The following is a 72,089-nucleotide window of genomic DNA, read 5'->3' on the forward strand; positions in this document are numbered from 1 at the left end:
CTTGCAGGCTGTGCAGAAACAGGGCAGGCTAGATTTATCCTATGGCTCATAACTTGTCAACCTATCCTCCTACAGTGTTCAACCTTCACATAATTAGTCTACATTGTTATTTTTATAATAAGGTTGAGTATCTTTAACTAGGTTGTAAGTTTCCTGAGGGCAGGGAACTCCTATGTCGTTGGAAACCTCCTGAAGACTGAACTATTCATTCTTGGGTGAAAAGCAATCACAACTAATGTTGACTAGGAGAATCAATCCGTTTTTCTCATGGTTACTTTGGCCTGAAGAAGCTCTAGGTGGTATGGGATTGGCCCTTAAGTGGGTATAAGATCCTTGAAGAACTAGACAAAACAACAGCCTCAGGAAAGTCTTTGAAAGACCTCCAGAAGGTGGAGTTGGGTGCAATATGGCACTTTAATGAGCATGGAGAGAAATGGGGAGGCAGGCATTCCTTTTTCAATCAAGCTGTGAAACCAAAGTAAAGTCAGGCAGAAAAAGCAAATTTCTTCCCAGTTTGAGTCCTATTATATCTTTAAAGATCAAAATATTGACAAGGTTGTCCCTATGCCTTCTGAAGCCTCGTTGTTTGCCTAGAATGCCCCTTTCTACTCTGACACAGTGTTACAGCTGATTCCAAAACAGCGAGGTGGCTAAGGGATGTACCTAGGAACTCCCCATTAGCATGTAAAAAAACTCAGTGGAGACTTGACATTTCTACCTAGCCTTTCCTACTTTCCCCACTCCCAACACAGACACAAACACACACATACTGGTTTAAGCACACTTCCTCTATGGCAAGGTTAGTCATTTGTTTTTGTATATACTGAACCTCAGACAGTGGCTGGTACTTCCTAGTACTTAGTGACTTTTTGAATGGGACTCTATTTGAATCTCATGTTAAATAAAATTATAGGAAACCCTTGGCCATTGTATTAGATTGAGCTCCTGAACCGGGCTCCCACAGACCAGAACAAATTAAAATGGAATCATTTATACCAAAGTTCCCATTGCCAAATAGAATCAAGTCGTTATGCAACCTTTTGAAAAATCAAGACAGTAAACAATAATATCTAGTTTTTCCAAACAGGACAGTTTCAATCACCATGATAATGATGTGCACCTTGCTTTAATCCTTTCAGTAATGTAATGTGAAGTAATTTGATGTTACTTATTTTTTCTATTGTCCTCTCTGTCTCAATTTTAGAAAGAAAGTAAATTTGAAGTGACACATCCAGGTTTTGTTCTTTGCGTCTGTTTTCTTCAGTTCTTGTCTATTAAACCAACATCTTTGGCCTGGCCAATTGGAATATTTATCCAGTTTTATGGAAGGGAGTATTGCCTAATAAGCTCAATTAAGAATTTTAAACTAGCTGGGCATGGTGGCGCACACTTGTAATCCCCGTGCTTGGGAGGCGGAGACAGGAGGATCACGCAGGTTCGAAGCCAGCTGCGCCAAATAAAAATTAAAAAAAAGAAAGTAGGTCCGGGAGTGTAGCCCAGAGGTAGAAGGGCTTCCAGGAACCCCAGTACCACCAAAAAAGGAAAAGAAAAAAGATTTTTAAACTAAACTGTTGTAATTTTGACTTTTGGAATTCTTCAAATCCAACCATTCATAGGTCTTGAGAACATCTGATTTTCCCATTTTTTTTATATTTGTTGCTTGGGTACAAAAAACGAGGGAAGAAAACAAAGTCAGATGTTAGTGCAAACCCTGCCTGTATTCTCATTCTCTCTCTCTCTCTCTCTCTCTCTCTCTCTCTCTCTCTCTCTCTCTCTCGTGGTACTGGGGTTCCTGGAAGCCCTTCCACCTCTGGGCTACACTCCCAGACCTATTTTACACTTTTTAAAAAAAATTTGGAAACAGGGTCTCTTAAGCCAGCATGGCTGGCTTCTAACCTGCGTGATCCTCCTGTCTCCGCCTCCCAAGCATGGGGATTACAAGCACATGCCACCATGCCCGGCTATATTTTCTTTTGATTCTAGAGCTGTGGTCCTCACACCACTGAAACAGGATATCTCCTCTTATTGAACTCTTGTCCAAAAAAATGTGGATGATAAAGTCCAAAGATTAATGAGGGATATAAAAACAAGAACGTTTATTTGGAAGCCAAGGAAAGATAGAAAATAGAAATAATAGCTCCTACTCAGGGAAGGGCTCTACAAAGGGAATAGACACCCAGGGGGATAGCTTTTATCCTCTCTTGTAGTGTAGTTTTTCCTCTGTTCTTTTTGTGATTGGTCAAAATGGGATCTTGTGGGCCCAGTGTCTTTTGCTGAATTCAATCCTTAATTCAGATAATTATTTTGTGGACTAGTGGATTTTAATCTTCTGGGGCTGGTGACCTCTCAATCTCCTGTCTGCCTCTCTGCTTTGATTACCCTTGGAATTCATTTACACCATTTGTCCTGAATTCCACCCTGTGGAAGGGGCTGAGGTTTGTTTGAATTTCTATAGACTTTATATCTACTAGTTCTTTGGGACTGGGTGTACTCAGTATAATATCCTTGCATTCCATCCATTTTCTTGCAAATGGTGTAATTTTGTTCTTTCTTATGGCCGAGTAAAATTTCATTGTGTGTATATACCAACATGTATGTGGAAGCTAGAGAGATATTTGGAATTAAGGGAAACATCAGATAAACGAGCAGAGACTCCAGGGAATGTCTGAGGATGATGAGGAAAAGGAAAGGGGGCAAAGTCATAAACGATGCAATAGTAGAAATAATGCCATCTTCAACACTTCTGGGTTGAGGGTGAGAGTGAGGGAGGAAACCAATGAGAAAGGCAACAATAAGAATTGCATTCATGTATTTTTCTAATACTCTGTACCCTATTATGATGTAAAATTACAATTACCCAATAAAAAAGAAAAAGAAATTGGGGTTCACTCTAAAAAATAAATTTCTATAGATTTTGCATAGTAATCATTCCCCATATCTTTTTTTAAACTTCCCTGGTTTTGTTCCTTTTGTTTGGCTTATCTTTACCTCTTCTGTTCCTAGGTCCTCTGCCCTAACTGCCTAGTTTTACTAGCTCCTCACCACCATTACTGAACCCTATTTCCAGAGTTTCTGATTAGGTAGGTCTGGGGCAGAAGCCAACCTTGTGAGTTTCTCAATAATTCCCAGGAGAGGCTGATGCTCTGGGTCTGGAGCCACACTTTGAAAAACAATGCATTAGAAGCTTAGCTCTATTACTACCCAATACTGCTAAGCCTTCTGGAAAACGTATATTCTGGGTGGCTGCTTTTTTTACTGTCATCTTTTCCTTTCCTAGCCTGGGCCTTCTCCTGATTTCACATCCTAACCTCTCCTCTCCTCTTTCTTGTCCTCCAGCTGGGTTGCTATGGTTTCAAATAAAAGTAAAAATTAAAGATAAAATTTTGCCTTACCCTAAAGGAAGTAGCCTTTACGAAAGAGTATAATTTTGTAAGCTTATAGAATGAAGGTCCAGAAAGGATTTCAGAGTTTATCTATTGGAATTAAAAAGCTTTCTGTATAGACAATTGTTATGGTTTGAGATGGGGCCACGGGTTCTTTTTTTTTTTTTTTTTTTTTTTTGCCGGTCTGGGGATGGAACCCAGGGGCATTTGAACTCCGAGCTATACATCCTGCCCTATTTTTTATTCTTTATTTTGAAACAGGGTCTCATTAAGTTTCAGAGGGCCTCACTAAGTAGCTGAGGCTATCCACGAACCATGATCCTCCAGTCTCACCCTCCCAAATGCTGGGATTACAAACATGCACCACCATGCCCGGCTTCTCTGGCTGTGGGTTCTTGTTCTTAGCTACCTTAGAAAAGAATAGCCAGAACTCTACTGCTGTAAGCTTAGGCAATTTTTATTATTACCAAGGCAGAAAGAAGGGACAGAACAAAGCACTGCATTAGAGAAATAAATGCAGTGGAGTGTCTTGAAGGTAAGACACTGAGGTTTTGAATATAGAAAAGTTTTTTAAAGATTTATTATCCTTTATTTTGCCCCAACCAATAGTCTTCTGACCCAACTAGGTGTGAGCCCACCCATTAACTCCTTGCAGGCCCCTTTTTATGATCATGGGGATTATGACTCAGGGGATTTCTTGCTGGAGCAAAAGCCTTCTTCCTGCTTTGATGCAAGTGTAGGCCCAAGTCTTTGTTAAGACTTGGGAATGTGTTACATGCTTAACAAAGTCAGGGGTCATGTGGTATCTGTCCCCTTCCACAAACACCTGTATCTTCCTATCTGCTAGAAGTTATTTATTATGTAAATTGTCTTTTAAAATATGAAGGTCCTAGGTCTCAACTCTTTTGTATTCTTGCTAATCACTTTTGGTGAGGGAACTCTGCATTATAACAAGTGGCCTGAGTGCCTGACATCAACCATCAACCGAGCCCTGACTGCTTTTTTTTACATTTTGGAATTAGAATTAGTACCAGAGCAATTTTCCAATATATTTTGAAACTAGTACCAAAAGCATTTCCCAATACTGGCACATTCCCTCCTCTTTCTATTAACTTTCTAACATCTGTCAGGCCAAAGTAATTTGCCTACGTGAGAAAGTTTATTCTTATTAGCCCTTGATACAGCTCTTCTTAACAATCAACACAGGCTCAATCCCCACCAATCTCGCTTCTTTTTAGTAACTTGCATGAAACAGGAAAACACCCATAGAAAAGAATTGGGTCATCGGAATCTGTCATTAACTGCTTCCATGCTGAGAATGGATGGAGTGGGGCCCCAGCTTTAGGGTGCATGCAAGCAGCTTGGCTTTGAGGGAGTCAGATGGGTGGATGTCTTGAGTCTCTATGGCTGTCCAAGGGGTCCCAGCAGATGTTCATCTGGGATATTATCTGGACCATCATCTAGAACTTGATGGTTTTAACTCTGTTAAAGACAAACTTAGGCACCATATAATTTAGAAACCATGGGCCAAATATAAATATGAATAGAATTACCTCCAGAGGTCTTAAAAGAAGTAGGCTCAATATATACTTACTTTAAGTTTTTCAACTAAATTTTATATAAAACTATCTTTACTACATATGCCATAAACCTTATTCGTTTACAAACATTTTACAAAATAATCTGTGACTTGCCTTAACCCTTTGATTTTTTTAAAAATTTCAACCAGTCCTAGCTAAAATGTAAACTTCTCATAAAACTTAGATCTCTGTTAGATGTGATCAAATACAATACGCATTGCCTTTAGTTTTCCCATTTGGTACAATTTTAGGATAAACTTTGTACAAAGTGCTTTTTTATTCTTATAAAATTTCCATCTCTTCTATGTTTTCTCCACCAAAAACATTACATTTGCACTCTTTCTACATCTGTTTCTTGTTCTTACATACAAGCTAACCCCAAAACAATACCATTTCATGATGTTTGTATATCAACAATTTAGAAATCCATTTAAAAGACTTAAGTATTACTTTAAACCTTGAAATTAAGAACATTTTAAAGCATTACTCACATTTTACACTTACCCAGTTAATAAATGAATTATAGATTACCATAGAAAATTAAGACATCAGGTAAGCATCACTAGCACCTTAAAACTTTTTTTTTTCTGCCAAAGAGATAAAACTAAAGGCAATGCATATTGTATTTGATCATATTTCACAGAGGTCTAAGTTTTATGAGAGGTTTACATTTTAGCTAGGACTGGTTGAGATGTAAAAAAAAAAAAAAAAAAAAAAAAACTTTGAGAAGTACTATGTCTTAGTACATCCATAAAAAGAAGAAAAAAAGAATAGCTTAAGTATTTTCTTTGGGGGCTTTTCTTGAAGGATGAGACAAAACATGGTATTATTTTATTTATTTATTTATTTAATTTTTTTATTTTTTTATTTTTTTTGCAGGTCTGGGGCTGGAATCCAGGGGAATTTCACCTCTGAGCTACACCCCCTGCAGTATTTTTTATTCTTTATTTTGAAACCGGGTCTCACTGAGTTGCAGAGGGCCTCACTAAGTAGCTGAGGCTGTCCGCGAACTGCGATCCTCCAGTCTTAGCCTCCCGAATGCTGGGATTACAAGCGTGCACCACCACGCCCAGCTTTGGTATAATTTTAAATAAGACCAAGGGAGAGGCTTATACCCAAGTTAGTTTGGTTTCCTGACACTATATCTCCTTTTTAATAGACGAACTGGAGTCTCTAGTATAATTAAGAAATAATGGGAGAATTGGAGGTCATCCCAGGAACAGGCTAAATCTAGAGTAAAGAAACAGTTTAGGGGCTGGCCTGATACCTCCTGACTATACATTTGGACCTTGGGCCAGGAAAGAAGGGTAACACTGTAGATAAACCTGGCCCCGGTATCTACAAGGAACTGAACAGTGTGAGATCCCACTTTGAGGACTGCCCGAGGCTCTTTAGTCTTAACCCAGGTGGTGGGAGCCTGGAGGAATGGCCCTGGTACCCATCCCTGGGGACCTGCCTCTGAGGATCCCAGTTCCCTCTGGACTTGGGGGCACCCTAGCTTCCAGTGGTCCCCCTTGCACTGTAGGCAGGGCCTTGGAGGGCATTTGTGGCCTCCTAGTTGAGGGCATTTGCACTGGAGATGCCCTGGCTCTCTACACTTAAAACAGATCTGAGCTGGGCGTGGTGGCACACTCTTGTAATCCCCGAGCTTGGGAGGCAGAGACAGGAGGATCGCGCAGGTTCCAAGCCAGCCTTGCTGGCTTAAGAGACCCTGTTTCCAAAAAAAATATAAAATAGGTCTGGGAGTGTAGCCCGGAGGCAGAAGGTTTCCATCCCCAGTACTACCAAAAAACAAAACAAGCCGGGCGTGGTGGCACACGCTTGTCATCCCCGCGCTTGGGAGGCAGAGGCAGGAGGATCGCGCAGGTTTGAAGCCAGCCACGCGCGATAGCTTAGGAGACCCTGTTTCCAAATAAAGATGTAAAAATAGGTCTGGGAGTGTAGCCTGGAGGTAGAAGGGCTTCCAGGAACCCCAGTACCACCAAAAACAAAAAACAACAAAAACCAAAAAACAAAAAAACAAAAAACCCAGACTTCAGCCCAGGCTTTTATTGGATTAGTGCTCATAGGCATGGCAGCTAGAATTTCTTTGTGTTGTCTGTCTTTTTTATTTTCACTTTCCAAGTCCCTATTATTATAGACTGAATTAGCAGCCTGCAGTAGTGGTTTTAGATTAAATTCATCTGACTCCAGTACCAGTTTTATTGTTGTTGTTGTTGTTGTTACTTTTCTTATATCAGGTGCAGACTGAGTTAAGAATTTGTCTTTGAGAATGGCCTTCCCTTCTACCGGGTAAAGAATTAAGCAAATTGAATCACTGAACCTATTGTTCAGGGTCAATGGCATAACTACCAAGGTCTCTTTTAATTTCTTTAAGCTCAGCCAGTAAAAACAGCTTATGGACAGATTGAACTCCAAATCCCCTGCCCTTACACTACTCTCAGGTGAAACATCCCTTTTAGCCCTCTTGGAACTGGTTCTGGCTGTTGTCTTTTAGTTTTGGTGTCTCTTGGTTGGAGGGGGCTGTATCATGGTATGGAGGGGGCCCATATAAGCACTGCTCCTTGGAAGCTAAGGGGAGTGCTACTGGTGCTCTAGCCCCTGCATGGCAGTCATCCTGCTTTTCTGGAGCTGCCTGATCCTTGGGTTGTTCCTTACTACTGATGCTAAAATTGTCTCAGGCTTGCAATCTTTGAATAAGTCTGGGTGGCTCTAGAAATAGTAAAAAAAAAAGCTGAATATATGGCCTCTCATTGTACTTACCTTACCCCCTGCACAACTCTAACTACAAGATAGTATTAAAGTTTAAGCTTCCCTGTGGTGGCCAGGCCTCCACATCTCTCAGTGAGAACTGTGGCCAGGCTTGAGTGAAAAAGAAAATGAGAGCTTGTTTCTTTAAGATTTGGTAGTCTAATCTATCACCTATCACGGTGTCTGAGGATATTGCTGGGATCCTATCTAACAGAGAGAGAGGGCATAATTGGAATATGCGCAGAAGGTCACCTTCCTTCCTTGCATCCTGTGAAAATGAGCGGCCCAGCCGGGTGCATCCAGCTGGGAACTTGTGTGTGGACGTGGTAAGAGTGGCCTCACTGCCCACCAGGGAGGGTCTCTAACAGGCTGAGAATTTGCCACTCTTGCCCCTGCCCCATCTCATCCTTCCCTGTCTGTTGCTTGTCCTCTCCCTATCTGAATAAGGTTCTCTATAGCCTTGTTCGTACCTTAGAGATTTTTTTTTTTTTTAATTTTTGGTACTGGGGATGGAACCCAGGGGCATTCTACCTCTGAGCTACACCCACAGACCTGTTCTTTATTTTGAAACAGGGTCTCACTGAGTTGCAAAGGGCCTCACTAAGTAACTGAAGCTGTCCACAAACCGTGATTCTCCTCACAGCCTCCCAGATGCTGGGGTTACAAGCATGTGCCACCATGCCCGGCTTGACATTTTTAACTAAGAAAACACTGAAGTTCTCAAAACATTCTCATTAATTTTCCTTCCTAAGAATGTGCCACAACTTTGGTGGGGATAAAAATCCAAGGCTGACGAGGGTTCTGAATGGCTACTCACAGGCACTCTTCCTTTCCAGTTCTAGCCTGAGGGCTTTCTGTTGCATACAGAAGCAGTGTCTGTCTACTGAATGCAGTTGCTAATGGCAACGCTTGCAGGGTGTGGCTGCTAAGTTGCTGAGAGCCTCACTAAATAGCTGAGGCTGTTTTCGAACCTGTGCAATTCTCCTGTCTCAGCCTCCCAAGCGCTGGGATTACAATTGTGCGCCACCATGCCTGGCCTCTAAGCCTCTTTAATAGGCTGGGAGGAGGTTCAAAGTTCTTTCATGTCTTCCCTGGACTATTTAAAGTGGAATTTCCCCCTCCCTTGGGGAGTCTGCTGTAGCTAAGTGGTGGCAGGGTTGTCTCCATGATCATGGAGAGCCCATCAGCACCAGTTATTCAGTCATCTGCCAGGATCTGATCACATTTTGGGAATGGTTATTGAGCTTTAAGATGCAGTGGTGTTGTGCCTTACTTTAAGTGTTTTGTTCTAAGTTAGATATTAAGGCTTACTTTAAGTTTTGCTAATACAAAATTTGTTATAATCATTAGTAAGATCAATAATTTAGTGTGTTTTTAGAAATTATATCGTAATAGAGTTTGATTCTATAAGTTTTATTTTAGTCTTAAATTTAAGTTTTTTAGCTTAACTTCTTCTTGAGATTTAAATCCAGGCACAGGGCAGGAAATAACTTATAGGAAAATTCCCAAGGCAGTTAAAGAACAAGCGCCAGCCGGAGCCAGCTCCACTGCCCTTGTGTCTGAACAAACATTCCATAGATAAGAGACCCTCTTCCTTGAGCCCCTGCCACCCCTGAACATCTATGCTTCTCAGGCAATTTAAACACAGGAGTTATAAATTTAAAAAGTGTATACCTTCCCAAGCCTGCTATCCCTCATCTCCTCCATCTAATTGGCAGATAGAAAGACAAATGGGGCAAGGAACCCCGGCTGTCCTTGGGGGAAGGTAAAATAAAGCAGCAGCCGACTCACATATCCCTGTTATGTCATTCCTCAACATCTGGGTAAACATACCATAAGAGGAGGGACCCTGTTCCTAGGTCAGTTGTGTGCTTTATGGTTGCTTTTCAAGTTGTAAATATCAAAAATGTCCAGGCTGATAGAATGACTAATGACCTTGTAACACGATGCTATATAAGGAGAGGGTTAACAAAAGACGGGGCCCTTGTCCTTATCTGCTGAGCAGAGATGCTTGGGTCCAGGTTCAAACCTGTTAATAAAGTGTGGCTTTTCGGACAAACAATTGGCTATGGACAGTTATTCTCGCTCGCTAGTGTACAACAGTGGCAGCATTAGGCCACCATCAGCAGGAACCACCATTGAGTTGTGTAAGGGAGCTAGAGATAGAGCCCCAGGTGGGCGCCAAAACTGTAATGCTGCCACGCTAAAACTATAATGGTGTGAGGTGTAGCTGCGAGTTCATGTTCTTAGCTACCTTAGAAAAGAATAGCCAGAACTCTACTGCTGTAAGCTTAAGCAATTTTTATTATTACAAAGGTAGAAAGAAGGGACAGAACAAAGCACTGCATTAGAGAAATAAGTGCAGTGGAGTGTCTTGAAGTATCTGGCTGCACTGGAATTTTAAATAGAACATTATAATACTTAACAAATATATTAAGCACAAAGATTGAAGTAAAATCCACTTGTAATCATCTTACTCTGAGATCAACTTTTGTAGTTGAATAAGTTTTTGATAAAGGAAACATGTAACAACAGCAGGTAGAAAAAAATTCTGATCATGGTATATCTTGTGGATAGAATGGAATTAAAAGACTAATTAGAAGATGATTAAGACTAGGTAGGAGATGTTGAACTGGAGTAGATTAAACTAAAAGAAGAAAAAACAAAGAACTAAGAATGTGGTAAATAGTACATAAAGTAACTGAACTGAAAATAGGGACTGAACTTGAAAATAGGGAAATAAAATAACTGAACTTGAAAATAAGGGAGGTGGAGTGTTAGAGGAAAGGAAGTGTCCAATGACCCAAAAAGTTAATAAAATGTTAAATAAACCAAAGATTTTTGCAATTGGGTAATGAAGGGAAGTGTTCTCTCTTATTCCATAATCAAATATCTATTGGGCATCTATTTTGTGTCTCTGTACCAGGATACATCAGTGAGCGACAACAGCAAAACCTCTAGCCCTCTTGGACCTTTAGTTCTAGTGGTGGAAATTCTGGTACCACTAGGAAAAACAGGCAGAATAATACTAGTAGGTCAATCAAAGAAATTTAAAATTTTTATTAAAGTGTGTTTAAGTACTATGTCTTCCTTTAATTTTCTTTAATTTGTGTTTATAATAAGAGTAAAATATATTTAGGGGTGTCAAACAGTAGTGAACCGGGGTCTTTTGCGCTAGTGAAGAAAGAGGACATTTGTTCCAGTGAGAGGTGCAGAAACCCCCTAATTATGCAATGATTGGTGTTAGGTTGGTACCACATGTGAGTATGAGTGGAATTCCTTTTTGATGAAAACTGGGAATTAGTTTCTATCCTAAGAGACATTCCCTAATAAAAAATTTTCCATAGCCAGCAGTTAGGAAAACCACAGAAAATTTAAGCAACTCCTGAAGAAAATTATTAAACAAAAATGTTTCGACTGTGGTTACATGATGGGTACATTCACTTTATGAAAACTCACTGAGGCAAACACTAATGATTTGTATACCTTTCTGTTTGTATATATCAATAACATTTTTACCTAAAAGTACCTTAACTAATTAGTTGAGTATAGCAAGCTATTAGGATTTTCTGAGTTTCCAGTTCCTCTTCTACACAGTACAAACACTACCATGCACCTTACAGTTATTATGAATTTAAATTAAATAATATGCATAAAGTGTCTGGCCTGGAGCTTGCCATACAGAATGTTCTCAGGCTTGTTCACTCCTTATCTTTTTCAGCTTCCTTCTTTTCCACCTTCACGAGCTTTTTCTAGGTTTGAATTCCGATAAAATCAAAGGGACATCCGCTAGTCCAGACATGAGACTCTGAGGATGTCTGTGCCCTCAGGAGGAGCCCAAACAAGTCAACCTCTGATATTCTTGGGTAATAGGGAAAATGTGAAACTAGGACAGGATCCCTGTTATAACTGAAAGCCAGCCAAACACTGTCGCGAGGTGCCAATGATAATAAGCGGACTTGCTGCCGAAATTACAGTATTTGCTCACTGTGCAGATTCTTCCGACAGGAAAATCCAGGGATAAGTCAAACAGACAGCAGTGTGAACGATCAAAGCAGGGGGCTTTCCCCATGGCATGGGTGTATCAGGGAATTTGAGTTTACTCTTTGGTGCCAGTCTTACAGGAATATTTGGTTGACTCATTGAGATCTGAATCAATGGCTACTTTCAAGTTCACCGTCTTCTGACACTAAATTTTGGGAAATTGAGATTTCTGCTGTGAGTAGTATGTGGCGCTGACTTACTTTTTTGGAGATGATTTTCCTGGAGTTTCCTATTCTACCTAGTTTGGTGTCCAAGGTAAACCAGTCAATGTTCAATCTAGCCAAAGAATTTGCTAAAGCTCCCCTGCAGAAGCTCCTTGTCTCAACAGCTGACCATGACCTTGATCGTCTTTGCTTTTCAGCTGCTTTTTCAGCCCTGGCCTGGGGCTGCTCTTTGCAGTGCTCACCTGGTTATATTATCCCACAGAACTGAGCAGGTATTACCCCATTAATTCTCCATTTCTTTGGGATAGGGAGGCTGTGGCTTCCATTACTACTGTGCCACCTTAGACACATAAGGGCTATATTTTCTCCTCTTAAGGATTTATTTTCTTCTTTCCTTCCTTCATGGTACTGGGAATCTAATCTAGGGGTGGTCTACCTCCAATCTATACTCTCAGCCCTTTTTATATTTTGTTTTGAAAAGAAAAAAGTTCTTGCTAGGTTGTTGAGAACCTTGCTAAGTTGCTGAAACTGTCTTTGAACTCTCAATCCTCTTATTTCAGCCTTTCAAATACTAAGCTGGGAGTGGTGGCGCACACCTGTAATCTCAGCATTCAGGAGGCTGAGAACGCAGTTCGCAGACAGCCTCAGCTACTTAGTGAGGTACTCTGCAACTTAGTGAGACCCAGTTTCAAATTAAAGAATAAAAACTAGGTCAGAGGATGTAGCTCGGAGGTCTAATGCCCCCAGGTTCCATCCCCAGACCCGCAAAAAAAAAAAAAAAAAAAAAAATACTGTGATTACAGGTATGTGCCACCATGCCCAAGTCTTTCATGAATTTCTTAAATGCTAAGTAACAACCTCATCTACATGTCACATAAATAAGAGGGTAATTGTTATTTAAAACTATATATTGCTTAACCTTAAATAATACGGGCCCTAAATGTGATACCATATGTGTTGTTGGGTTTAGTAGAACATCTGATCTTGTCTGTTCCTACTGCCTTGTGGTCTTTGGATAGCCTCTAGCTTTTAGTGCACAGCAAGAAATAGGCACACATGTAGGAGATGTGATACATGGGGGCTGATTCCCTAACCTCAGCATCTCCAGCCCATTTATTGAGTTACTATAGAAATAGAGTATAGTGGTTAAAAAAAAAAAGACTTATGATCTCTCACCTATCAATCTGAGCATATAGGACAATGTCCTACCCTGTAGAAGTGTAGGTAGGAGTATGAAGGCTGCCGTTGGCTGAGTTTGGGATAGATTTCTATTTTCAAATCACTACCCAACAAACAAGTCTAAAAGGTGTAGGGGAATTAGATTTCACACATCATCTGATGAATCATTATACCTAGTATTTCTATGAGACTGAGAATGAAGGTAACACCAACAAAGGCAAACAGCAAGCTTATGAAATTCAAATGATTTATTAATGATTAGTACTTAATAATTATGCCATGTGGAGGACTGAAATCACCTCTGTGGTAGCCACACAATGTGAATCAGCGGCATGTCCAAGGGCCTGTGAAGTACCTTGCACTTCTCCAGAGAAGGCTGGAGATGATGGATTCAGATGTGGCTTCATCTTCTCAGTTGCTTGCATTTATCATGCTATGAGCCTATAACTTGTTATAAATCAGAAGGAAGAGATTTGAAGTTTTGGGAGATGATCAAATTCACAAACAAAATTTTCTTTGTGGCATAATTTTTTTTCTCAAATTCAGATATACATCACCTCTATCCAAGGCCATTAAAATTATATGTAGTTCTTAAAAATTCAAGTACATTTCTCAGGAGAAGTTTCATCACTTTCATGAGATTTTCAAAGGGATCAGTGATCTCTGAAAGATTTTCAAAAGGCTCCATTCAAGTCACTCCACTATGGCAGAGAAAAGAATCAAAGACAAAAAAAAAAACCACAGAATTTGGAAGGCTGAGACAGGAGGATTTCAGGTTTGAGGATGATCTCAGCAATTTAACAAGACCTAGCTTCAAGATAAAAAATAAAAAGGACTAGAAGAGTACTTCAGAGATAAATCCCCTGGATTCAATTCCCAGTACATAAAATAATAATAATAATAAAGAAGAAAAGATAAAAGAAAATTACTTTAACAAATCTTCAAAGGCAAGAGAAGAAAAGTGTGAAGGTAATGTTGACTTAAGATTCCTTTCCTACTGTTGTGGAGATTAAAGACTGGAAATGGAGCCAGGCATGGTGGCACACGCTTGTAATCCCAGCATTTGGGAGGCTGAGACTGCAGGATTGCGGTTTGCCGACAGCCTCAGCTACTTAGGCCCTCTGGAACTCAGCGAGACCCTGTTTCAAAATAAAGAATAAAAAATTGATCAGGGGGTGTATCTTGGAGGTCAAATGCCCCTGGGATCCATCCCCAGACCTGCAAAAAAAATAATAATAATAAAATAAAATAACAATAAACTGGAAATGGAGTACACACTCATCAATAAGGAAACCTTTGGAAATTGTGATACATTCAAATTATGGAATGTACTCAGGATATTTTATTAGGATGAACAAATTATTTCTATGACAGATGATTTGAAGAGCCTCCTATAATGTGGTCATTACATAAGAAAAGCAAGAATCAGGGAAATGTATATATGATTCAAAGTTTGCATAACAAATAATGACAGACCTCCTTCCTCATTTCTTATCTATATATGTGCATGCATGCATTTGTATATGTGTGTACATACAATATGAGCAAGAAGGAAAAACATAGAAGGCTATGTATCCGATGAAAAGGAACCAGAGAGCATGATAGAATGAGTTATTCAATGAAGTGACAAAAGAAAAATTGGTATGTACACAAAGCAAATGGACATACACCAAAAAGATCCACTCTGCTGAATAAAGGAAGCTATCTGTCATAATGATTGCATGTGTGATACAAACTTATTTATGTAAAATTAACTGTGTGCATAAAGAGAATCATGGAGGAAGTGGTGACTAATGGTGGTCATCTCATATGTGTAATATCAATTGGTATATTCTTCTATTATTGTATGTTATAAGTTAATTTTTCTTACAACTCTTTCCCCCTTCTTTTTTGTAGTACTGGGGACTGAGGATTGAACTCAAAGCATTGTGCCTTTGAGATGAACCCAAGCCCTATTAATTTTTTATTTTGAAACAGAGTGTCACTAAATTGCAGAAGGCTTTGTTAAGTTGCTAAGGCTGGCTATGAATCCTCTTGTCTCAGCCTCCCAAGTACAAGAGTTACAGGTATGTGCCACTATGCCCTGGCTTTTTTTATTCTTACTGAAATTCAAATCTTCTATGGCTAGTATGAATTACTTACACAATTAGAGAAAACTTAAAATCTAACACTGATAAGAAGAAAAAAATCTTATTTTGTGGGATTTTACATTCTCTATGTATAATTCTAACAACCGTTAAATTAATTGTCTTCTGAAAGGAGACATGGAAAGTAATCAAGTCATAGATTCTGTATCATGCAGTTTACAGATTCAGGAAGGATATGACCTACTGACATACTCCTGGTGAGGGACAAGTAGAGGGACAAGAAGTGTGAATGTAAATATTCTACTTAGGATCTTGCCAGGTGATGAGACAAGAAACACAGCTGCCTGAATAGAGCTTGAAGAAAGGAGTGGGTCATGAGATAAGGCTTCCTGGGAGTTAGCTTTTCCACAACTGTGCCCTGGAGCATAAGCTGCACTTGCATTAATGAAAAGCAAGATCAGGTTCTTTTCAGAAGCCAACAGGAACGTGACTGAAGACATGAAGGGCACCCTTGAACTTCCTAGAATCCTGCCCAAGACCCAGCTGCTCAAACACTGTGAGGTATTTTGCACTTAAAAAGTGGGTACTGAATATGATTCATTATTCTTTGCAGAGCCTGTGAATCATCTCAGGGACTTGGTATGAGAGAGAAGGAAGCTTCTTGCTCTCTCCACAGAGTGGATCCTCTCAAAGCTGACTTGAGTTGGAAAATCCCAAGAGATTTGTTGTTCAGAACGAAACTAAGATGTGAAAATTGAGCTGAGGAAGGACCCCTTTCTTTCTCGTATCTGCATTTATTTGAAATAAGTTAGGTAATCATTTTAGGGAGAGCAAATTCCACTTCTGATTCCATAAATCTCAGCTTAAGTGGCTTCTGTTTCTCCTGAATGTTTTCTTTTCCCTTACCCATCCCTACCTCGTTCCCTTCCTTTGTGGTTTTCCTGGAAGACCTGAGGTTTGGTCAGGACACTGTCAAAGGCAAGCAAGCAGGGGTAACAGGCATACTTCCAAAGGAAGAGCAGTCCTTCAAACATCTCCTTACCAAACTAGCCATGATTTCCAGAGTCCTCCAGTAGAAAGTCTATGGGCTTCTACATTTTTCCAGTAAAGGGTCTCACTTCAATATCTTGAAGCTGTCTTTTAGGGTCTTCTATGGCATTGAAAATACCCATGACACAGTAAGTCTTCTAGGAGCCCATGGACAACTCCTTGAAGAAGGCTCTGTTGAGAGGCAGCAGACCTCTGAGAGGCAGGCCTCTGAGAGTCCTGATTTTTTTTTTTTTTCATGAGAATGGCTCAGGGATTGAGTTAGAAAAATGTTAAATATTTCATAATTTTGCCTTTGTCCTCCCTAGTCTACAAACATGTGTGGAAAAGGGAATACTCATTTCATACATGTAAGCATGTGCCCCTGATGGTCTAGAAATGTTAACCTTCATATTTTTATTTAAATTAATTTAAAATCAAGCATCTATTTATTAACTGCCCAGGGCTACTATTTGTTTGTGTATATATATTTTGTAGTACTAGGGATTGAACCCAAGAATATTCTACCCCTGAGATATCTCAGAATACTTTTTATTTTTAAATTTTGAAACAGGATCTTGCTAAATTGCTGAGAGCCTGGATAAGTTTCCATGTGCTGGCCTTGAACCTTCAGTCCTCCTGTCTCAGCTTCCCACATACTTGAATTATAGGTATGTGGTAATTCACTTGGCCCTTTGTGTCCTTAAGGCTGAAAAAAGATCCACAATAATATAAATTCATGAAATGTGTAGTCTTGAAAAATGAGAAAAAACATTTAATGCACTATACTTAAGATATATTAATAGCAATGTGACAATATTTTGTACTTTTGACTTCAGTTCTAATCCCCTCCCATTGGGCTGGCAAGAGACTTGGCCTGGCATCCTGGAGTCCCCCCTCCTCGTTACTGACCCTCCCAGCCCAGCCCCTTGGTCTTTTCGGTTCTGCTGACTGTGGCTTCTGTGGTATGCTTCCTTCAGGGACGCTGGCTGCACCCAGCCCGGATCTTACTTCCCTATTCCCCAGTGGTCATTCCTTCTGTGGTCCCACACATCCTTGCCATGGAGTGAGGCTCAGTTCTTCATGGTACTCAGAATCCATAGACTGTCCCACCACTCCCAGTATTGGCTCAGTTTAGGAGAAATCACTGTCTTATTGATTTCGCAGGGCTGGGGATTAAACCCAGGTCCTGTGCACGCTAGGCAAGTGCTGTACCACGGAGCTATACCCCCAACCTCTAGGAATCATCTCTTCTTTAACCAGACTCACTTTGTGGATTTAGGCTCAGCCTGGGGATAACATGCTCAGGGTCACAAATGCTGAGGCAGTAGATGCAGAACCTGCTGGCTGCTTGAGCACTGTGTGAAGGAAAGGGAGGAATAGAGGAAAAGTAACTTAGTAAAGTAAAACCATGCAAATTTGTTCTGATTTGTCCTCCTCTCTCAATCCATTGACATGTTTCCTCTGAGTCTATGTAATCAACAATTCCAGTTGGCTAATCCTTTATGAGAATGCCATTACCTTCAAATGACACATCCTAGATCTCTTAGTTTTATGGATGGGTCCTCAAAATATTTAATCTATCCCCTGGCAAAATGCCACATCAAACCAGGTGGAACTGATGTTATGGGTCAATACTGACCTAGCAGAGTACAAGATCATTTTTTTCACTCAATAGTGGGGATTGAACCCAGGGCCTCATGAATACAAATCAAGCCTTCTACCACTGAATTACACCCCCTATCCCCATTACTTTTAAACTTTGAGACAAGGTCTTGCTAATTTGCCCAGGTTGGCCTTGAACTTAGGATCCTCCTGACTTAGCCTCTCCAGCCCCTGGAATTATAGGCCTGCACCACCACACCCCACATATGCAGGCTTCTTTAAGACATGCATTCTTAGTGGGAACTACATTATCCTCCAAGTGGTGAAAGTTGTTAATTAGAGGCAGAAAAAACATACTTCTCTGTGTTACAGGACAGAAGTGCACAACATATAAGCGGAGAAACAATATTTCTCTGATATTATCATAGAGAGTGAAGGGTCATATGTTTTTTTAAATATGTGCAGGGTAGGTATGGATACAAGAGGAGGGTCATATGTGTGTGTTTTTTTTTTAATATTTGCAGGTAGGTAGGGATACAAGAGGGACTCCAGATAATAGAGGAGAAAACTCAGTTGAGCCAGGGAGGTGTATAGGGTAAGGGAGTAGGAAGACTGGATTTTATTTATGGAAATACTATCATGGACTATGTGTGTACATGTGAATATACAGCCATCTATCTGGGTACTCTGTATTGGGAAGGAGGGAAATGGGGAGGTGGAGGGACACCAAAAGCCATGTGCATTTATGTCATTGTCAACATGATTTACATCATGATGTGAGACTATAATGCACCAATAAAAGCACAAAAGGCAAATGGCCAGGGAGGAATTACTAAAAGGTCTAAAAGGCCTCCAATGAAAAGCAGCAATGAAAGAAATGTCAGCAGCCACTGCTCAGTCTGTTAAAAGGAAAGAGGACCAACATTTATGGGATGCCATTAATGGGTCAGGCATAGCGCTGAGCAGTTTCATGTATTCTATTTAATCCTCACAACAGTCAATTGTGGGTGAGGAAATTGAGGTTAAATAACTCAACCAAAGCGACACAGCTTGCAGGTAGCAGAGCTGAGGTTTGAGGCCAAGTGTGATTTTAAAGCTGTATGTTTTCCATGAAACCAGGATGTAAGAAATCAGTTCACAGGTATCCGAGTCATTGCTGATATCCTCAACTGTTTATTTTGTTGTAGGAGAGCAAGAACAGGAAAATAAAGAATTCACTAGGGCTAATGCACGTGGTGTCATCGCACTATCTCCACCTTATGATACATACATCAGACATCACTGCTTCCTGCTGTTTGTGTCTTTGCTTGTATTTGTTTAAAATGCAGCCATTTGCTAGGAAGAGAGAAAAGGAAGAAGAGAAAAGATCTATACTCTCTGTACCTTCCTGTTTCCTCCCCTATTTCCCTTCTCTGGGATATACCTAGGTTGATGGTCTTTCCTTCCAAATCCCACACATTCTGAGGTTTGGGCAATATTCTACAAAATTTCCCTTGTGAAGAATTCCTTGGGAAGCTGTGTGACACAGTTTGGAGCTTAGTTTAAGAGGCAGTAGACTCTTTCCTGTTTCTCTGACATCCTCTTACTTACAGAGGTGAGCCGAGTGGCAGCTCCACACAGGATTAAATTCTAGTTCATTCCACAGCAGGGGCTCTGTGAGCCATCTCCATCACCAACATCAGTGTTTTCCAGGATGTTTGTATTTCCTGTGGGGTGTAGATGTGCTATCCTGGCTCAACAGAGCAAGCGCACAAGGGACGGTGAAAAAGCTTTACTTTCCTATCCATTCTCAAAATTTTATATTCAAGAAGGTTTTAAGAAATTATAATCTACTTGCTATATAGATGATTTTTTCTCAATTGCAGAAAAAGTTATCTGAACTATCCCAAACATAAAATGGCCACCATATATGTCAGGGAGGTAAGGCAGATGGCAAAGAATTAACCTTATATGAAGAATTAAGACCTTATATGAAAGCACACAGCCAGGTGCTTTATGTATTACCTACTATTTATAAAATATTAATATTTTTCCAATTTTATGTATGAAAATGTGAGGCACAGATGATAACTTAAGCTGGGCATGGTGGTGCATGTCTATAATCTCAGTACTTTGGAGGCTTAGACAGGAGCATCTCAGTTTAGAGGCCCTCAGCAAGTTAGTGAGACATGTTTGAAAATAAATAGGGATGGGGTGTAACTCAGAGGTAGAATGTTCCTGGATTCAATTTCCAGTCCCCCCACCCCAAAAATGTTAACTTGCTTAAGTATATGCAACTGACTGGGGTGACTCCAAACATGATGCTCCTCAGAGGTGCTCCATCCCATTTTCTGGGGAGCCCAGACAGCAGAGGGCACTGTAGCAGTAGAGCCCTGCCCAGGCCAGTGCAGGGGAGGAGGCACATGGAAGTTCAGCCTCCGGAGAACAGACCACTGCTGCTACCTCCCTGGGGGATGCAAAGCCACCTGCAGTCTTTCCAGGACTGTCTGGTTACTCCTGGAACCCACAAGAGCAAAGGGATGGCATGGTTTTAAGTAAAAAGCCTGAGGGTATCGTGTATCATCTATCATTTTCGTAGTGTTTGCAGTAAGTTACTATAGGGAGAGAGAAACCTGAAGATGAATCAAAAGGGCAAATGAAGCGTGTTGTAGCAATAAGGCAGGACAGAGTCAAGTGACCTCCTGGATGTCTCCTTAAGCAATTTACTTCCCTTTTTCAGATTTTTACTTCTTCATTCATAAAATCACATGGTAAACTAGCTGAAGTTTTCTTTATGTAGGAGCAGGCTATTTGTGCATGAAAGCTTATGTCTGGTCTGGGTCAGCTGAGAGATTTCTTTGTGCATCTGAGGTCATTGCTGTTTCCTGGCCCTTTCTGGTGACCACGCTTCACATTGCCTCTGGGTTCCTGCACGAGAAGTTAAAAATGGTTGCAAGTATCAAGGACATGCACTGGAATGTCCTGGTGTCTGACTAAAAAGGAAATAAGGTCATAGAACTTTGGATGCTTTGTGCTATAAAATATACTTTCTTTTTTATTATTTTTTTATTTTTTATTTTTTATTATTTTTTTAATTGGTGCACTGTATTCATACATCATAGTGGGATTACAAACTTTTGTAGACATACATACACACAACGCCCAGTCAGCCCCCACCCGATCCCCACCCCATTCTCTCCCCATCCCTCCTTCCCATGCTTGGCTTAGTGGTTGACATCTAGTATTATAGCAATTTATCCAAAATTAAAAATGATAATCTCACATAACAGTTTCATTTGTCTGATACCAAGCTTTTGATGACTTAAAGATAACATTTCAATATTTCTTTTTACTTTCTTTCTTACCAGAGAATATTTTTTATTTTTTTTCTAGGTGAAACTACTATATATATATATATATATATATATATATATATATATATATATATTCTTCAGAAAAAAAATCTATCCTAATATGGAATATGGACTCTAGATACCCAAAACGATCTTGAAAAAGAGCAAAGCTAGAAGATATATATTTTCTGATTTCAAACCATATAAAGCTACAATAATTGAAACAGTGTAGTACTATTCTAAAGGCTGAAATATAAACCATTGGAGTTAAATAAAAGCCTAGAGCTAAATTCTTCCCTATATTGTCAAGTTATTTTTGACAAGGTTTCCACGAACATTTGGTGGTAGAAATAATAATCTTTTAACTAAATATTGTTGAAAAATAATAATTACATGGAAAAGAATAAAATTGGACCCTTACCTAATCCCATATACAAATATTAACTTGAAATAGATAAAAGACCTAAATATAAATCTTAAGACTATAAACTTTTAGGAGAAAATCTGGGTCATAAAACCTCACAACATTGAAATTGGCAGTAATTTCTTGGATATGATTTCAATGGCACAGGCAACAGAAGAGTATACAAACTCCCTAAAAAAATATTGTATATCCAAAGACAATGTAAACAGATTTAACAGTTACTAATAGAATGGAATAAAATATTTCCAAATGCTATATCTGAAGCAAACTCTTAACAGCACAAATTTTTCTTTCATGAGAAAATGGGACCTAAGTTTTTTTCTGCATTAACACATATACACCCTTCTTCACATAGAGCATTGTCAATGATGCTTCCAATTCTTACTTTTCTGAGCATGTCCCTTGAAAGCCATGTCTCTGCTGGGAATCCTACCTTCCACAGTAGTCCAGATTCAACAATCTTTTCACAGTTTCTTCTACATCAGGAGAGAGATCTGGGCAGGTAGTGGATCTCCCTCTTTGTCCCCAACCTCTTTTATTTTTATTTATTTTTAATTTTTATTTTTGGTGGTAGTGAGGGTGGAACCCAGGAGCTTTGTCTACCTCTGGGCTATACTCCCAGACCTATTTTATACTTTATTTGGAAACAGGGTCTCACTAAGTTGCTGAGAGCCTCACTTAGTAGCTGAGGCTGGCTTTCAACCTGTGCGATCCTCCTGTCTCAGCCTCCCAAGTGCTGGGATTAAAAGCATGTGCCACCATGCCCAGCTGTCCCCAACCTCTTTTAAAATATCTTCCAAGCCAGGCATGGTGGCACATGCTTGTAATCCCAGTATTTGGAAGGCTGACACAGGAGGAAATCAAGTTAGTGGTCAGCCTCAGCAAATTAGTGAGGCCCTTTTCAATTTATTGAGACCCTATTTCAAAATAAGAAGTAAAACAGGGCTGGGGGTGTGGCTTAGAGATAGAATGGCCCTGGGTTCAACACCAGCACAAAAAACAGTCTTTCATAAGAATGTAAAAAGGAAGATGAAGGAGATAGCAATCACTGAGCCCTTAAGGTGTGGCAGGCAGTGCGGTAGTAAGGTAAGTACTTTTCTCTATTATTTAATGTAATCCTCATAAAAACTCCAGGTAGATATTATGATTCCAATTTTATTAATGAAAAATTTAGGTCTAAATGGATTAAAAAGACTTCTAAAGGTCATAAGATGATGGAGCTATGATTCTTGCTGATCCCAAGACCTAAGGTTTTAACCAGGGCAATGTCATCTGATTTTCCAAATGGCATTTGTCTTTGATGTATTTAAGGCATTTGGTGAGTCAAAACCTGAAAAGACATAAAATTTAGGTGCATTATTCTATCCTTATTTCTGGTAAGGATATATTTTAAACAGTGCTTCCTGTGTCTTACATTCTACTCTCTCAAGATGTTTCTTACAAACTTGGAAGAACTAGATTCCCTCTCACTGTCGATAAAACCAATTCTTGTTTCCAGTGAGGCTGAGGAACATACCCTCCATGTAATGACTGCTTCTACTAGAGAAGTTCACTCCCGATGTCCTTAGTGTTTTCTAACTAGATTCATTCACACGTGTTTATTGGCCGCTTACTAACTTCAAGGTAGAATTCAGCACCAGAAATACAGTGGAGGAGAACCAAGGCTTCTCATGGTTTTCAATAGATTCCATTTTTTTCTGCTTTCTAATGCAACGTGGTTGTGTTCATCTTAGAATTCTTTAACTAAGTTCAATAATTAAAATAATTCCTTCTAATTTTTCCAGCTGATCTTTTTCTTAGAGTCATGGAGCCACATCTGTTTACAGATTCAGTGCTATGTCCCCCTTTCAGATCAAAGAAAAGGGAGGGAATATCGGTGAGTAGTTACCAAATATGCTAGTGTTTATAATTCATTGTCTCATTTAATCATAACAGAAACATAAGGGGACAAAGATTATTATCCTAATTTCAAATGAAACACCTGAAAGTCTTAGAGGTCAAACCACACAACTCTGAGAAAGTCCAAATTCTGAGGTGGAATTCCAGGTACCATGTAAAGGGCTTCCTTTTCTTCTTACTTGAGAAGGGACCTGTTTTCCCAGAGACTCAGCCTCAGAAAATTTCTAGAAAGCATCAGCATTTCCAGGCCAAGAGTTGGGTAAGAGCACTGATTAAATTATAGCTAATTGTTATAGACATCTCAACCCATCCACAAGACAGTCCCTACAAGATGTGGTGAATAGAGCTTTGCCTCACACGGAAGCCCCAATTGAGCTTCTATTTTTTGGACTTTCATTCCTTGACTATTAAATATTCTCATTCTTAATATTTAATCTTCTAACACTCTCTACCAGCTGAGAGGAAGATTCTGAGAATACAGGACAGTTAGGCTAAGGGGAAAAGAAGCCCAATTGATAACAAGATGGAAAGATGCCAGAGACAATTTTCTCTAGCACCCAAAGTTGGACAGTGTTAGCCCTCATGCTTCTCATGCTAAGTAATGTGAGAGGTAGGGACAGTTTGCCTCTGTAATCTCTCTCTCACTTCTGGTGGGATAGTTATGGGGTCCATGGTTGAAGATCTCAAGTTATGCAATGGAATCTAAGCCTGTACAATACATAGAACACCAGAGCATGATGATGTTAGGTTCTTTCCCTTACTAAGTTTGAAATCTCTGTATTACAATTCTCTACAGAGCTGGACTTAGTGTAGGTGTGATTCATTTAGTCAAAAAATGTATTTGTGTAATATTTTTAGATCTTTAAAATTGATTTCATCTATAACAACTATAAAGAAAGCATTGTAATGAAAATTGAAGATATTAAACTTTTAAAATGTTCTAAGATATCTATATATTTTTCTTTTGTATTTTAGGTACTAATAATGTATATATATATTTTTAACGAGGGCTTATTTTGTAGAGTGGATGGAAGTAGAAACTAACATCATTCTGAAGGAATATATTCTGAGATGCCTAGGTGAAAGAGGGCTTAGATGCTAATTAGCCCATTATTAGTTGAAGAAGGACATGCTTGTATTTCCATGTTTTTGAGGTAAATCAAGGGATGATATAAGTTGTGAGTCACTCAAAGGATTTCATATTCACAGAGCTTTGCCTAGGGATTATATAAAGAGGGACATTTAGGGAACTAGTACTGAAAGGGAAAGGGGTAAGTTGAGTTTAGCCTTTCTGTTGAAAGAAACTCACAATGAAGTTCCTTTTATTGATTCTGGTTCTGCCGGCCACTATGTCTAAAGCTGCTCCAGTCAAAACAACAATCACGCCAGAAGAGGAGATGAAATTTGCTGAAGTGAGTATTGTTCCTATATTACTTATCTAGCCTAATTTTTGTTCTTAAAGTTTATTATATTTACCTATTTTATTTGAAAAATACTATTTAAAATCTGGGGTAGGAAGCCATTGGTTCTCAGAATTGATTTCTTCTTTGCAACAGAGGAATATTTAAAGGAGAATTGATTTTGAAGTAGTGTTACAAAGTGAATGGATGATATTTTGCCCTTCAACTAAAAATCTTTGGCCCAGGAATTTCAGTTCAATACAGTTGGAGTTCACTTTTATCGTAGTATTTGACATTAGTCATTTAGTGCCAGTGGTTGATGTGACACTGTTCAGTGTCTTGAGCACCTGAACCACTTTAGGTACCATGTAAATTTCACCATGCTCCTTCATTACAGATATTTTTCATAAGCACTTAAAAAAAGATTTTATTTCATTTTCTGCTTTTTATTAAGGCGTTTTATCTCCCATTTTGTAAAATTAACTTCCTTTTTGTGGCAGAGTCTCCCTTTATTCCTCGGGCTCAAATCTGTGGGCTCAAGTGATGCTTTCCCATAGACTCTCAAGTAGCTGGGACTTTCAGCATGTACCGCTGTACCAGTTCTACATTCTCAAATTATTTTAGCTTTAAAATGACTATATTTGCCCATTATGTGAAGCGAGTATACTAAGCAAGAGCTCTACCCCAGCAACAAAAGAAATTTTTTCCCAACTTAAATCAACAATTTAAATATCTACTTTTATTTTTTGCAGGTTTGGGGATGGAACCCAGGGCCATTTGACCTTTGAAATACACCCCCTGCCCTATATTTTATTCTTTATTTTGAAACAGGGTCCACTAAGTTGCAGAGGGCCTCACTAAGTAGCTGGGGCTGTACGCGAACCACAATCCTCCAGTCTCAGCCTCCCAAATGCTGGGATTACAAGCGTGCACCACCACACCCAACAATAATTTAAATATCTTAGACATAAAAGTGAGAGATTTAGTATCCCAGCAATAAATATTTGGCCATTTATTGAATGTCATGATATACTAGATGTTGATTTGAAGAAGTAGAAACATAAATATTTTTCTACTTGGCTCTCAGAAACAAAATCTGCTAATAATCCACAACATGTTTTTGATAGCACAGAAAATTAAAGTTTCTATTATGATGATAATTGTCCAAACAATCATAGCCTAACCTGTCATTAAAATATCAAAACAGTTGTTTGGAAATATCAATGTACAGCTGAGTTAATATGCAGTTTTCCCAGAACAACTTTTCTGCATGTGACCGTACATTACTGAATGTATTTATTTTCCAGAAATACTTGAAAAAATTTTATGGTCTAGTGTTAATGAACACACTATCAATGACAAAAATGAAAGTCAAAGGAAACATGCTAGAAGAAAAACTGCAGGAAATGCAGCAGTTCTTTAGGCTAAAAGTGACTGGACAGTTAGATACACCTACTCTGGAGCTGATGCACACCCCTCGATGTGGAGTGCCTGATGTTCAACATTTCAGCACCCTGGATGGAAGGCCAGTATGGAACAAACATCACATCACCTACAGGTATTATAGACAAAGGAAGTTTTTCATTTTTCCATTGGGCTGACCTGTAGAAACCTGCGATATTTAGCTGCACTATATTCCTAAATCTTGAAGTAGATAAGCGACCTTGCTCCATTTTTAATACTCTATGTTAAACTTCATTATGTCTAGAAAGGAGAATTTGTCAATCAAGAAGAATCACAATTGTTTTATTTGTCAATCAATCCAGAGAAGAGTAGAAAAGCTGCACGTAAGAGGAGAATGGAAACAAATAGACAATGAAAAAAGAGACAGGAGATCGTGCACAGTCATTAGGATGAATCCATGCCCAAGTCTGAGAGTCAGAGCAAAATGTATGAGTTTCTATGAAAGTAAACCCTTCACAATAATTACCTGTATATTCTAAATAATGAAGAATTAAGTTAGATTTTGGGTAAGTAGAACGTCATTCAAAGAAAATGGTGTATACTTAAAGAAGCAAATTCTTATTTGCATCCTTGATTTGTGGGATGATGAAGAGTCTCACTACGTTGATGAAGCTGGTCTCAAACCTCTTAATATCCATGCATCTGCCTCCAAAGCCCTGGGGATTATAAGCATGTGCCTTCAAACCCAGCTGTGGTGAGTCAGTGGTGAGAACAAAATTGAAGTATTGTGATAAGACATAGTTAACAGATGGTTTCTATCTATTTTCTCTTTTTGTCATAAAGAATTACTAATTACACTCCTGACATGAGATATGAGGATGTTGACTCTGCCTTTGAGAAAGCTTTTGAAGTATGGAGTAATGTGACCCCCCTATTAGTTTATGGCTAATTTGTGGATCACATGAGGATGAAGTATGTATTTCCTAGCATTTAGCCTTAATTTTTTAAATTGACTTAATTCTGTGTCTTTAAAAAGTCATTCATGAAAATTCTAACATAAGATGCTTATTCTCAGTCTAATGTTTGTCCCAGTAAAATAAATGAACAGTTGGTCTAGTGTTTACTGTGTTTCTAGCATGTTCTTGGGTGAGAAGGTATTTGAATACAGAGATTTTAAAAAAAAAAAGGCCAGGTGTAGTGGTGCACGCTTGCAAAATCCCAGCACTTAGGAGGCTGTGACAGGAGAATTGCACAAATTCGAAGCCAGCCTCAGCTACTTAGTGAGGCTCTCAGCAACTTATTGAGACCCTGTTTCCAAATAAAATATAAAATAGGTCTGGGAGTGTAGCCTGGAGGTAGAAGACCCCTGGCTTCCATCCCCAGTAACACACACACACACACACACACACACACACACACACACGAACAACACCCTACCCTTGAGCATATAGTCTGGTGGGAAACAGAACACAAACAGAAATCCATTATTTGGAGATGAGGACCAATGGTGGTGGTTTGTACATTGTTAGAAAAATTGGGAATAGGACAATTCAGGTTTATGCCAAATTGTAAAAAGCTTTTTTACTCCCTCCAGTCTTATGCAGAGTGGAGAGAATAACGTAGTCCTAGCTTCTGTTTTACATCTTAAAGAAGTAGTAAAGAGAACCCTAAGCTAATTGCTGGACCCACTTAAGGATATACTTAGAAAGTCTGTGTTCCTAGATATGTTGCAGAAATTATATGAAAATAAAAACATCAGGTTAAAACAGAAAAAAAAAATCCAAAGTTGTTTAAGTCTTTTTAAGAATTGAGATATTTGAGAAAAGAAACACATCCTTCTCCCCCCTTTTGCCTACAAAGGTTCATTCTCTATGACATACATAAAAAATGATCACGCATGACCACAATTTATCAGTCCAAATGATAAGTGTAGTGATTTTAATTTTATCCAGAATTGTATAGAGTAAAAAGCATTAGCTTGAGAGCCAAGAAATTTGTATTTGAATCTTGACCTGAGAACTTAATTTTTTTTGTCACATAGTTGTTGGATGTTTAGGTTTTGTTGTTGTAATGACTTATGCGCTTGACTGTGCTTTTGGTTTTAAATGAACTGTCTTCTAACAGTGATATTCTGTTTTCTATTTCTTATAATCTTCCAGAATTTCTTTCTATTGATGTCTTCATTTATTGACACTTTCATTTAATTCCAGTTTTTTTTTTTGGATTCTTTTTTAATATATCCATTTCCTCTTTCATTTTCTCTACATTTACTGTGAGGCCTTTCATTTTACCGAAGATCAGGATTCACTTCTCCTACTTGCATTTCTTGTAGGTCAATATTCATGATTTTCCTTATTTCCTCCTCTTCCTAGTTCTCATATTTTCAGGGTTCTTGGGTGCTTTTTTCCCCTAATGTCTTGGCATCTTTTTTTTTGTGTGTGTGTGACTCTGTGGATAACCTGTCTGATCCAATCTTAGCAGTAGGGATTTAGAGGTGTCAGCAGGTTCGTGCATGGGTAAGCAGTGTTTTTTGTGTGTTGTACTAGGGGTAAAATCCAGGGGCTTTTCTACCTCTGGGATATACTACCAGACTTATTTTATACTTTTATTTAGAAAGAGGGTCTCACTAAGTTGTTGAGATTCTCACTAAGTTATTGAGGCTGGCTTTGAACCTTGTGCAATCCTCCAGTCTCCAAGTGCTGGGATTATAAGTGTGTACCACTACACCCAGAGAGCAGTAATTTTTTCAACGGTAAGGGTTGGGTAAGGGGGGGGGAGGAGCTGGGTGATTGGTACAGGAATCAGGTATAGTATATGACCAAGTTGAATAAGAATTTAAGTATAATAAGGTAGTATCTGGTTGAGAATAAGAGAAGGTTAAATAGTAGGATTCTGGTAGTTACTACAGAGTATTTAGATATAAAGGTATGAAATGTCTTGAATGCCTAGCCAAGCATGGTGACACATGCTTGTAATTCAAGCATTTGGGAGGCTGAGAGAGGAGAATCTTGGTTGAGGACAGCCTCAGCTACTACTTAGTGAGACCCTTTGCAACTCAATGGAGACCCTATCTCAAAATAAGGAATAAAAAATATGGATGGGGTTGTAGCTGGGAAATAAAATTCCCCTGAGTTCCATCCCCAGTACTGAAAAAAAGTTGAAATAGCTTGAATATAAAACAGGGAGATATAATAAGGCACAAAAAATTTTTGAGAGAAAAGAGTCAGTAGGCTAGAGGGAGGAAGCTTATAAAAGAAATGGGGAGAGAGCAAACAAACATGCATAAAGTAACAAAACAAGTTACAAAAACTAACAATTATAAATCAAAGACAAAAAAACAACCAAAAGAAAAAAAGAAAAAGAAAGAACTAGTGACAGTGTGAAAGAAAAAACAGCATCCCTGCTAATTTACTGCCTGGGCCCATATAATATCTGTATGTCTGCTCACTGTGGTAGATTCTAGAATATATTTCAATGTCTCTAATTTGCTCTGTAACCTATTGTCAGCTTTTGGACCCACTTTATGAGTATTTGCGCCCTTCTCTTGCTTCTGACAGTTTTATGCTCAGGTGTCAGGGTGTTGGTTGTCATTGTAAATGAGTTCCATGTAAGCTCAGGATTTTGCATTTCCTTACACTTGGCTCTGTGCTTTCTGGCCCTGGGCTCTGCGATTTCTGGTCCTGGCTCTGCACTCTCTAGGCCTAGGTTCTGTTCTCTCTGGCCCTGTGTTCCTTGCCCTCCAGCCCTGGCCTCCACGCCCTCTGGCTTCTGGCTCTGTGTTCTCCAGCTATGGCTCTGAGCTCTCTGCCCTGGACTCTCCAATCTCAGGTCCTGTGCTTTGCACTTTCAGGACTTCAGCTCTGTACTTTACATGCCTGTGTTCTGCACCCTCTGGCCCTGGGCTCTTGCCTTCCAACCCTGGATTCTGTGCTTTTTGACCCTGGACCCTGTGCCTTCTGACCCTGGGCTCTGTGCCTTTCCAGCTCTGGTTCTGTGCCTCCTGACCTGCACCAGCAGAGGGCATCCAGTCTGTACCTTAAGCACTATAGACCTTTGCTGTGTCTCTGGAGGTTGTAACTGTATTACCTCTGGGATGGGCCACCAGATCTTAGCTTGCTGGGGTCCTTGTGGCAGCTCTGGGCAGTTGTCCACCAAATAACACAACACAGTTACCTTGCTGTCCTGTGGGCTGGATCTCTGGAGGGCACAGTGTGCTGCTGCAGGTGCTTCCTCTGGTGAGTGCATGGGCTTTTGGATTTTTTTCTGCATCCCTGAAGCACAGTGCTGGTCACTTAAGATGTTGGAGCTCTGCTGCCACTTCCTGCACTTCAAGTTCTTGGATTACTTGCCTGAAGTTCTTGGGGCTGTGGAACTGGAGCCGGAGTTGGGGCCAGCAATCATGGTTTGGGCCAGTGACTGGGGTTGGTGCCAGTAGCCACATCAGGTCTGTCACATGCTTGAGCTGTTTGCAGTGGATCTTGTGTTTAGAGTATTGAATTTCCTTCTGCCATGCTTCCCTTTTTCATGTTTTTGTTAAGCTGTTCATAAATATCTTCCTTTTTTTTTCTTTATGTCAAGATGCTGCCTTCTTGGTAGTTGAATTTTATTTGTTAAAGTTACTGAGATGTGCTACATCCCACAGTCGCCATTTTGAATCCTCCTTTTTTATTTTTGAAATGGAGTCTCACTAAGGTTCAAAGGGCTTCACTAAGTAGCTGAGTCTGGCCTCTAATCTGTGATCGGCCTCCCAAGTACTGGGATTACAAGCATATGGCACCCTGCCTAGTTTGTTTTTTTGCTTTAAAACAGAATCTTGCCAGTTTGCTGAGAGCCTCACTAAGTTTCTGAGGCTTGTTTTGAACCTGAAAAACTTCTATCTCATCCTATCTATTAAAGGGATTATAGGCATGTCCACCATGCCTGGATAATTGGGAATTATTTATATAATTATATGTTTGTTTATTTATCATGGTTCTAGGGATCAAACTCAAGGCCTTGCATATGCTAGGCAAGTGCTCCACAACTGAGCTATAAACTCCCATCCCTTAATTATTTTTCCTTTAAATTAGTTAAAGACAATGTATTTCACAGCTTTTACTTTTTTTGGTTGGCTTTTTTTTAAGGTACAAACTTGTTCCTTGTTGCTGTTCATGAGATTGGCCACTCCTTGGGACTTGGGCATTCTAATGATCAAACATCAATAATGTTCCCCAACTATGGCAATCTGGACCTCAACACATTTCACCTCTCTGCTGATGACATCCAAGGTATTCAGTTCCTCTATGGTGAGTTCAACTTTTTTTTTTATTATTATTTTTTCATAGAAAGTATCTCAATTTTATGAAGAGTCTGATAAATAGAACACTTTTGGATAAAACTTGATTGTCTTCCTTTTCTTTTGGGCCTAAGGCAGCCTGGTGAGGTAAGTAACACAGATGAGAACAAAAGACTTGAGATGTCGATGTCAGGCACAGCCTGAGGCCTCAGGTGTGGTGTTCTTTCTATGCATAATACTATTGCCCTATGGAAGAAGGACACAGAGAAAATAACCTAACTGGAGAAGAAAAACCAGCCTGATCAGACTATTCTCCTCTATAACATTACAACCTTATAGTGAAAAATCCTTAGCCAATACTTCTGATGAATAGAAAATTAAGTGGACATTCATGTATTTTTCACTAAGAAAATGGAATGTTTATAAAGTAGTTTTTACTCTTATTAATTAAGATGCAAATTTTTTCTTTAATGCCTTCTGAAATGTATTTTAGGAGGCCCAGAGGTGCACCAGCCCATGCCAAGTCCTAATGGAATAGATACCTGTGTTGATTCTGCCACCACAGCAGGATATAACATCCTTTTCTTTAAAGACGAGTAGGTACATTTTCATACCTAACCAGTATTAAGGACTCCATACTTAAATTGGGTGAGGGATTAGTTGTAGCAATGCAGAGGAGATTTGTAAGCATAAACTTGGACTTCATTCAGTAGTCAGGGAAGACCTCTTGAAGAGTTTGAAACAAGAAAGCAATGTGATTTTGTTTGAACTAACCAGAAAACTGGTGTGGAAAAATAAATATTTAATAGGAATATGGGATGGAGAATTACAAGAGAGGAAGCAGAGAAGCCAAATTATTTTAATCAGAGATAAAAATGGTTACAGATGGTGAAGTCTGGAGTTAACTCCATGAGAGAGCTCCTGTGTGAGAAAAGAGAGCTCCCAGATGACTACAGATTCATCTTGGAACCCAGATTCAGGTAGATATTGAGGAAGAAAGAAGTGGCAGAGATTAATATTTGGTAGATAGGAAAAATATTCCCTATTTTTGAGAGTATAGAATGATGCCTGAGATTAGGTAACTTCCAGTTACAAAACAGGTGAATGAATTGTGGAAACAGTCTAGAACCTAATATGCTTAGATTCCAAGATGGAGTATATTTCCATCCATATGTCTGCCTGTTAGATTTATTGCCACTGTCAAAGAGGTAAATAAGAAACTCTCCTTTTTGTCCTCCTACACAAACATCCTTATAATATTATGTAAAAATATTGTAAAGAAATTTTAAGTCATAATTGGGCCTGGTGGCGCACACCTGTGGTCCCAGTATCAAGAGACCTAGATGGGCCTAGGAGTTTGACTCCAGCCTCATAGTGAGACCCCATCTCACAGAAAGAAAAAAAGAGAGGTGGGGGAGAAAAGAAGAAGAGACTAAGTCATTTCTTAAGTATTTTTCATTCACATTTCAATCTTAAGCCCATAATGTCTGGGTAACTAGAGGAACTCAACCCTAACATATATTCAATGTCTTTCACATTAGGTTCTTCTGGTGGCTTCATCCAGAGGAACCAACAATCAGGGGTAATTTTATTTCTTCTGTGTGGCCATCTTTGCCTTCCGGCATTCAAGCTGCTTATGAAATTCAAGCCAGAAATGAAGTTTTTCTTTTTAAAGGTAATTCTGATGTTTAGTTTTGCCACTGAGCATACTTTGAGAAAAAAAAATTATTATTTTATTTCTAGAGCAATAGACCAATTTTATGCTTTATTAATAATGGTGGCTCTGAACTTTGTTAAAGTAGACTTACTATGTAGAAAATATATACATTTTGGAGGAAAGTTTGTAAGCTATAAGACCATATACTTGTGAAAAAAAGAACATGAACCTAGAAAAGATAGACCACATTTAAAAAGAACCTACATTTGAGAACTGTGGGGGAAAATTATGTTGGTTGTAGTAAGTCCATATTCCTATTAATTGTTTTGGGATATTCTAACATATTTCTTGTCTTTGTCTTCACAGATGACCAGTACTGGTTAATGAGCAATTTAAAACTTGAGACACACTATCCCAAGAGCATCCATTCTCTGGATTTTCCTGAGTATGTGAGAAGAATTGATGCTGCTGTTTTCAACCCTTTTATATATAAGACCTATTTCTTTGTAGATAACCAGTATTGGAGGTGAGCCTTAATGGTTGGTGCTTTGACCCCTAAGATTTGTGAAACAGGCAGGGAATGGAGTTTTCAGAAGGCATTTTTTAATACTCGAGTTCTTTAAGATACTTGACTATTTTGAGAGGGATCAAAAGAACATAAGATTGAAAAGTTTATTGTCAGCCTAGCTCTTCTCTCTTTGATTTTGATTTCTGACACACGAGAATAGTATATAAATGTAATTTAAAAAGAAACACCTCTGACAGGAGGTGTAGCTCAGTGGTAGAGTATTTGCTTAGTATGCATGAGGCCCTAGGATTGATTCCCAGAAGTTTAAAGAAAGAGATCAAATAAATCTAAAAAGAATTAATTCAAGATGGGCATTGTGGCACATACTTGTCATCCCAGTACTTGGGAAGCTGAGACAGGAGGATTACAGGATTGAGAACAGACTCAGCAAGTAGTGAAACTGTCATCAACCTAGTGAGACACTGTTTCAGAATAAAAAAAAAAAAGTAGGGATGGGGTATAGCTTGGAGATTGAATGCCTCTGAGTTTAATCCCCAGTACCAATAAGTAAATAAAAATAAATAGTTTAAATAAAATGAAATTATTAATCACTGCAAATCATTGTTGCAGATATATATCAGTATCAGTATTTAGACTACAGTTTTTTTGGAGGGCGTATGAATTTCCAGATTCTTATATTATCTCTGGACCCAAAAGACAAAATAAAGAAACTATTCTTTGAGTGATAGGAGATGTTTCAAGGTTCCCCCTAACAGGAAGTCACATGCAAGGTAGCAGCTCTTCCAGGAGGTTGACTAATTATGATTCAAGTCTAATTTTGAAGCAGAACAGGATTCTCTATATTTTCTTCTGAGGAATCCAGTCATTTCCAAGATTGCTTGCTTAGTTGACACGAGGCACAATACAATGTTGTATTAAGAAGGTTATATTATAATCACTATCTCTCTTTTTTCTTCTTTTCCTCACCCTCTCTTTCTCTTTCTCTCCCTCACTCTCCCCCTCTCCCCCTCTTCCTTTTCTCTCCTCTCCTCCTTTCTCTCTTTTTCTTTTTCTTCTTTATTCCATTCTGTGCTAATGATGGAACCCATAGTCTCACACATGCTAGGCAAGAATTCTATTACTGAGCTACACCCTCAGCTTTTTATATTTTTTAAATTTTGAGACAGAGTTTAAGTTGTGCAGACTGGCCTTGAATTTGGGATCCTTTTGCCTTAACCTCCCAAGGATCTGGTATTATAGGTATGCATCATTGTACTTGTTAAATGTTTTTTTGTGAATGTTTAAAATTCGATATTCAATTTTTTGCTTTCTGTTTTTTCTTGTGGGTTTTTTTTTTTTTTTTTTTGGTACTGGAGCTCGAACTCAGGGGAATTCTACCTTTCAGCTACACACCTGCACTTATTAATTTTTTTTTTACCTTGAAATAGGGTCTCACTAAGTTGCTGAGGCTGGCCTTGAACATTTGACCATCCTGTTTCAACCTCCCAAGTACTGAGATAGAGACATGCACCACAGCACCTGGCCCCATCTCCAGTTTCAGTTGAATAGCACGCGCTTCTAAAATTAGTTTTCTTAACAATTCTTAGCCTTATTTAAGATATAGAATTTTTTATTTTGGCAAATAGGGCTTCCTGAGAAGTTAACAAACAGGCAACCTAACTGAGGGGGATGGGAGGGGAGAAGAGGGAACTTTTCATACTCTGTCATTATTTAGTAAGAATTTTTATTTTTATTTTTTAAGGCATAGCAAATTATTTATTTCCTACATTTTTGTACATTATGTCATTTTCTTATAGCAGTTATTTGTTTTATGTTATTTTGTCTATGAAATCAGAGAAGATATGGTATCATGCCTCAAGGTTTTTAGTCAATATTAATCAATTTACAACCTCTTATAGTGGGAAAATTTCTTTTTTTTTCTTTTTTTTTTATTGGTGTACTGTATTCATACATCATAGTGGGATACAAACTTTTGTAGACATACATGCACACATCGCCCAGTCAGCCCCCACCCGAACCCCACCCCATTCTCTCCCCATCCCTCCCTCCCATGCTTGGCTTAGTGGTTGGCATCTAGTATTATAGCAATTTATCCAAAATTAAAAATGATAATCTCACATAACAGTTTCATTTGTCTGATACCAAGTTTTTGATGACTTAAAGATAACATTTCAATATTTCTTTTTGCTTTCTTTCTTACCAGAGAATCTATTTTTTCTATTTTTTAGGTGAAACTATCATATATTTATATATTTATTTTTCAGAAAAAAAAATTTATCCTGATATGGAAAATGGACTCTAGATACCCAAAACGATCTTGAAAAAGAACAAAGCTAGAAGATAAATATTTTCTGATTTCAAACCATATAAAGCTACAATAATTGAAACAGTGTAGTACTATTCTAAAGGCAGATATATAAACCATTGGAGTTAAATAAAAGCCTAGAGCTAAATTCTTCCCTATATTGTCAAGTTATTTTTGACAAGGTTTCCACGAACATTTGGTGGTGGAAATAATAATCTTTTAACTAAATATTGTTGAAACATAATAATTACATGGAAAAGAATAAAGTTGGACCCTTACCTAATCCCATATACAAATATTAACTCAAAATAGATAAAAGACCTAAATATAAATCTTAAGACTATAAACTTTTAGGAGAAAAATCATAAAACCTCACAACATTGAAATTGGCAGTGATTTCTTGGATATGATTTCAATGGCACAGGCAACAGAAGAGTATACAAACTCCCTAAAAAATAAAAAAAATTGTATATCCAAAGACAATGTAAATAGAGTTAACAGTTACTAATAGAATGGGATAAAATATTTCCAAATGCTATATCTGAAGGTATATTAATATTCCAACTAGAAATCCTAAAAATTAACAACAATAAAGGCAAACAATACCCTTTAGAGATAGGTAAAAGACTAACATAAATAATGAATCTCCGCATATAACCAGTCTTAGTTGTCTGTTGGATGGAAATTCTTGTTTCTCTGGTTCTGGTGTGTTACCTATTTCTTATTTGTAGTTAATCTCTTTGAGTATTTTCTCTAGTGCTGGTTTTGAAGACATAAATTCCTTCAGTTTCTGTTTGTCATGGAAGCTTCTTATTTCTCCATCTAATTTGATAGAAAGTTTTGCTGGGTAGGAAATTTTTGGCTGGAAGTTATTTTCTTTCAGAGTTTGGAATATGTTACTCCAAGCATTTCTGGCTCTCATGACTTGGTTTGGGAAGTCTGGAGTGATTGTAATTGGTTTGCCTCTGAATGTCACTTGGCCCTTTGTTTTTGTTGCCTTTAAGATTCTCTGCTTGGCTTCCACATTGGTCATTTTGACAATTATGTGGTGTGGGGATCCTCTTCTCCGATCCTGTCTAAAGGGAGTTCTATAAGTTTCCTGGATCTGTGTATCAACCTCTTGCTCTATGTTTGGAAAATTTTCTGCTATTACTTCCTTGAAGAGATTGTTGATCCCTTTGGTTTCACTTTCTTTTCCCTCCTCTATTCCAATTATTCTTAGGTTAGCTCTCTTAAAATGAGCCCATATTTCTTCAATCTCAGATTCCTGCTGTCGGATATTTTTTACTAGATTAGAAACTATGCGTTCATTTTTGGAATGATCATCTTCTAAGAGCGAGATTCTGTTCTCCATGTGGTCTAATCGATTGTTTGTGCTTTGAATTGAGGCCTTTACTTCATTAATTGCATCCTTTATCTCCTTTTGGCTCTCTCTGAGTTCTTTTCGAAGCACCTCTATTATTTCTACAGTTATTTTCCTGATTTGATCTTCTAGAAATCTCTGATTTTCTGTTTTATTGGGTTCTGATGTTGTGGGGTTGTGGGCATTCATTGCTCCAGTATTATTCCTCTTTCCCATGATTTCGGGAGTTTGTGCCTTCTCTGGGCTCTTCCCTTGGGTCACTATGACTTCACTTAAGGTGTTCTGGATCTTGAGTCAGTAGTATCTCAGACCCCACTACTTCTTTACTGGGTTGTATCACAGAGTCTCCGACCCAGAGAGTCGATAGAGGCTGCTTTAGATTGTGGGGGGTGCCAGGTTGCACGTTCTCCTATGGTGTGATATCTCTGCCACCGCCACTCCCCCACTGGGTCAAGTCCCAGGGAGTACAGTACTGGGATTTCTCCTCTGTGGCCCGCAATTTGACTCACTGTTCTTGAGTACGCAGATGTAGCTGTACTGGATTCGGTGAATTCTCTGCTGCTGCCGCCAGTGGCAATATGGCGCCGCTGCTACGCCCTCGGCCGTGAGGCTGGCGTATTTCTTCTTGGTTTTGATTTCCACTCTGAATACCTGCAGCGTGTGCTGAGCTCAGCCACTGGGAGCTTTAGATTTTTACCTGCGGCGAGAAATCCCGCCTGGCTGTTCCGCAGCGGCTCACCTCGGCTTGCTGTAGCCGTCCGGTGAACTCCCCGCTGCCGCCGGCAGTAAAGCGCTGCTGCCGCGTCTGTGGCTCTGTTCTCAGTCTGCTTTCTCTCTGGAGCCTGTTGATTTTTTTGTTTCTCTGGTGATGGTGTTTTCTGGCTATGAAAGGCGCTGATTTTGTGGTAATGGAGATTAGTTGTTAGCGGGGCTCTTAAGCCCCGCTTTTCTCAGTCGCCATCTTCCCAGAAGTCCTATACTCTGTCATTATTAACACTCAGCATTTCAACTCTATAAAGTGAATCTCTTTAATTTCCTGATTACAATTTGTCTGGGATTTTTCTTTCCCTTAAAGGCCAGTGAAAGAGTGATGAGCAAGATATAAATACTTGGAGAATTAACTGAATAAAAGTAAAATAACTGATGCATGTGATTGCCACAAGGACGTCTAGAAAAAAATGAATCTTTTTAAATTCTGTGGTAAAAGAGAATTAAAAATAGTAACTAGGAACTGACTATAAACCTAGACATGATAAAGGGCTTTATTTTCAAATTTTCTTTATTCTTTTATTGGTGCATTTTAGTTATACATCTTAGTGGAGTACAAGATGGTAGAGGCATACGTACACATTTTACTCATTCAGCTCTTCCCCAACTCCCACCCCATTCCCTTTCCCCTCCCTGCTTCTCTCTCATGTTTTGCTTGGTGATTGAATTTGGTATGTTTGTGAATATACATCATGTACATTAGGGAAGTTCCCTCTACCTCTCCCACCCCCCTCAGTTCGGTTGCCTTATTTGTTTTGTTCATGTTATGGTTTCTCCTTCTTTGTCTAGAGTTCCTACTATGACCCATTTTCTCCCTAGCTTCCACATATTAGGGAAAGCATCTGATATTTTTTCTTTTTTTTTTTTTTCTTTTTTGGTGGTATTAGGGGTGGAGCCCAGGAGCTTTCTACCTCCAGGCTATCCTCCTAGACCTATTTTATATTTTATTTGGAAACATAGTCTCACTAAGTTGCTGAGAGCCTCACTAAGTAGCTGAGGCTGGTTTTGAACCTATGCAATCCTCCTGTCTCAGCCTTCCAAGCATTATAAGTGTGCACCACGATGCCCGGGTTTTTTTTTTTTTTTTTTTTTTTTTTTTTTTTTTTTTTTTTACTTTTTGTAACTGACTAATCTCACTTAGCATAATAGCACAGATGTTTGCCAACTTTTGTTTCCATGGATTGTATCCCTCTCCCCTTTTGTTGTCTTCTGGTAGGAAATTGTAGACTTTGTCTTAGTGTCAAGCTTTGGAAAAAAATACATAACAGGCAAATGATTAACCAACCAATTGGTGGGCACCTGTTCTGTGGCCAAATTCCATTCAATGAAAAGCTATGGCCAGGAGGTGGTGGGCAAGGCCTAGCTAGTATTCAGAAGTTCAAATTTTGAGTCATATAAAGACTTAGAAAACATCAGAACATCAGAGGTCTGTGAGTCTTTGGGTTTCTTTATAGGTACAGTTGAAACCAGTCCCAAAAGAACCTCTTTGGGAGAAGATGGATTGAAGGTTTATGTCATACAAATCCATTTTTTTTTACTCTGTTGCTGCTGGTTGTTTTTTGGTGCAGGTATGATGAGAGGAGAGGATCCATGGACCCTGGTTATCCCCAGCTGATTAGCAAGTGCTTCTCAGGAATTGGACCTACAGTTGATGCTGTCTTCTTTCTCGAAAGTAAGTAAATGGCGAGCATGGTGGCACAGTCTTGTAATCCCAGTACTTCAGAGGCTGAGACAGGAAGATTACAGGTTTACTGCCAGCCTCAGCTATTTAGTGAGGCCCTCTGCAACTTAGTGAGACCCTGTATCAAAATAAACAATAAAAAATAGGGCTGGGGTGTATCTTGGAGGTAGAATGCCACTGAGTTCAATCTTCAGTACCACGAAAAAAGAAAGTATCTTAGGAAGTCATGAAGGTACTGGCAATTGCCTTTGGAAAACAATAGAAAGTCTCTTAAGATTAGAGAAAGTTTGGCATGGTGGCGCACGCTTGTAATCCCAGCATTTGGGAGGCTGAGACTGGAGGATTGTGTTTTGTGGACAGCCTCAGCTACTTAGTGAGGCCCTCTGCAACTTGGTGAGACCCTGTCTCAAAATAAAGAATAAAAAATAGGGCAGGGGGTGTAGCTTTGGAGGTCAATTGCCCCTGGGTTCCATCCCCAGACCCACCAAAAAAAAAAAAAAAAAAAAAAGATTAGAGAGCATGTCCCCCACGTTGGAATAGGACAGCAGCTAGTGTGTGTGTGTGTTTGTGTGTGTGTGTGTGTGTGTGTGTGTGTGTGTGTGTTACTAGGAATTAAACTCAGGAACATTCTACCTCTGAGTTATGTCCCCCAGATCCTTTTTTAAATTTTTTAAATTTTTATTGGTGCATTATATTCATACATCATAACGGGACAAAAACTTATGTAGACATACATTCACACATCGCCCAATTAGCCCCTACCCAATCCTCACCCCATTCCCTCTCCTTACCTCCTTCCCATGCTTGGCTTAGTGATGACATCTCTATGTTTGTTTAAGTACATCATGTGCTTTAGAGAGTTTCGTTCTTCTCCCCTTTCTTCCCCTCAGTTAGGTTGCCTTAGTTGCTCCTCTATAGGATCTCCTTATTCACCTAGAGTTCCTCCTATGACCCATTTCACCTTAGCTTTCACATATTAGGGAAAGCATCTGATTTCTTACTTTTTGTGCCTTACTATTCTCACTTAGCATAATGTCCTCCAGTTCCATCCATTTCACTGAAAATTATATAATTTCTTTTTATGGCTAAGTAAGATTCCATTGTGTACATATCCCACAGTTTTGTAATCCATTCATCTGTTGATGGACATCCTGGTTGGTTCCATAGTTTGTCTATAGTGAACTGTGCAGCTATGAACATAGATATGCATGCATTAGTTTGGTAGTTTGGCTTGCTTTCTTTTGGGTAGATACCCGGAAGTGGTGTTGCTGGATCCTCATTCTTCTGAGGATCCTCCATACTGTTTTGCAAAGTGGTTGCACTAATTTGCAATCCCACCAACAATGTTTTAAGAGTTACCACTTCTCCACATCCTTTCCAGCATTTGTTGTTGTTTGTGTTTTCAATTATTGCCATTCTAGTTGGAGTTAGGTAAAATCTCAGGGTAGTTTTGATTTGCATCTCTCTGATCGCCAATGATGTTGAACATTTTTTTATTCATTCATTAGCCATTTGAATTTCTTCTTTTGTGAAGTGTCTATTTAGTTCACTTGCCCATTATTTGGTTGGATTTTTTTTTTTAGTGTTGAATGTCTTGAGTTCTCTATATATTCTAGATATTAGTCCTCTATCAGAGGAGTAGGTGGCAAAAATCTTCTCCCTTCCTGTTGGCTCTTGGTTGAGGTTCTTGACAGTTTACTTTGCTGAACAGAAGCTCTTCAGTGTCATGCAATCCCATGTATTGATTCACCTTTTAGTTTCTTGTGCCTCTGGAGTCTTGATGAGAAAGTTTTTACCAGTGCCTATGTGTTACAGTATTGGAACTATGTCCTCTTTAAGGAGCTTCAGAGTCTCTGGTCTAATTTCCAAGTCTTTGATCCATCTTCAGTTGATTCTTGTACAGGGTGAGAAAGTGGGATTTGTTTCAATTTTTCTGCATATAGTTAACCAGTTTTGCCAACACCATTTGTTGAACAGACTATCTTTCTTCCAGTGTATGTTTTTGGCCCCTTTGTCAAATATCAATTGGCTGTAAGTGTGTGGATTTGTTTTTGAGTCTTTTATTCTGCTCCATTAGTCTATGTATCTGTTTTTGTGCCAGTACCATACTTTTTTTTTTTTATTACAATGGCTTTGTAGTATGGTTTAAAGTCAGGTATTGTGATTCCTCCTGCATGGTTTCTGTTGCTAGAACTTCTTCGGCTATTCTGGGCTTTTTTTTGTTCCAAATGAATTTAAGGACTGATTTTTCTGTCTGAGAGGAATGATCTTGGTAGTTTAATGGGCATTGTGTTGAATCTATAGATCACTTTTGGAAGTATGGCCATTTTAATGATATTTGTTCTGCCTATCCATGAACATGGAAGATCTTTCCATCTTCTAAGATCTTCTTCTATTTCTTTTTTCAATGTTTTATAATTTTCTTTGTAGAAGTTTTTTTTTATCTCCTTGGTTAAGTTTATTCCTAAGTATCTTATTTTTTTTGTGGGAAATCATGAATGGAAGTGTTTTCTGAATTTCTTTTTCAGTGTATTTATGGTTGGTATACAGAAAAGCTTCTGCTTTTTTAAGATTGATTTTGTATCCAGACACTTTGCTGGATTTATTGATAAGCTCTATAAGTCTTTTGGTTGAGTTTGTTGGGTCTTCTAGGTATAGTATCGTGTCATCTGAAAATAGTGAAAGTTTGAGTTCTTCTTTTCCTATTTGTACTCCTTTGATATCCTTTTCTTGCCTTATTGTTCTGGCTAGGGTCTCAAGTACTAGAGAAGTGGTGATAATGGACATCCTTGTCTTGTTCCTGTTTTTAGAGGAAATTCTTGAAGTTTTTCCCCATTTAACATGATGTTGACTATGGGCTTATTGTAGATTGCCTTTATGATGTTGAGGTATGTTCCTTCTATTTCAGTTCTCTGCAGTGTTTTTATCATAAATGGATGTTGGATTTTATCAAAGGCATTTTCAGCATCTATTAAAATGATCATGTGATTTTTGTCTTTGGTTCTGTTTATATTATGAATTACATGGATTGATTTTTGTATGTTGAACCAGCCTTATATCATTGGGATGAAGCCTACCTGGTCATGGTGTATGATTTTTCTTGATGTGGTTTTGAATGACTGTTGCTAGTATTTTGTTTAGCAGTTTTGCTTCCAAGTTCTTCAAATATATAGGCCTGTAGTTTTCCTTCCTTAAACTGTCTTTATTTGGTTTTGGTATTAATGTGATGTTGGGTTCATAGAATGTATTTGGGAGAGTACCATTTATCTCTATTTCACAAAATAGATTGAGGAGTATCGGAATTAGGTCTTCTATAAAAGTTTTATAAAATTCACTTTGGAAGCCATCTGGTCCTGGGCTTTTCTTTGATGGTAAGGTCTTTATTCCTGTTTCAATCTCTTTGATTGCTATTGGTTGGTTTAAATTTTCTATGTCTTCTTGACTCAGTTTAGGAAGGTTGTATTTCCTCCAGTTGTCAATTTCCTCCAGATTTTCCACTTTGTTGGAGTACAGTTTTTCAAAGTAATTTTGGATAATCCTCTGGATTTCTGCACTGTCGGTTGTGATATCTCCTTTTTCATCTCTTATCTTCAAATTTTGGGTTGATTCCCTTTTTTAGTTAAATTGGCTAGTGGTTTATCTATCTTGTTAATTTTTTTTTGAGGAACCAGCTTTTGGTTTTGTTGATTTTCTGTATTTTTTTTTATTCTCCAATTCATTTATTTCTGCTTTGATTTTTAACAATTTTCTGTCTTCTACTGGATTTGGGGTTATATTGTTTCTATTTTTCAAGGGCTTTGAGGTGTGTCTTTAAGTTATTTATTTGATGATTTTCTGTTTTTCTTAAGTGAGCACTCAATGTTATAAATTTTCCTCTTAATACTGCCTTTACTGTGTCCCAGAGGTTTTGATATGTTGTATCTCCATTTTCGTTTGCTTTTAGAAATTTCTTGATTTCACCCTTTACATTTTCTATGACCCATTCTTCATTTAAAAGTGTGGTGTTAGTCTCCACATGTTTATGTGATTACTCTGACTCTTCTTCTAGTTGATTTCTAATTTCAGTCTATTGTGGTCTGAAAAGATGCAGGAAAGTATGTCTAGAAGATTGATCTAATGGTGTGAGAGGTGTGTTGAAGTCTCCCAGTATTATTGTATTGGGATTTATGTGTTAATTAATGTCACAGAGAGTTTGTTTTATGAAAGTAGCTACACCTATGTTTGTGGCATAAATGTTGATTATTCTTTTTCCTCTTTCTGGATTGTTCCTTTTACAGTAAAAAATCACCTTCTTTGTCTCTTCTAATAAGCTTGGGCTTGAAATCTAACTTGTCTGATATCATAGTTGCTACTCCTGCTTGCCTTCGAGTTCTGTTGGCATGGATTACCTTGCTCCAGCCCTTTACCTTAAGTTTGTTTCTATCTTTACTTGTAAAGTGTGTTTCTTTTTCTCTGTCCCTTGTGCTTATCATTTTTATTCCTCTACTGATAGTATTACCTGTCTTTGTAGAGTGCTGTTTTTGAAGCAATGAAGATTGGGTGTCAGTAGGACTTGTACACGCTGCTACTCTTGGTCGCCATCCTTTGGAAAAACCCTTTTTATTTTTTATTTTGAAACACACACAACACAATCTCACTGAATTGTTGAAGCTAACCAGACATCCTCCTGACTTAGCTCTCTAGGACTGAGATTGTAGGCATGGATCACTAGGCTTGGCTAGGAGTTGAATTTTTGAAAGGGCACAGAGGGGAAATGTGCAGCATGCTTGGCTCAAAATAGAAAGTGGAGAAAAATAAGCAGGCAGTGGTGGTACCAGTGGTGTGTTTTTAGGGTGCTCTGGCAGCCAGGGGGTATGCATGGTGCTTCTTGTCCTGGGTCTGAGTTTCTGGAATTTCGTGTGATGGCATCAGGTGCACAGTATGTACTAATGCACATCTGGTGATGCTGTAGTCTCATACTTTCTTCTTCCTGGCATTCTCCACCCCTTTTTTTTTTTTTTTTTTTTTTGGTCTCTTCTACCCTCATAGGCTATCCTGGACAGGAACTGAAGGTAGGATGAGAAAAGAAGGAGTTGGAGTTTGTGTTGTGAATATCTTCAAGTTTAGCCTAAACAAAACTCTCCACCAAACAAAGTAATTTTCAATACTTTTCCTCCATCAAGGCTCTTATGTGACCTAGCTGTGCCCAGTACCATCTCTGAGTCCTTTAACCAGAGAGTGACTAACTGTAGGTAGATAAACTGATGGCAAGATGTTTACCTAAGTATCCCAAAAATATTTATATTCTCAAAATGCATCTTATATAATATAGTTATTTAGAAAAGAAAATCTGTTTTTTAAAAGAGCTATAAGGGGAATTAAACAACTTTAATTTGCTTTTATTTTTAGATAACTACTATTTCTTCCAAGGAGGTAACCAACTGGAATATGATGTCCTGAGCCATCATATCACCAGAATAATGAAAAGCAATAGTATGTTTGATTGCTGGGAATGATGTAATTAATGGTGCTTGTCAATTCACTTTGGCTATTTTGCATACTTTCTATGTGTGCAGAGTACCACCTATGTTACTATATATCATAAAATTAGGTAAAATATATGACACAGATGAATGACTATATAAATAAATAAATAAAATATAAACATTTATTATCATCTTTTGTTGGACTCTATGATTATGTTTGAAAATAGATATTTTCAAAAGTCAAATGAATACCTTTCAGAAATTGTTCTGTAAATTGGTTCCTAACAACCTTGGATTAGAATTATTTCTCTAGGTTAATGGAATTAAACACTTTCTGCAAATAAAAATAAACTTTGATTTTCAGTACTACTTTTTTCTTGAAAAATGTTGTATTTTGAAAATAAACTTTTGAAGAAAGTCTTTCTCTGACTGTAATAAAGAGTAGATAGAAGTACAACAACTATGAGAAGAACAAGCTTGGATTTCTTTTGGTCTCTTGTGTACGCTCACCTGTATCCTTGGTCTCAAGACATGAAAGCATTCTCTATCATGTACTTTGGTTTTACGTAATTCTGGAGGAAGCCATTTCTTTTCAATGATGAGTGGACTTTAATAAAAGCCTAGCATATACCTTTCTCACTGTATGGGAATTCATTAGAAATACCTTCTAATATTTCACATGTGGACTTGCCCCTCTTAACTTTCATCTGAGATATATGTTATAAACTTGGCCAGGCATGGTGGCACATGCCTATAATACCAGTACTTGGAGGCTTAGATTAGGGGATCAGAAATTTGAGGACAGTCTCAGCAACATAACAAGATCTGTTTCAAAAAAAAAAAATAGTCCTGGAGCTGTAGTTTACACATAGACTGGCCCTAGGTTCAATTCCCAGTACCATTAGAAAAAATTTTTTTAAAACAGCACTTTCATTACCAGCCAAATTTTGTTTTTTCTACTCTGTAAGAATACAACTCTGTAAGAATAGAAATAAAATAGGAGAAAGCTGATAGTAATATACTTTTTCTATGATACTATAAATAAATATTAACTATTAGAGACATAATTGATTCATGCCTGATAGAAAAGATAACTTTAAGCCTTTCATTTTTTTACCCTATCCTATAAGATATTAATATCATTTAGAAAATATAATTAGAAAAGTTATTTCAGAATTCCTTACCGCTGCCGGGCATGGTGGCGCACTCTTGTAATCCCCGCGCTTGGGAGGTGGAGACAGGAGGATCGCTCAGGTTCGAAGCCAGCCACACTGGCTTAAGAGACCCTGTTTCCAAATAAAAAAGTATAAAATGGGTCTGGGAGTGTAGCCTGGAGGTAGAAGGGCTTCCAGGAACCCCAGCAGTACCACCAAAAAAAAAAAAAAAAAAAAAAAAAAGAATTCCTTACTGCTTATAGATCTGTTCTTCAGACCTTTCTTAGAACTGACTCTCTCATTAGTTAATGGATGCTACAGTTTGGTTCCAGAATGTCCTCAAAGACCCATGTTTTGGGGACTTGATTTCAGCCTGTGTGCTTAAAGAGATGCTGATCCTTATGGAAATGCTATAGTTTAGATCTGGAGGGTCCTTCTAAAGCACGTGTGTGAAAAGCTGAGTCTTTTGGGCGTGCCCTCAAAGGGAAGTGTGGGCTCCGGTCTCTTTCTCTTTCTCCCTCTTGTTTCCTAGCCATGAGTTCCATGTTTGCTCCTGCACAAGGTCTCAACCATAATGAGTTGTATCATCACAGTCCCAAAGCAACAGGATCAACCGACCATGGGCCCAAACCTCCAAAACTGTGAGCCCAAATAAACCTCTTCTCTTTGTTTTATTTTTATAAACTTCTATTGGTACATTATAGATTCTCATCATAATGTAAATCATAGTGATAGTGACATACATTTTAGATGTTTATTATAGTCATGGGAAGCCGATTCTCTCACTGAGTCAAATTATATCATTTTACTAATTACTTAATATTTATATATTCATTTATTATTTATTTGTGGTACTGGATATTGAAACCAGGGTGCTTTGTACCCTTAGATCTTTTTATTTTCGTTTTTATCTTGAGACAGGGCCTAAGTTGCCCAGCCTTGCCTCAAACTTTAAAGAGGGGGATTGTTAGATGAAGAAGTGTACTGATGGCATACAGATTGAAGAAATAGTCTCCTCACAAACTTACTATACAGAAGGAAGAGACTTCTAAAAGTGGAGCATAAAATACAAAGGAAGAAACTGCAAGGAATGAGATAGCAAGTCATAAAAACACTTCATGAGTTTGATCTGCATTCCTAGCCGTTTTTAATGTTTTTATTTTATTTTTTTAATTTTGAGACAACTCACTAAATTGCCTAGTCTGGCCTTGAAGTTGTAATCTTCCTGCCTCACTCTCCCAAGTAGCTGGCATGCACTACTGCACCTGTCCTAAAATTTAATTTTTTTTTTTTGTGGTACTGGAGTTCCTGGAAGCCCTTCTACCTCTGGGCTACACTCCCGGACCTATTTTATACTTTTTTATTTTTGGAAACAGGGTCTCTTAAGCTAGCGCGGCTGGCTTCGAACCTGCGTGATCCTCCTGTCTGTGCCTCCCAAGCACGGGGGTTACAAGCGTGCGCCACCACACCCGGCTTCAAAATTTATTTTTTATAAGGCAAATGTCGATGTACATAACCCAATCAATAAAGGCTCTTCAGATTTTTTTGATGAGTTTTAATGGTAAAGAAGGGGTTCACAGTACGACTAGTTTAAAATTTTCTTCAATACATATGAATATAACATTTAAATTTTTTGTTTATTGGAAAATGTCTTTATTTACCACTAATTTCTTTTTTATTTTTATTTTTTATTTTTTGGTGATATTGGGAAATGAACCTCGAGACATTATGCCTCCAAGATACACCCTCAGCCCTTTTTATTTTTTGGAAACAGAGTCTATCTAAATTGCTGAGTCTTAAAACATTGCCAAGTCCTGCAGTCAAGTACTGGGATTATAGGCATGTGCCAACATGCCCTGCTTACCTCTAAGTCCTTTTTTGTTGTTTATTTGTTTTTAAATATTTCCTATTTATACTTTATTTCATCTTTAATTTTAAAAAATTTTTAATTTTTTATTGGTGCATTGCAGTCATATATGTTAATGAAGTAAAAGATGGTAGAGGCATACATGCATACATTTAGCCCTTCCCCAGTTTTCACCTCAGTATCTACCCCCTACCTCCTTCTCATGTTTGGTTTACTGACTGACTTTGATTTTTTATTTTTTTTTGCTAAATGTATATTCTTGGTTAGCATGAATGCATCCTCAAACTTTTGAAGATATGCACTGTCTTTCTCTAGGCTTCTAATTTTATTTTAACTTGTCTAACACATTTGTAGATAACCAACTTTTCCTTATGGCTAATGTTTAGAAATTTATTTATTTTTATCTTTCTTACTCTATATGTGGATTCAATCCTTTTTTTCTGGAGAAAGTTTAACTATCATCTCTCTCTTCCCTTTATCTCTTCCTCTTCTTTTTCTCTTTTTATTTTTCTCCTTCTTCCCTCCTTCTTCTCCTCCTTCTCCTCTTCTTCCTCCTTCTTCTCCTCCTCCTCTTTCTTCTCCTCCTTCTCCTCCTCCTCCTTCTTCTCCTCCTCCTTCTTCTTCTCCTCCTTCTCCTTCTCCTTCTCCTTCTCCTTCTCCTTCTTCTCCTTCTCCTTCTCCTTCTCCTTCTCCTCCTTCTCCTCCTCCTCGTCCTCTTCCTTCTCTTTTGTGGTATAATGTTTGATCCCAGGGGCATTCTATCTCCAAGGTATACTTCTCGCATTTTACAATTTTGCTTTTGTTCTTCTTTATAGCTTAATAGAATCCCATTGTGTGTATGCCCCATAACTTTGCAATCCATTCATCTGTTTTTGGAGACCTAGGTTGGTTCCATATTTTGGCTATTATGAATTGTGCTGCTATGAACATGGGTACACATATGTTACTATAGTCCTCTGATTTCATTCTCGTTGGAAAAGTACACAGGAGTGGTATAGCTTGATCATATGGTGGATATATTCCCAGTTTTCTAAGGAATCTCCACACTGATCTCCATAGTGGCTGAACTAGTTTGCACTCCTACCAACAGTGTAAAAGAATTTCTCTTTTCCCACATCCTTGCCAGCAAAGAAGGCTGAGGTTGATTAATGGAGGAGCTACATCTGAATATGTGTAAAAGTATGTCCATGGTTAACCTGGACACTCATTGTTGGGAGGGGGAAAAGAGGAAGCAGACAAGGGAAGAGGGCACCAAGCACAGTCTGAGTGTATGCCATTTTCAATATGTTCCACATAAAAAAACATAAAAATTGTAATTGCTGTATAAAGTTATCAATTTATATTAAAAAGACAAAACAACAAAGTAACAATAATATTTTTTGTTTTGAAGCAGGGCCTAACTAGATTGTTGAGAGTCTCACTAAGCTACTGAGGCTGGCCTTAAACCTGAGATCCTCCTGTCTCAGCCTCTCAAGTACTGGAATTACAAATGTGTACCACCACTCAAGGCTTTCATTATCTCTTTAACTGTTTTTTTCTTATTTATATATTTTCATCTGAGACTTAAATGAAAAGTATGTTTCTTTTCACTATTACCACTGAATCTCTTAACCACTCTATCATATATCTATTTTTCTTGTCTCTCTATTACCCTTGTGGGTAATTTTTAAATATATCTTCCAATTTAATAGTATTTTCTTTAGCTTATTTTAATTAACTCTTTAACCCATCCATATAATATTACATTTTGCCAAATAAAGCTCTAATTTCCCAAATTTTTTTCTTTTCTATTTTCAAATCAGACAGCTCATTTCTTATTTTTTGTTACCTGCTTATCTTTGTAATTATCTTTGTGATTCTCCGTTGGGACCTGAGGTCTAGTCAGGACACCATCAAAGACAGATGAGCAGGGATAATAGGATGATTTCCAAAGGAAGAACACCCCTCAAACAAGATCTTTCTCCCAAACTAGCCACAATTCTCTCCGAGTCCTCCAGTAGTGAGTTCATGGACTTTCACATTTTTCTAGTAGAGGATTTCATCAATATTTTTTATGCTTTTATTGGTGCATTATAGTCTTACATCATAAAGTAGTTCGGCGTGATAGTGACATACATGCACACAGCATTTGGTGGGCTTTCCCCCAGCTTCCTCCCCACTTTCCTCCTTCCCATACAGAATTTTGGGATTGACATTGGTATTCTCACATATGGATATAATGTCAATGGAAGTGAGTCCTTCATCGAGTCTCTTTTCCTCTCCTCTTCCTAGACCACCTCCCTGGCTGCACTGGAGTTTTTCCTCCATTATCTGAAGTCCTTCTGGTGTCTGGATTACTCCCTGGCTTCAATATATGAGAGACAACATATGACCCTTCACAGACCTTGCCATTGCTCTGCTCTGTTCACGGGTTGTGAACCCATGAACATCTGCAGAGCACTGACCTCTGGCCTCTCTGAACACTGGGTCTAAGCTCAGCAGGGCCAGAGATTACTATGTTTCAAGCTGTGAAACCAGCTGGCTGAGCTTTGGTGGCCCAGGGACACTACTGCTGACCCATTGGTAACGATTATGTAGAACAGTCAGTCAGTGGCATGAACACCAGGAATGAATTCTGCCAGCTGACAGAGTGTTGGGTTCCCAGCCTGTAGCTGTGATTTCCTATATCCCGGCTGGTCCTGGCCTCCCTGCTTTCAGGACTCAAGCTCTGACAGGGAGAGATTGTACTATTCTGAGCCTGGGGTTTGGGAGGCTCAGTTATTTATCCCTAGGGACACTGCTGCTGCTCTGGGCACCTGCAATTACATGAGACCTTGTTGGCCTCTGGCCTTGGTACTACTTCTAGAACCCAAACGCTTCTGGTGCAAGTTCATAGCCTTCTAGGCCCGAAGGATTATTGGTGGAGTTATTTCAAACTACAGACACTCAGACTGCTGCAGGGGATATGAGTTCAGCTGCAGCCACAGGATTTCACTGGGTGATTTGCCTAGTTGGTTTATAGATTGACAGTTGTCATTATGATGTGGGATATATCCAGTAGGGTCCCTGCAGGAAGAGCCTGGAGTTTCTTGGTGTTGGTCTTAGTTTAGCTGTAGCTGCAGAATTTTCTGTATGGTCTGATTGGGCAGTCTGAGAAGTTAAGTCTCAAGGTATGCAAGTGTGGAGAGAAAGGTACAATTGCTTTTTTTTGGTGCAGTACTAGGGATGGAACCCAGGGGCACTGTACTTCTGAACTACACCCCCAGCCCTATTTTTTAGTTTTTTAGTTTTTTTTTTTTTTTTTTTTCATACAGGGTCTCACTGAATTGTGAAGGGCCTCACTAAGTAGCTGAGGCTGTCTGCATGATCCTCTGGTCTCCACTTTTCAAATGCTGGGATTACAAGCATGTGCCACCATGTCCGGCTAATACAATTACTTTTGATGATAGTTTTCTGCAGTCACTGGCTCAACAGAATTCTGAGCCTTCTTTGCTGGAGCTGGTCTCTGAGAGCTTCCAGGTTCCAGCAGCCACCGGCCCTGGCATGGGCTCACCAACATGGTTCTGCCTCTACTCTTTGATCACCAGGTGAACCTCAGGGGGCTTTGTTCATCCTCTGCTCTCTACATGCTATATTGAATTACACATTTCCATTGTCTTTCTTCTGTTGAGTTCTAATTGCTTTTCTTCTCTTGTCAAGAAGCAGTCTTCCGAAGATGGCGACCGAAAAAGCGGGGCTTAAGAGCCCTGCTAACAACAAATCTCCATTACCACAAAATCAGCGCCTTTCATAGCCAGAAAACACCATCACCAGTGAAACAAAAAATCACCAGGCTCCAGAGAGAAAGCGGACTGAGAACAGAGCCACAGAGGAGATACACCGGCCTCGCGCCCGAGGACGCGGCAACGTGGCAGCAGCGCCATACTGCCGGTGGCACCGGCGAATTCACTGGACGGCTACAGCAAGCCGAGGGGAGCCACTGCGGAACAGCCAGGTGGGATTTCTCCACGCAGAGAGCATCTAAAGCTCCCAGTGGCCGAGCTCAGCACACGCTGCAGGGATTCAGAGTGGAAATCAAAACCAAGAAGAAAAACGCCAGCCCCACAGCCGAGGGCATTGTAGCGGCACCATATTGCCACCGGCGGCAGCATCACCGAATTCAGCGAGGCCAGTAGAGCTACATCTGCGTACTCAAGAACAGTGAGTCAAAATGCGGGCCACAGAGGAGAAATCCCAGTACTGTACTCCCTGGGACTTGACCCAGTGGGGGAGGGGCAGTGGCAGAGATATCACACCATAGGAGAACGTGCAACCTGGCACCCCCCACAGTCTAAAGCAGCCTCTATCGACTCTCTGGGTCGGAGACTCTGTGATAAAACCCAGTAAAGGAGTAGTGGGGTCTGAGATACTACTGACTCGAGATCCAGAACACCTTAAGTGAAGTCATAGTGACCCAAGGGAAGAACCCAGAGAAGGCACAAACTCCCGAAATCATGGGAAAGAGGAATAATACTGGAGCAATGAATGCCCACAACCCCACAACATCAGAACCCAATAAAACAGAAAATCAGAGATTTCTAGAAGATCAAATCAGGAAAATAACTGTAGAAATAATAGAGGTGCTTCGAAAAGAACTCGGAGAGAGCCAAAAAGAGATAAAGGATGCAATTAATGAAGTAAAGGCCTCAATTCAAAGCACAAACAACCGATTAGACCACATGGAGAACAGAATCTCGCTTTAGAAGATGATCAATCCAAAAATGAACGCATAGTTTCTAATCTAGTAAAAAATATCTGACAGCAGGAATCTGATATTGAAGAAATATGGGCCCATTTTAAGAGAGCTAACCTAAGAATAATTGGAATAGAGGAGGGAAAAGAAAGTGAAACCAAAGTGATCAACAATCTCTTCAAGGAAGTAATAGCAGAAAATTTTCCAGACATAGAGCAAGAGGTCGATACACAGGTCCAGGAAACTTATAGAACTACCTTTAGACAGGATCGGAGAAGAGGATCCCCACGCCACATAATTGTCAAAATGACCAATGTGGAAGCCAAGCAGAGAATCTGAAAGGCAACAAAAGCAAAGGGCCAAGTGACATTCAGAGGCAAACCAATTACAATCACTCCAGACTTCCCAAACCAAGTTATGAGAGCCAGAAGGGCTTGGAGTAACATATTCCTAATTCTGAGAGAAAACAACTTCCAGCCAAAAATTTCCTACCCAGCAAAACTTTCTATCAAATTAGATGGAGAAATAAGAAGCTTCCATGACAAACAGAAACTGAAGGAATTTATGTCTTCAAAACCAGCTCTAGAGAAAATACTCAAAGAGATTAACTACAAAGAAGAAATAGGTAACACACTCCAGAACTAGAGAAACAAGATTTTCCATCCAACAGACAACTAAGACTGGTTATCTGTGGAGATTCATTATTTATGTTAGTCTTTTACCTATCTCTAAAGGGTATTGTTTGCCTTTATTGTTGTTAATTTTTAGGATTTCTAGTTGGAATATTAATATACCTTCAGATATAGCAACTGGAAATATTTTATCCCATTCTATTAGTAACTGTTAACTCTGTTTACATTGTCTTTGGATATACAGTTTTTTTTATTTTTTAGGGAGTTTGTATACTCTTCTGTTGCCTGTGCCATTGAAATCATAACCAAGAAATCACTGCCAATTTCAATGTTGTGAGGTTTTATGACCCAGATTTTCTCCTAAAAGTTTATAGTCTTAAGATTTATATTTAGGTCTATTATCTATTTTGAGTTAATATTTGTATATGGGATTAGGTAAGGGTCCAATTTTATTCTTTTCCATGTAATTATTATTTTTTAACAATATTTAGTTAAAAGATTAATATTTCCACCACCAAATGTTCGTGGAAATCTTGTCAAAAATAACTTGACAATATAGGGAAGAATTTAGCTCTAGGATTTTATATAACTCCAATGGTTTATATATCTGCCTTTAGAATAGTACTACACTGTTTCAATTATTGTAGCTTTATATGGTTTGAAATCAGAAAATATATATCTTCTAGCTTTGTTCTTTTTCAAGATCATTTTGGGTACCTAGAGTCCATATTCCATATTAGGATAGATTTTTTTCTGAAAAATAAATATATAAATATATGATATTTTCACCTAAAAATAGAAAAAAAATATTCTCTGGTAAGAAAGAAAGCAAAAAGAAATATTGAAATGTCATCTTTAAGTCATCAAAAACTTGGTATCAGAGAAACGAAACTGTTATGTGAGATTATCATTTTTAATTTTAGATAAATTGCCATAATACTAGATGTCAACTACTAAGCCAAGCATGGGAGGGAGGGATAGGGAGAGAATGGGGTGGGGATTGGGTGGGGGCTGACTGGGAAAAGTGTGCATGTATGTCTACAAAAGTATGTATCCTACTATGATGTATGAATACAGTGCACCAATTAAAAAAAAAAAAAAGAAGCAGTCTTCCCATTGGTGGAGTTTGGAGCCTTAGAGCAACTGAAATGTGCTGTCTCCCTCTATTCTGCCATTTTTAATCTTCTCACTTCAACATTTTGAAGCTGTCTTGTAGGGTTCTCTATGGTAGCAAAGATAGCCACGATGTAGTACTTCTTCTAGGAGCCGTCAGACAATCCCTTGAAGAAGGCTTTGTTAAGAGGCAGCTGAGAAAAACAGGCTTCTGAAATCCCTCATTTTTTTGGATGGGAATGGCTCAGTGATTGAGTTAGAAAAATATTAAATACTTTATAATTTTTATTTGCCTTCTCTAGTCTAATTACATGCATGGAAAAGGAATTAAGTACAGTACACATGTGAGCATGTTCTTCTGATGGTCCAGTAATGTTACTGCCACATTTTATTTTATTTATTTATTTTTGTGTGTGGTACTGGGGGTGGAGCCCAGGGGCTTTTCTACCTCCAGGCCATACTGCCAGATCTATTTTATACTTTATTTGGAAACAGGATCTCACTAAATTGCTGAGAGCCTCACCCAGTAGCTGAGACTGGCTTCGAACCTGTGCAATACTCCTCTCAGCCTCCCAAGCACTGGGATTACAAGCATGCACCACCACGCCCAGCTTACTGCCACATTTTTATTTCAATTCATTTAAAATTAAACACCTATTTATTAACTGCCTTGGACTACTATTTGTGTGTGTGTGTGTAAATAAAAATTATTTTGCCTTGGTTTTGAAGACAACCATGCAGATTCATGTTAAGTATTTATCCTGTAGCATGCATGAATTGCAGCCTAGATGTGCCAGATATTTTACATTTTTTCCACCTTCATCTGACTTCAGTTCTAAGCCCCTGTTATTGGGCTGTCAGGAGACTTGGCCTGTCATCCTGGAGTCCCCCCTCCTTGCTATTGACTCTCCCAGCCCAGCCTACTGGTCTTTTCGGTTCTGTTAACTTCTGTTTCTGTAGCATGCTTCCTTCATGGACATTGGATGAACTCAGTCCAGATCTTACTTCCCTTTTCCCTGTGGTTATTTTTTTCTGTGTCCTACCACATCCTTGCAGTACTGCCATGGAGAGGAACTCAGTTCTCCGTGGTTCCCAGAATCCATAGACTGTCTCACCACTCCCAGTATTGGCACAGAGAAATCACTCTCTTATTTTTTTTTAACATCATTGGAGATGAAACTCAGGGTCTCATTCATGCTAGGTAAATACTCTACCACTGAGCTATACCCCCACCGCTGAGGAGTCATCTCTTCTTTGTGTTCATGTTAGGGATTTAGGTTCTTAGAATCAGCCAGTGGGTAACGTACTCAGGGTCACAAATGCTGAGGCAACAAATGCAGAGCCTGCTGACTGCTTGAGCACAGTGTGAAGGGAAGGGAGAAACAGAGGAAAACTAATTTAGTAATATGAAAATTATTTTGCCTTTATTTTTAAGACAACCATGCAGGTTCATTCTGACTTATCTTCCATTTGCTATCCATTAATTGGTTTCCTTTCTGAGTCTATGCAGCAAACAATAATAGCTGGCCAATTTTTAATGAGAATGTTACTACTTTCAAGTGACACACACCCAGATCTCTTGGCTTTACGGATGCCTCCTCAAAAAAATTTTTTTTCTGCTGGGATAGGTGGCACACACTTGTAATTCCAGTACTTGGGAGGCTGAGAAGGAGGATTGCAGGTTCTCAGCCAACCTCAGCAACTTAGTGAGGCCCTCTGCAACTTAGTGAGACCCATTCCAAAATTTAAAAAATGGGTCTGGGGGTATATCTCTGAGGTATAATGGCCCTGGGTTCAACCCCCAGTTCACTAAAAACAAACAAAAATTTTTCTTTTCTTTTTATTTTTTGTGGTACTGGGGTTCCTGGATGCCCTTCTACCTCCGGGCTACACTCCCAGACCTATTTTTACATTTTTATTTGGAAACAGGGTCTCCTAAGCCAGCGCATGTGGCTGGCTTCGAACCTGCGCTATCCTCCTGTCTTTGCCTCCCAAGCGCGGGGATTACAAGCGTGCGCCACCATGCCCGGCCAAACAAAAATTTTTCTATTCCCTGATAAGATGCCATATCAAGCCATGTGGAACTGGTGGTATGGATCATTTATTGACCTAGTAGGATACAAGATCCTTTTTTCCCCAATAGTGGAGATTGAACCCAAGGCCTCATGAATACAAATCAAGGCTTCTGCACTGAGCTATACCACAAACCCTTTTCCTTTTAAATGTTGAGATAGCAGGGTCTTGATAATTTGCCATAGCTGGCCTGGAACTTGGAATCCTCTCTACTCAGCCCCTCTAGTCACTGGTATTACAAGCCTGCACCACTACACCCTACATGTATAGCCTTCTTTAAGACAGGCATTCTCAGTAGAGACCATATTACTTTCCAAGCAGTGAACGTTGGACAGATGTGTAAGTAACACATCAATAAATGGACACTATTTCTCTGATATTAAAATGGCCTGGGAGGAATGACTCAAAGGTCTAAAACACCTCCTTACAGGAAGCAACAATAAAAGAAATGTTGGGGAACAGTGCTGAGCCTGTTACAAAAAAAGAGGACCAACATTTTTTGTGTGTGTGGTTCTGGGGATTGAACCCAGGGAAATTTTACCTCTGAGCCACACCCTCAACCCTATTTTATTTTTTATTCTGAAATGGGGTCCCAATAAGTTGTGAAGGGCTTCAGTAAGTTATTGAGACTGGCCTCGAACCTGTGACCCTCCTGTCTCAGGCTCCCAAGTACTAATAATACAAGCGTAGGCCACCATGCCCAACTCAAGGACCAACATTTATGGGCACAGTGCTATGAAGTTTCATACATTCTCCTATTTAATCCTAACAATAGTCATTTGTGGGCAAGGAAACTGAACTTAAAAAAACTTGACCAAAACCACACAGCTTGCAAATAGCATAGCTGAGGTTTGAGGCCAAGTGTATTTCCAAAGCCTTGCTTTTTCCATGAAACCAGGACGCAAGAAGATAATTCACGCATATCTGAGTCATTATCATTACCCTCAACTGTTTATTTTGTTGCTGGAAAACAAGAAGAAAATAAATTCACTAACAAGTATACACTTGTCACGGGGCTATCTTTACCTTATGATACACGCATAGGACATTATTGCTTCCTGTTGTGTTTCTTTCTTAGATTATAGTTGTTTGAAAGGTAGCAATTTGCTAGGGAAATGGGAAGGAGAGAAGAGATAGGACCCATGTTCTTTGTATCTTCCTATTTCCTTCCCTCTACTTACCTTCTCTGGGCTGCACCCAGGTTGATGGTCTTTCCTTCCAAACCCACACATTCTGAGGTTTGGTCAACATTTCTCCTTGGGAGAGATATCTTGGGGAGACCCCTGACAATTCAGGGGCTGAGCACTAGTTTAGAAGGCAGTAGAGTCTAACCATTACTTGAGCATTCTCTTTCTTAAAGAGGCAGTCTGAGTAGCAGCTCCACACAGGGTCAAGTTCTGGTTCTTTCCACTATAGGGACTCTATGAGCCACCTTCATAATCAACACCAGCTGTTTGAGATGTTTGTATTTTTTTTCTTTTATTAATTGGTGCATTATATTCATACATCATATTGGGGTAAAAAAAAAAAAACTTGTGTGTAGAGACATGCACACATCACTGATTTAACCCCTACCCAATTCACACCCCATTCCCTCCCCTTCCCTCCCTCCCTTGCTCGGCTTAGTGGTTGACTTTGATATGTTTAAGTACATTGTGTGTTTTAGAGATTTTCCTCTTCCCCCCTCCTTTCTTCTCCTTTAGGTTGTCTTGTTTGCTCCTCCATAGGATTTTTTTTTTCATCTAGAGTTCCTCCTATGACCCAATTCTCCCTAACTCTCACATATTAGGGAAAACATCTGATTTCTTATTTTTTGTGACTGACTAATCTCATTTAGCATAATGTCCTCCAGTTCCATCCATTTCCCTGAAAATGATGTAATTGAGTTTTTTTTTTTTTGATGGCTGAGTAAAATTCCATTGTGTACATATTCCACAGTTTTGTAATCCATTCATCTGTTGATGGACATCTTGGCTGGTTCCAGAGTTTGGCTATGGTGAATTGTGCAGCTATGAACATAGATACACATGCATTAGTTTGGTAGTTTGGTTTCTTTGCTTTTGGGTAGATACCCAGAAGTGGTATTGCTGGATCAAATGGTAGATTTGTTCCCATTCTTCTGAGGATTCTCCATACTGTTTTCCAAAGTGGTTGCACTAATTTGCAATCCCACCAACAATGTCTTAGAGTTCCCACTTCTCCACATCCTCGCCAGCAGATGTTTGTATTTTCTGTTGGGTTTCGATGCACTATCCTGGCTCAGCAGAGCAAGAAGACAATGGAACTAGGCAAAAGCTTTACTTTTCTACTCATTCTCAAAATCTATTTTTGATTCAAGAAGGTTTTAAGCAATTATAGTTACTTGTTACTTAGATAAATTTTCTCCACTCCAGAAGAAGTTGATCTCAAACATGAAATGTCTAACATACATGGACAGGGACATAAGGGAGAGGCCAAGAATGAACATTTATTGAGGCCATGTTATATTAAGGCAAAGAACTAGGTGCATTTATGTATTATGCTAGTGATTCTTTTTTTTTTTTTGCGGGTTTGGGGATGGAACCCAGGGGCATTTGACCTCCAAGTTACACCCCCTGCCCTATTTTTTATTCTTTAATTTGTAACAGGGTCTCACTAAGTTGCAGAGGGCCTCACTAAGTAGCCGAGGCTTTCTGCAAACCGCAATCCTCCATTCTCAGCCTCCCAAATACTGGGATTACAAGTGTGCACCACCACACCCAGCATGCTATTGATTCTTTACAAAATTTCAATATTATTCCAATTTTACATATGAACAAGTGAGGCAGATGATATCTTGAGCTGGGCATGGTGGTGCACCTCTATAATCTCAGTACTTGAAAAGCTTAAACAGGAGGATCTCGGTTTCAATACCAGATTCTGAAACTTGGTGAGACCCTCAGTAGGCTAGTAAGACATGTTTCAAAATAAATAGAAAATAAATAGCTCGGAGGTAGAATGCCCCTGATTTTAACAACCAGTTCTCTCACTCCCAAAATTTAACTTGCTTAAGTCTATGCAACTGACTGTGTTGACTCCAAACATGGTGCTCCTCAGAGGTGCTCCTCCACATATTCTGAGGACCCCAGATAGCAGAGGCACTGTAGCAGCAGAGCCCTGCCCAGGCCAGTGTAGGGGAGGAGACACATGGAAGCTCATTCTTCAGAGAACAGACCACTGCTGCTACCTCCCCGAGGGATGCAAAGCCACCTAAAATATTCCCAGGACTGCCTGGTTACTCTTGGCACACACAAAAGCAAAGGAAATAGCATGGCTTTAAATAAAAATCTGGTGGACATCATAGTATCATTTTTGTAGTATCTGCAGTAAGGTGCTATAGGGAGATAAAAACCTGAAGAAGAATCAAAATGGCAAGTGCAGCATGTTGTAGCCAAGTGGCCTCCTGGATGTCTCCTTCAGCAATTTACTTCCCTTTCCAGGCTTCCATTTCTTCATCCATAAAAGCACATGGTAAACTAGCTGACGTTTTCTTCCTGGCAAAGCAGGAAATTTGTGCATAAAAGCTCATGTTGGGTCATGGTGTCAGCTGAGAGATTGCTCTGTGCATCTGAGATCATTGCTGCTCCCTGGCCCTTGCTGGTGACCACACTTCACATTGCCTCTGGATTTTCAGGATGGTTGCAGGTATCAAGAACATACCTTGGAATGTCCTGATGACTGCCAAGGAAGGAATTAAAATAACAGAGCTTGGGTATGATACTTTGTGCTATAAAATATACTTTCAAATAGACGGACTCTTACCAGCACAAGACTCACTTTCATAAGGAAATGGGACCTAAGATATTTTCTGCATTAACATAATGGTATTCTTCTTCACAGAGAGCATTACCGATGGCCTCTTTAGTCTCCCTTCCTTTAGTATGGTCCCTGGAAACCCCAGCTTCCAAAGTAGGCCTAGGTCAGATTCTTTTCTTCTACACTAGGAGAGAAATCTGGGCAAGTAGTTAACTTCCCTCTTCGTCTCCACTACCAACCTCATTTAAAATATTTTTAATAAGAGTCAGTAGAGGAAGATGAAGAAAGATTGAAATCATTGTACCTCTAAATTCTGGCAGGCAGTGGGCTATTTTCCTTATTATTTTATGCAATACTTATAACAACTCCAGGTAGATACTGTTATGATTCAAATTGAATTCATGAAAAAAATTAAGTACTAAACATATTAAAATGACTGCTCAAGGCTGTAAAATGATAGTGTTAAGATTCTAGCACCTATGTTTTTCTAAGATTCCAGGACCTATATTTACAACCAGGACAAAATCATGTGGCTGATCAAATGGCCTATTTCTCTTCATAGTTAACTCATTCAGGGAAATTTGGTGAGTCAAAATCTGAAGAGAAATGAAATTTGGGTTAATTTCTAGTGGGTATATTTTCTCACTTCTTTGTATTTTTGGCAGTTCTTACTTATGTCTTATATCTTACTCACTCAAGATACTTCCTATATGTCTTCCAAGAACCAGATTCCTTGCTGTTGTGCATAAAACCAGTTTTCTTTCAGTAAAGTTAAGAAGCACACCCTTTATGTAATGACTGGTCCACTAGTGAAGTTCACTCCCAATATCCTTAGTGTTCTCCAACTAGATTCATTCACATTTGTTTATTGAAAACTTACTATCTTAAAGGAAGATTTCAGCACCAGAAATACAGTGGTAAGGAATCAGTCCTTCTCATGTTTTCCAACAGAGCCTATATTTTTTCTGCTTCCTATACTAATTCTTTGTGTTCATCTTATGATTATTTAAATAAAATATTTTAAAAGATTCTTTATAATTTTTTTTTTCGGCTCTGGGGATGGAACCCAGGGGCATTCGACCTCCCAGCTATCCTCCTTGCCCTATTTTTTTATTCTTTATTCTTTTTTTGAAACCAGGTCTAACTGAGTTGCAGAGGGCCTCACTAAGTAGCTGAGGCTGTCGGCAAATCCGATCCTCCGGTCTCATCTTCCCGAATGCTGGGATTACAAGCGTGCACCACCATGCCCGGTGATTCCTTATAATTTTTCCACTTGATCTTCCTCTTAGAATCCTGGAGCCAGGGAATGACGTCCCCCTTTCAAGTCAAAGGAAAGGGAGGAAATATCAGTGAGCAGCTACTGAATATGCACATTTTTATAATCCATTGTCTCATTTAATCACAACAGATACAAAAAGGGACAAAGGTTATTACTCTAATTTCAAATGAAAACACCTGAAAGTCCTAGAGGTCAAATCACACAAATTGAGAAAGTCCAAGTGAGAAGTGGAATTCCAAACACCATGTAAAGGGCTTCCTTTTCTTCCTACTTGAGAAGGAAATTGCTTTCCTGGAGTCCCAGACTTAGAAAAGTACTAAGAAGTAGCTAGCACTTCCAGGTCAGGAGGTGGGTCAGAACAATGATTAAAGCATAGCTCACTGTTATGGACCTCCCACTCCATCCACAAGACAGTCCCTACAGGATGTGGTGAATAGAGCTTTGCCCAACACAGAAGCCCCATTGCTTGAACTTCTACTTTAGGAGTTTTATTCTTTGATTCTTAAATGTTTTCAGTCTTCCAACACTCTCTGCTGCCTGGAAGGCAGAGTCTGTGGAAAAGGGATATATAGGGACTTAGTCCCCAGTTAAAAAAAAAAATTTAGGGTTGTTGTCTGGTGGAAGTAAAGCCAAACCCAGGTTAGCAGAACCACTGGGCACATCCTTCCTTGGCTCTCTTGAGCTCACTGCCGAAAGCGCTGCCAAGCCCTGGTCTAGGCCAGACCTGACTGGTGGAAGCTGTAGAAAGCCCATCGACCTGTGCAGGGGGCCCTGCTGGTCTTCAGTTCCTAGTGCCAGAGCCTGAAGGGGGGTGGGAGGCTCAGCTCTGCTCCCTTCTCCTTGGGTTTTGCAGCTCCAGGATGTTAAGTGGCTAGTCTGGCTGCAAGGGGACGCCTGGGAGCTCCTCACAGTCCAGCCCTGGAATTGAGCCTGGCCTGGAGTTCACCTTGCATGGCCCCTCCCCCAGCCTACCAGCCTCATTCACCCTGGCCCGCCCTTAGAGTCCCAAGGTCCAAAGGCTGAGCCCCCACCCGCCCTCAAACTGGCTCCCCTTATCTCTAACCTAAGATAGGGGCCAACCTCCTGGGGCTCAGTTTTCCTTATGTGAAATGGGCATGTTTTCCTAGCTGTTTATTGTAATCAGCAGTGTTCTCTCCAGTCTCCAGTATCAGCAAGGAGAAGGAGCCCAGTTCTGGTCCTGACAACAAGTCTCACCAATTGTTAACGCAAGTTTTTATTTGGCCATATATACAATTTAAGCTATTAAAATTTGTACAATATTTACAAATTGAATAATCATCAAACTGTCAAAGAAAGGGGATAGATAGGTTAAGGGGGAAAGATGCCCAGTTGATAAGAAGATGGAAAGATGCCAGAGACAACTTTTCCTATCACTCAAAGTTGAAAAGTGTTAACCTTCTTTCTGCTACTTTTCTAGACCTTTATCTCAGTATACCTTTAGCAAGAATCCTGTTTATTCAGTTTAGTGAAACTCTAGGAAATTTAGGAGGCAGGAAAAGTATGTTGCTGGAATCTATTGATCCCGGTGGAATTGGTTATCAGTGTTGACGGTTGAAGATCTCAAGTTACACAACATGGAAAAATGTTAAGCTCTTTTTCTAAGTATGAAATCTCTATATCGCAGTTCTTTACAAAGACTCAGGATAGAGAGGATCAATGTATTCTAGCAAAACGTATTTGTATAAATTTCCAGATCTTCTCTAAATGTATTTCATCTATAATTACTATAAGGAAAGTATTATGATGAAAATTGAGTATACTGAGGATATCAAACTTTCTAATATGGTATAAGATATCTATATATTTTTCTTTTATATTTTAGGTGTTCCTAAAGTATATGTTTTTTAAACAAGAGCTTATTTTGTAGATAGGTGGAAGTATAGGCTAACTTCATTCTGAAATATATTCTGAGATGGCTAGGTGAGAGAGGGCTTAGATGCGAATCAACCTGTCATTAGTTGAAAAAGATCATACTTGTATTTGCATGTTTTGAGGTAAATCAAAGGATGATATCAGCTGTGAGTCACTCAAAGGATTTCATATTCACAGAGCTTAGCTTAGGAGCTATATAAAGAGGGACATTTAGGGAACTTGTACAGAAAGTGGATGGAACCAGTTGAGTTTAGCCTTTCTGTTGGGAGAAGCGCACAATGAAGTTCCTTTTATTGATTCTGGTTTTGCAGGTCACTGTGTCTGAAGCTTTTCTGTCCAATAAAACAATCTCTCCAGAGCAAGCAGCAAGAGTTCTGGAAGTAAGTATTGTCTCTATATTACTTATCTAGCATTTTTTTTGTCTTTAAGGTTTATTATAGTCATCTGTTTTATTTTGAAAATACTACTTAAAATCTGGTTTAGGAGGCCATTGGTTCTTAATATTGATTTCTTCTTTGCAATAGAGGAATATTTCAAGAAGATTTGGTTTTGAAGTAATGTTTCAAAATGGGTGAGTGGTATTTGCCCCTTCTACCAAAAAGCTTTGACCCAGGACTTTCAGTTCAGTATAATTGGAATTCATTCCATCATAGTATTTGACATTAGTCATTTAGTGCCAGTGAGTAATCTGAATTGTTTAGTGGCTTGAGAACTTGATCCACTTCAGGTACTACAATAATTTCAGCATAAATCTCTTACTCATTCGTTTCATATATTCCTTCATACACATTTTAAAAAGATATTATTTAGATGGGCTTGGTGGTGCACGCTTGTAATCCCAGAATTCAGGAGACTGAGACCGGAGGATTGTGGTTCGTGGACAGCCTCAGTTACTTAGTAAGACCCTCTGCAACTCAGTGAGACCCGGCTTCAAAAAAATAAAGAATAAAAAATAGGACAGGGGCTGTAGCTTGGAAGTCAAATGCTCCTGGGTTCCATCCCCAGACCTGAAAAAAAAAAAAAAATATATATATATATATATATATATATATATATATATATATAATCTTTCCTAAATTATGAGGATTAGTCTCTAATTTTGTAAAATTAATTTAACTTTCTTTCTTTCTTTCTTTCTTTCTTTCTTTCTTTCTTTCTTTCTGGTGGCAGAGTCTCCCTCTATTCCTCATTCTTAAATCTGTGGGCTCAAGTAATACTCCCACCATAGACTCTCAATTAGCTAGGATTTATGGCATGTGCCACTGTGTCCCATTCTACTTTCTAAAATTACTTTAGCTTTGATATGATCATATCTGTCCATTGTGTGAAGTTTGGGCAGTTAAATAAGGAAAAAATATTTGGGGGATAGTACTGCTGATCAAAACCAGGAAAGCATACTAGCAAAGTGATCTTTCCCAGCAACACAAGAAATTTTTGTCTCAACATAATCAATAACTTTAATCTCCTAAGGAGATGAAAATGAGAGATTTAGTATCAGTAATAAAGTTTTGTCCATTTACCTAATGCCATGGTAAGATGCTGAAGTACCTTCCAAAAGTAGATAGAAATTTGAAGGAGTAGAAACAAAGATATTTCCAAGGGCTCCCACAAACAAACTCTGTGAATAATTTATGACATGTTTGTATAGCACAGATAATTAAGGTTTTTATTATGACAATAATTGTCCAAAGAACAACTTAACCTGTGATTAAATATCAAAAATATTTGGTTTGGAAACTTCAGTGTGCAGCTGCATCAGTATGCAGCACTCCCAAGAAAAACTTATCTGCATGTGAGTAGACATTACTGAATGTATTTTTTTTCCCCAGAGATACTTGAGAAACTTCTATGATCTAAATGAAACGGACACAATCTCAACGAAAATAATGAAATCCAAGAGAAACTTATTAGAAGAAAAGCTGCAGGAAATGCAACAGTTCTTTGGGCTAAAAGTGACTGGACAGCTAGATGCACCCACTCTGGAGCTGATGCACACCCCTCGATGTGGAGTGCCCGATGTCCAGCATTTCAGCACCCTGGATGGGAGGCCAGTATGGAAGAAACGTCACATCACCTACAGGTAATGTAGGCAAAGGAAAATGCATAGTTTTCTATTTCCCATTGGCCTGACTTGTAGAAACTTAGGAAATTTAGAGCTGCGATATATCCCTAAATCTTGAAGTAGGTAAATGACCTCGTTCTACTTTTAATACTCTGTGTTAAACTTTATTATGTCTAGAAGGGAGGATTTGTCACTTATGAAGGAATTGGAATTGTTTGACTTGTCAGTCAATCCAGAGCAGAATAGAAAAGCTGCACATAAGAGGACATGAAACTGAATAGACGGTGAAAGAAAGAGACAGGAGACCAAGCACGGTCATCAGAATGAATACATGCACAAGTCTGAGAGTCAGATCAAAATGTATGAGGGTCTATAAAAGTAAACCCTTCACAGTGCTTACCTGTAAATTTGACATAAGGAGAAATTAAGTTAGATTTTGGGTAAGGAGACTGTCATCCGAGGAAAATTGATTTGTACTTAGAGAAACAAGTCTTTCTCATCTGTACTGTTGATTTATGAAATGAGGAGAGTGTCAGGAAGTTGATGAGGCTGGTTTCAAACCTGTGGTCCTCTTATCTCTGCCTCCCAAGACCTGGGATTATAGACACGTACCACCATGCCCATCTGTGGTGTGTCAATGGTGGGAACAAACTGAGTATTGTATTAAGACATAGTTAACAGATGTTTTCCATCTATTTTTTTTCCTCATAAAGAATTACTAATTACACTCCTGACATGAGACGAGAGGATGTTGACTCTACCTTTGAGAAAGCTTTTCAAGTATGGAGTCATGTGACCCCCCTGAAATTCAATAAGATCAATTCGGGCGAGGCTGACATAATGATACTGTTTGCATATGGAGGTAAAGATCTTGGACTTCATCTGTGTCATTGGACGTGATCTAAGGCATGCACAGAAGGACTCACCTTCTTTCTTTTTTCCAAAGCTCATGGAGACCTCAATCCTTTTGATGGCAGAAATGGAATCTTAGCCCATGCTGTGGGACCTGGTCCTGGCCTTGGAGGAGATGCACATTTTGATGAGGCTGAAGTCTGGAGTAAAAATTACAGAGGTAGGAGGGGGAAAAACCTCCACCAAAAAAAGAAAAAACTAAACTAGACCTAGTTCATTTAAAAATATGTTCTGATTTGTAATACTACTTTCTGAGAAAATATTATATCAAGAAAATAATATTTTCTGATTATAATTTTACCTCTAAATTAAATTAAATACTTTATCTGAGTCTCGATTTCTTTTTGGTGGTACTGGGGTTCCTGGAAACCCATCTACCTCTGGGCTACACTCCCAGACATATTTTATATTTTTATTTGGAAACAGGGTCTCTTAAGCCAGCGAGGCTGGCTTTAAACCTATGCAATCCTCCTGTCTCTGCCTCCCAAGCGCGGGGATTACAAGCGTGTACCACCACCACGCCCAGCTGAGTCTCAATTTTACACTCTATAAATTTAGGATACTGAACTAGATTATTTGAAAGATAATCTTTAGGAATGTGAGGATTCTGTGAGCTCTGAGAACATTCACTAGTATAAAGTCATGGAAAAGTAAAAGCCATTATTTAGGTTTGACAGTAAAATTTAATAACTCGGGAGGCGGAGACAGGAGGATTGCGCAGGTTCAAAGCCAGCCTCACTGGCTTAAGAGATCCTGTTTCAAAAAAAAAAAAGTATAAAAATAGGTCTGGGAGTGTAGCCCGGAGGTAGAAGGGCTTCCAGGAACCCCAGTACCACCAAAACAACAACAACAACAACAACAAAAAAAAAACCTCAAAAGCAAATATAAATACTAATTCTGTATGTGCCTACACATACAGTAAAAGGGTCAATTTAGGACACTGAGTTAGAGTATTTGATTAAAATTCTAAGTATCTATGAGGATTCTATGATCTCTACGCAAGTTCACTAGTATATACTAATGGAAAGGCAGACACTATTCTTTAGGTTTTGACAGTAAAATCTATAATCTGAAAAGCAACAAATACTAGAGTAAACAAATACTAATTGTGTCTGTACCAACACATAGAATAAGAGGGTTATGCATGTGATTCATTTCATGCTAGTAATTGGTTAGGTTCATAGTGACACAAAAAGATAAAGTCTGAGAGAACTGTGAGATTTCTTGGGAGAAACACAAGTTTATATGATTATACAGTCTTGTGTGATCTTGTGATAAAAATATCCGAATGTCCAACATACCACTGAAATTCTGAATGCATCTTGTGTGCCTTTACAAAACGAGTATAACTCACTCTTTGCCTCAGACCATGGGTGACAAGGTGAACTAAGCTCATCTGGTGTTTGTGGGCATCACTAGTAGGAAAAAATTCAAACCGTGGTATTAGAAGCCTTCCTAATCATTCTATGGAAAATTCTAGATTATATGACTCACTAATGTAGATAGTAAATAGGGGAAAAGTCAAGAATATGGACTATTCAGCTGTGCCTGGTGGCACATGCCTATAATCCCAGTATGTGGGTGGCTAAGACAGGAGGATCGCTGGTTTGAGACCAGTGTCAGCAACCATCAACTTAGTGACATTCTCATCAACCTATGAAGAACCTGTTTCCAAATAAAAAGTAAAAAGGGCTGGGAGTGTAACTTGAAAGTAGAATTCCCCTGGCTTCAATTCTTAGTACCATCCTCCATACCTTCCATGCCAATAAAAAGAAAAGAAAGGGAAGGACAAAGAGAAAAGTAAAATGAATATGGTCTCTACATCATACCCTGGCTGATATTGCATGTGTCTATAGCGGTAATTTGGGAACACTGTCAAGCAGGTCTATTTCTGTCTGACACTTAGCCTAAGGCTGCTTGAGTTTTTGAGGAGAAAACGATGTCTGTGTTGTCAAGACAAATCATGCAGGGTTAGGTAACTGCTGAAGTGTGAATCTTCAATCAGACATGTTAAATGTGCTTAAATATTATTCAAGGTTTTTGTGCCTTGTAAACTCTTCATCTGAAATGAGATGTTTGTGCTGGAGATGAGCACCAGTGGTGGTGGTTTGTACAAGGTGTTAAGAGAATTGGGAATAGGATCAATTCAGGTTTAGGCCAAATTGTAAAAGCTTTGCTCATTCTTCCCAGTCTGAAGGAGAGTGGAGAGAATAACCTAGTCCTAGCTTCTTATTTTTTATATCTGAGAGAAGGAATGAAAGCAGTTCTGAGTTGATTCCTGAATATAGTTAAGGGTACGCTTAAAGAGTCTTTGTTCCTAGATAGTCCCAGATAGAGATGCATAGTCTGCGCACTTGGGCATTGGATAGTATTTCAGGGCTCTAAGTGGCATATGCCTCAGTTAACTCACTGCTTCTGATCTATAGGTATGTTGATAAAAATGAAGATATCAGATTAAAACACATAAGTGCCCAGAGTCGTTAAAATCCTTTAAAGAATTGAGAAATACGAGAGCAGTAACAAACCCTTTTCCCCTCTTTTGCCTACAAAGGCACATTCTTTATGACATACAGAAAAAATTAACAAGCAGGACTACAATTTGTCAGTCTAAATGATGGGTAATGCCTTTTTTTTATTCAAATTAGTATATAGTAAAAAGCATTAGCTTGAGAGCCAATGAATTTATATTTAAGTCTTGACCTGAGTGCTTAATTTGGTCAGTCAACCCTATGTTTTTTGTTTCCTCATTTATTAATGGAAAGCATGGTATCTTCCTTACAGTACTGTCTAAGGATTAGACATATAGTGTATTATATTTCCCCATGATTAATAGTGCCTGAAACTTAGTGATTACTTTGTATGTGGGTTTAGTAAAGATGGTAACTAAAGACTTCTTTGTCCATCAAAGCCTGACATAGACTAAAATTAGTTTGGTGGAGTGGCACACACTTGTGTACTTGGGAGGCTGAGGCTGGAGGATCCCATGTTTGAGGCAAGCCTCAGAAGCATAGTGAGACCTTGGCTCATAATCAATTTTATTACAAAAGAACTAGGGTAATAGCAGAATGCTCAATAGTAGAGTGTTTGCCAAATTTATGTGAATCCCTGGGATTGATCCCAGTACAAGAAAAACAAAAGAATGAATGAAAGGAAGGAAGGAAGGAAGGAAGAAAGAAAGAAAAGAAAACTAGAGTATGGAAGTTGGGAATTATGATTATGATTATTTTAGTACTGGAGTTTGAACCCAGGGGCTTTCTACCTCTGAGCTTCACTTCTAGCTTTTTGTTTTGTTTTGTTTTGTTTTTAAAAAGGGTCTTGCTAGGTTTCTGAGAGCCTTGTTAATTTGTTGAGGCTGTTCTCAAACCTGCAAACTTCCTATTTTCAGCCTCTCTAGTAAAGAGATTACAGGCATGTGATACTATGCCTGGATAATTGGGAATTATTTATATGATTGTTTGTTTATCACAGTGCTGGGGATCAAACTCAAGGTCTTGCACATGCTAGGCAAATGCTCTACCACTGAGCTATAAACCCCCTTCCCTTATTTTTTAAATCAATTAAAGACAATGTATTTCACAGCTTTACTTCTTTGGGTTGGATTTCTTTTAGGCACAAACTTGTTCCTTGTTGCTGTTCATGAGATTGGCCACTCCTTGGGACTTGGGCATTCCAGTGACAGAACATCAATAATGTTCCCCAACTACGGCAATCTGGACTTCAACACATTTCGCCTCTCTGCTGATGACATTCGAGGCATTCAGTCCCTCTATGGTGAGTTCAACTTCTTTACTATTTTGCCATAGAAAGTTTCTCACTTTTATGAAGACTCTGATGAATAGTACACATTCGGATAAAACTTGACTGCTTTTTCTTTGGGGTCTGAGGCAGCCCTGTGAAGTACGTAGCACAGACAAGGACATGAGATTCTAGACTTCAGGTGTGGTGTTTTTTTCTATGCATGATACCATTGCCCTTTGGAAGAAGGAGCAGAGAAAATAACCTAACAACAGAAGGAAACCCAGTACAATCAGATTATTCTCCTCTATGACATTATAACCTTATGGGGAAAAATACTTAGCATGTACTTCTGATGAATGGAAAACTAAATGAACTCGGATTTACCATACGATATGGCTTTACCACTTCTGGGTATCTTTCCAAACGGGTTGAAATCAGAGAACTACAGTAACATGTGCATACCAATGTTCATAGCAGCATAATTTTCAATAGCCAAAACATGGAACCAACCTAGGTCTCCATCAACAGATGAATGGACTGCAAAATTATGGGAAATACACACAATAGAATTCTACTCAGCTATAAAAAAAGAACAAAATCACATCATTCGCAAGAAGATAGAAAGCCCTGGAGAACATTATGCTAAGTGAGATCAGCCAAGCACAGAAAGAGAAGGGACATATGTTCTCTCTAATATGCCCAAACTAGGGAGTAATAGGAATACCAGAGGGACTCTAGATAATGGAGGGGAAACTTCAGCAAAGCTAGAATGGAAGGGTAGGAGAGGAAGAAGGTTAAGTCTGATTAATGGAAGAGCTACATCTGAATATGTGTAAACGTGTGAATATAGCATGGTTAACCTGGACACTCATTGTTGGGAAGGGGAAAGGGAAGTGGGGGCTGGAAGAGGACACCAAGCACAGTCTGAATGTATGCCGTTTTCGATATGATCTGCAAAAATAAATAAATAAATAAATAAGAGAAAAAAGAAAATGAAATGAATGCTGATGTATTTTTCACCAATAAAATAGAATGTTTGCAAAGAAATTCTCTTTTATCAATTAAAATGCAAATTTTTCTTTAATGCTTCATGAAATGTACTTTCAGGAGGCCCAGAAAAGCACCAGCCCATGCCAAATCCTGACAGACCAACTTCAGTTGCCTGTGACCCCAACTTGAGTTTTGATGCCATCACCACAGCAGAAGATAATATCTTTTTCTTTAAAGATAGGTAAGGATAGTTTTATATCTAAACAATGTTATGTACTCTGCTCTTAGATAGGGCCAGGGAATAGTTAGAGTGAAGTAAAGGGGACTTGTAAGCATTACCTTGGACTTCATTCTGTAGGCAGGGAAGACCTCTTGAAAATTTTGAATCAGGAAAGTAGTATGATTATGTTTGTATTGACTAGAAAACTGATGTGGAAAAATAAATTTTTAGTAGGAGCGTGGGATGGAAAATTAGAAAAGAAGTCCAATTATTTTAATAAGAGATAACAGTTGTTACAGATGGTGACTTCTGGAGCTAAAGCTGTGAAAGGGCTCCTGGTGAAAGAAGAG

At 38.9% G+C, this 72,089-nt stretch overlaps 2 protein-coding genes across 2 annotated transcripts in view; both read left to right on the forward strand.

The window, feature by feature from the left end:
* Positions 1–26,229: 26,229 nt before the first annotated feature.
* Positions 26,230–47,120, forward strand: LOC308258302 (macrophage metalloelastase-like; the record flags this gene model as incomplete). The annotated part of the gene is made up of 10 exons (XM_080688794.1): positions 26,230–26,432; positions 27,122–27,215; positions 30,612–30,699; positions 31,402–31,563; positions 32,047–32,149; positions 33,095–33,228; positions 33,577–33,736; positions 39,744–39,847; positions 45,245–45,328; positions 47,008–47,120. The coding sequence occupies 10 exons, from the start codon at positions 26,230–26,232 to the stop codon at positions 47,118–47,120; spliced, it is 1,245 nt and encodes a 414-aa protein (XP_080544920.1).
* A 13,306-nt stretch (positions 47,121–60,426) lies between these two features.
* The window catches only part of LOC308258308 (macrophage metalloelastase-like), a gene marked incomplete at both ends in the record, with an annotated part of 15,862 nt that continues 4,199 nt past the window's right edge, over positions 60,427–72,089 (forward strand). The window contains 7 exons of the mRNA XM_080688807.1: positions 60,427–60,534; positions 64,129–64,197; positions 65,647–65,897; positions 66,593–66,741; positions 66,826–66,951; positions 70,401–70,562; positions 71,637–71,760. Of these exons, the coding sequence (XP_080544933.1) occupies positions 60,427–60,534; positions 64,129–64,197; positions 65,647–65,897; positions 66,593–66,741; positions 66,826–66,951; positions 70,401–70,562; positions 71,637–71,760 (989 nt within the window). The remainder of the gene's footprint in view (positions 60,535–64,128; positions 64,198–65,646; positions 65,898–66,592; positions 66,742–66,825; positions 66,952–70,400; positions 70,563–71,636; positions 71,761–72,089) is intronic.

This window comes from Muscardinus avellanarius (genome assembly GCF_963383645.1).
Source record: "Muscardinus avellanarius genome assembly, chromosome: 1".
Taxonomy (NCBI): domain Eukaryota; kingdom Metazoa; phylum Chordata; class Mammalia; order Rodentia; family Gliridae; genus Muscardinus; species Muscardinus avellanarius.